Source organism: Periplaneta americana, chromosome 3 (genome assembly GCF_040183065.1).
Source record: "Periplaneta americana isolate PAMFEO1 chromosome 3, P.americana_PAMFEO1_priV1, whole genome shotgun sequence".
NCBI classification, from domain to species: domain Eukaryota; kingdom Metazoa; phylum Arthropoda; class Insecta; order Blattodea; family Blattidae; genus Periplaneta; species Periplaneta americana.
Genome location: NC_091119.1, coordinates 171,925,949 through 171,998,037, shown reverse-complemented (window position 1 = coordinate 171,998,037; position 72,089 = coordinate 171,925,949).

Sequence of the window (72,089 nt, the reverse complement as noted above, 5' to 3'; positions counted from 1 at the left end):
ATTTATCTTTCCTCTCACGCCCCTCCCTTATCAGACTCCAATAACTCTCCTTTCGACTCAACGCCTATTTCAATTAGTTATTCATTTCTCTTTCTTTCTACTCCAACTTTCCGGGTCATCCTTGGCTTTTCCTTAAGAAGGATCTCTTGTATATAATGTTCACAAAACTTTCGTTTTAACTTAAAAGTAACGATTAAATTCTAAGATTCTATCTTTGACATCGACAAGCGATAGCAATAATTGTGGTTAGAAAAAATTATCATGGTTCGACACCATGAAAAGATTTTTATGCACACAAAAATGATTGCATTACAAGGAAATGTAATTAATTGTCATAATTTCTTTATTGTGATAAGAGAAGTAGCTTATGTAGTTTCAACTAACATTTGTATAGCAAATTACAAAGACCCGGGAAATGCAAATATTTTAAGTTCCTCTTTTCTCTACTTCATCTGTTCAGTACATCCGTCCGTCAATTCAATCCATGCATCCATTTTCCAAAATCAATCCATCCGTCTGTCCTTGCAATTCAATCCACCTGACTGTCCATCCAATTCAACTCATCCGTCCGTTCTTCCAATTCAAACCATCGTCCGTCCTTCCAATTCAATCCATCCGGCTGTTCAAAATTAAATCAATCCGTTCGTGCTTCCAATTCAATCCATCCTTCAGTTCTTCCAATTTAATCGATCCCTCCTTCAAATTCAATCCATTTGTCCGTTCTTCCAATTCAATCCATTCGTCCGTCTTTCCAATTAAATCCATCCGTTCGTTCTTCCAATTCAGTTCTTTCTTTCTTCCAATTCGATCCATCCGTCCGTCCTTGAAATTCAATCCATCCGTCCTTCTAATTCAATCCATCCGTCCGTCCGTCCTTCCAATTCAATCGATCCGTCCGTCCGTCCTTCCAATTCGATCCATCCGTCCGTCCTTGAAATTCAATCCATCAGTCCTTCCAATTCAATCCATCCGTCCGTCCTTCCAATTCAATCCATCCGTCCGTCCTTTCAATTCAATCCATCCGTCCTTTCAATTCAATCCATCCGTCCGTCCTTACAATTCAATCCATTCGTTCGTTCTTCCAATTCAATCCATATGTTCGTTCTTCCAATTCAATCCGTTCTTTCTTCCAATTCGATCCATCCGTCCGTCCTTGAAATTCAATCCATCCGTCCTTCCAATTAAATCTACCCGTCAGTCCTTCCAATTCAATCCACCCGTCCGTCCTTCCAATTCAATCCATTCGTCCTTCCAATTAAATCTACCCGTCCGTCCTTCCAATTAAATCTACCCGTCCGTCGTTCCAATTCAATCTACCCGTCCGTCCTTCCAATTCAATCTACCCGTCCGTCCTTCCAATTCAATCCATCTGTCCTTCCAATTAAATCTACCCGTCCGTCCTTCCAATTCAATCCATTCGACTGACTATCCATTTCAATCCATCCGTCCTTTCTTCCAATTCAATCCATTCGTCCGTCCGTGCAATTTAATCTGTCCGTCCGTTCAATTCAGTTCAATTCAATCCAATCCATCCGTTCGTTCGTCTCTTCATTTCCTCCATCCGTTCATTCCTCGAAGTCCTCTATCCGTCCGTTCGTCCCTTCAATCCATGTGTACGCGAAAAGCTCTGCTAAGGAATATTTGTTTATTATGCAATCCTACATTTATTATTCTTTCCTGGCTGTAGCGTAACCAAAGTAAACTAACGACAGATAACAAATTATTTTCTCATAGAATTGATAACACTTTTAATAGCTTCACAGCCGATATACAGACTATTTCTCAACATAACACTGACACAATATTACTCCCGCTACGTGTGGTCAGAACGTGAAAGGGCTTTTACCTAAGACAACAAAGGTCATCGTATCACACAGGCGATGGATAAACACCATGCTGCCCTGGACGGGATTCAAAGTCACGACCCAGGTTTCCACGTAACGTCAAAGCTGTGGCTTTAGCTGTTGGGTAGAATTAATTACATTGATAATGCATAATTCTGGTTTGTACAGGAGAGGCCCATGAATTGCGACAAGCAGAGATGAATTAGGGATTCAAGTTGGAGACTGCAGACAAGTCGTGTCTGAGATCTGCTTCGTAAGTGTAAAAGACAAAGTGTAAGTTAATCAGTGTCACGAATGTGACACATTATGTTGTCCATTATACATATTACACGTCTCTCAGAAATTTAGGCCTTTGTGGTGTTATCGATTTACATATGCTTGAAGTTTATCACATGAACTTTATCACGAAGTGAAGAGAAGCTACTAGAAGCATTCGAAATGTTGACATGGAGAAGAATGGAGAGTGTGAGGTGAACAGACGGAATAATGAAGCTGTGTTGGAAAGAGTGGTTGAAGAAAGAATGATACTGAAACTGATCAGAAAGACAAAAAGAAATTGGTAGGGTCACTGGCTGAGGAGAAACTGTCTGCTCAAAGACGTACCGGAAAGAATGGTGAAGAGGAGTTCGGGGCAGAGGAAGGTATCAGATGATAGACGACATTAAGATATATAGATAATATGAGGAGACAAAGAGGAAGACAGAAAGTAGGGAAGATTGGAGAATGCAGGGTTTGCAGTGAAAGGTCATACTCAATTTTTCCCCACTCTCTTTATTTCATTTTTCATTTCATTTATTACACTGCATAGATCTTGCATTAGCAATGAAGCTTTAAGATATGGAACAAGTCAAAATTTTACAAGATTATAATTAAAATTACAATTTTTACAATATTTTACAATTGTACAATTTTGCAATTTTCTACAATTTCTTGCAATGTTCTACAATTTTTTACAATATTTTGGTGTGATGTAGTGAGATGAGATGAGGCCCGAGGATTCGCCAAAAGATTACCTGGCATTTGCCTTATGGTTGGGGAAAACATCGGAAAAAACCCAACCAGGTAATCAGATCAAAGGAGGTAAAATGAAGTGAGGCCGAGGACTCGCCATAGACCATTCGGCATCAGTTCTACGGCTGGGGAAAGCCTCGGAAGAAACCAATGTGAGCAAACGGGGGATCCAACCCAAGCCCGAGCGCAGCTCTGGATCAGCAGCCCAGCGAGTCTGCCGACTGAGCTACATCGATGGCTCTACTAAAAATATACAGTATATAGCCAATCGGATTATTAAATTTATAACACAAACGATTATTCATCAGTTCAGTTATAAAATATAATACATAGCAAGTTAATTCAATTTAAGGCATAAACAATTCAATCAGCTGAGATATACAGAAATTAATAATACATATCATGCAAATTATTTAAAATTACAAACATAAACAATTCATCAATAGAGCTATACAGTTTACTACTCAATTTAAAGCATATACAATTCACCAGCCATATCATACAAACATATACAATACAAAGTAAACAGATTAATTCAATTTACAAGCATACTTCCGTTAAACTATACAAATTTTTACAATTTATATCAAGTAGATTGATTCAAATAATTTCGAGGGAAAAATTGTTCCGGGGCCTGGTATCGAACCCGGGACCTTTGGTTAAACGTACCCTCGAAATTATTCAAATCAACTTTACAGGGAGTTATACCTGAGAGCTTGATTTGCACGTCACTGTTCGTTAACACAAAACCATAATTTAAGACACACAGAGTTAGTGTGCACTCAATGTTGGTTGCTTGACGGTTGTCAGCCCACTTTGAGGTCTGTGGATATAGAGAGAAAAATTGGATCGGTGTCTGGTAGAGTTCCCGGGTAGCTCAGTTGGGAGAGCGTTGGTACGTTTAACCAAAGGTCCCGGGTTCGATACCCGGCCCCGGAACAATTTTTCTCTCGAAATTATTCAAATCAACTTTACAGGGAGTTATACCCGAAAGCTTGATTTGCGTAGATTGATTCATCAGTTGAGCTATACAAACTACTATATAATTTACAGCATAGGCTATACATATTCAATTCACAGCATATACAAATCATCAGTAGAGCTATACAGACTACTATTTATTTTAAAACGTATACAATTAATTATCCAAACTATACAAACATATACAATACATAGGCTATAAATCCAATAATCTTTTCAGTGTTTATGTCTACTGATATAGGTGTAAATTAATCTGTTAAACAAGTTAGTTTCTAATTCTCTGGCATATTATATTTGTATTTTCTTCGTTACACATGTCTTTTCATTTTTCTCCTACCTTCTTCGATTTTCTTGCTTCCTCTTTGTTCTCTTTGCATACTCCTTGCTCTCCTTATGTTCCCGTTATTCTTCTTGTATTTCCCTTATTCCCCTTGTCTTCCACTACATTATTCTGTGACGTGCATTAATTTCAATGGCGTACCCAATAGCTTGATGTTCTAGCTAAATCATTCGATCTGTTAAGTCCCAACACACTTTCTAGTAGGCAGAAGTTTGCTACTGGAAAATCACCATGAAAGCCTAAAATCTCATATCACACTAGCGATACATGTTGAGCGGTATGCGGTTGTGAATTAAACCGCTTTTGAACTGAAGCATGAAACGGATGGTCTGTGTACTTCCTGCTGGAGAGAAAATCTCCTTCGCCTCGCTCTACACCTCTTGAGCATTACCTCCCTTAGTTCCATGTTTGACTTGTAAATCTACGCTGCGGTTTGCATACCCTCAACACTCTAATGCGTGTGTTATTTGTTTTACTACTAGCATAGTTTCACCCATTTCCAAGGAAAGATCTCGTGTAGTTGAATGTTAAATCGGCCTCAATCTCATTATCACACAGTACCCGTTCACAACTAAACACCTATCATTCTTCTGTACAATTTTAGATCTGCTTGTGGCGTCTGGGAAATGTCTGCATTTTGCCTTGCTACTAGCAGCCAAAATTACGTACATACTTAAGGTAATTGATGTGGGATAGGAACATAAAGAAGATCAAAACTTACTTATTTATCTTAATATCTGACCTGAGGCAAGAAAAATATAACGAACAATATTCGTTAGCATGGTAAGATAATCGTAAATGAATTAGTGTAGGCCTACAGAATTATATTTTAATTTTGGAATTTACTTGATAACTTAAAATTCAAGAGCCACCGGCGTAGCTCGGTCGGCTAACGCGTTTGTCTGTCGATCTGAAGTTGTCCTCGGGAGTGGGTTCGATTCCCGCTTGGGCTGATTACCTAGTTGGATTATTACCGAGGTTTTCTCCAACCGTAAGGCGAATGTCAGGTAATCTATGGCAATCCTCGGCCTCATCCTTCCAAATATCTTCTCAGGACCACAATCCCATCGACGCTATATAACCTAGTAGTTGATACTCTGTCCCTGAATAACCAACTGAAAACAATTAAAGGCTAAGATTTGTAAAAGGAAGACAAGAATCGATATTTATGTATGTGGTTATTATCGGATGAAGAAATTGAGCTGTTGACGACATATGGTTGATAGACTATATGAGAAGCATCTACTTATTCATTAATGAAGATGAAAGAAAACAAATAATTGTATGTTTAGTTATTACGCGGAGAGTAAATAGACAACGATTATTCAGCTGCGCCGGATTGAGAAGAGCCAATAAGTTGATTGTCAAATGATCGGTGAAGAAAATCGACTAAGAAATCAATCAACAAACCAACCAACCGAATCTTCGAAACATCTAAGTAATGATCTTTACAAAATATTCAACCAACGAACCCTTCGAAACAATCAAAACCAAACTAAACGAAACCAAATCAAACCAAACCTTTAAAGGAACCAATCAACAAAAGTCAACCATTCAAATAAATCAATCAACTAACCTACAGTTCCAATCATCGAAGGCAACGAACCAAGTATATATGATACTTTTACGAGATCGGATAAGTTTGAATAATTATATCAAAGCATTTGATAAAATAGGCCCAAAATGATAATGATATTTTACCAAAATTTAATATAAATTGCCAATATACTAAATAGAGACATTTTTTCGTTAGTATTAATAAATATATTAAAAAAATTAAGTGATTACATAATAGACCGAAGAATTGAGTAAAGTTATAAATTTTATTACGGATGTGAACATTATTTGAAAACAGTATTGTCCGATAGAGAAAATATAACAAGTTTATAAAGCGAATACTGCAGGAGAATATTCAATAAACTATCTAGTAAATACCACTTTATAATGTATACTGAAAGAGCAAGGATGAAGGCATTCCGAGATCGATGAAGAAAACTCTGAAGAAACTAGTCTTAAGGCATCCGAAGACACAAATCGTAACAAGTATCTTAGCTTAAAGCGCTTGATTTATGATCATTTGCTCGTTACATGTTCTTATATATAATATATCACACCAAGTATATACCGTGTTTGTCCACGTGTGACACGGCAGACCTACAGGCGGTTATTCCATTTTCACCAAACCCTCTTAAGTACGTTTTGTGTGACATTTTTGTGACGAAGTTAAATTCTCAATTCCGGCAACGTCGTTGGAAGTGGAGGGATTTTAAATGTTATCCTTGGAAAATACCACAAAAAGAAATAACTGTTAGGTCCGGTGAACGGGGTGGTCATGTGCAGAATGTATTGTATTTGTCTTCTGGTTCTCCTAACTGATTTCTGAGGGCTTCTCATGCAACTTTCACACACTCTTGCGACCGTCTCTTCAGTAACACTTGGTCTCTCTGCGCGTGCTTTTAATTGATGACAGATGCATCCCCTGTCTCGAAACTCTTTGTACCACCTTCGGATTGACGACTCGGGAGGACCAGGACGTCCAATGCTGTTGCAACACGCGACAAATCGCGACACCACTGTTACTTCGCGCATATTTGAGCGGACATCAGCTATGGTCTGTTGTAGGACAGCCATTTTCTCCAACAATTATGTATGTTTAACAAATAAAACTCAGCTGGCAGTGCGAAACTTGAAATATCTCTCTTCCAAATAATGATAATATCCGTCTTTCAATTTAATATTAGTAAAAATATAGTATTATACAGGTTGAACTGTAAGCAAAGTCATTAATTTCAGAGGGATATTTTTTGAGGTATTTCAAACAAAAAACGTTTAATACAATTTTGCTCGTTTTTGCATCCTTTTCTAGATAAAAATTGTTTCATGTGAAACATTTCATACCGTGTTTTGGGAAAGTCATTGACTTAATTCCCAATATGCTAAGCCTGTTTAAGAGATCACTGTATTATGATAATAAATTATTGAAAGAATTTTAGTTTTTTTCCCTTTAAATGTGTAGAAATGTCATCCGAACAAATGCAATACTTTAAAATTCCTTTGCAGAACGAAAAGTTACGTACATTATAGTTCGGATCAAATATCTGCATATTTAAAATACAAAAGTCAAATTATTTTAATCATTTATTGCCGTAATACCACAGTCTACTATATACAGTCACGAAGCTTGAGTTTTGAGGGTGCTAGAAACAATAGACTGTGACGGTACTATTTTGCATTGCCTGTAATTAGGCGATATTAGCGATCCTAGTGATGAGCAACTATCTAATGTTTGCATATTTACTACGTATTGAGCTTCGCGACTGTATATACTAGACTGTGGTAATACGCTACTCTCTTAAACTGCTGAGCTTATTGGGAATTCAATCAATGACTTTCCCAAATTACGCTATGAAATGTTTCACATAAAATAATTTTCATCTCGAAAAGATAGAAAAACGAGAATAATTATGTTTAACTCTGTTTGAAATATCTCAAAGAATAACCCCTTGAATGAATGACATTACTTACAGTTTATCTATATAATCGTCAGTAATTTGTGAACACAGCGTGGAAATCGATTTTGAGATCTTTCTAAATTATATGTTTTCAGAAACCTGGCACGGAAGCGATTTCTGGGAGATTGAAGGTGATTGTGGAGTGAAGATGGAATATTGATAATCGTGAGGGGAAGCAGGAGAATCCCGAGGAAAAGGGCCCAGCACCCGTTTTCTCCATAGTAAAAATTACAATTTTATCTAGACGGTGACTGAACCTGGCCACAGCAGTGGAAGGCAGAAAGACTAAACTATTCTGTCATGGACAGTATAACACAAAAACATACCTGTACTGTTTCTGTTAGCCGTAAACTACTTAACAGTTTTTATTTGAGATTTCCAGAATAGAATTCTGTCATTGAAGTCTTCACTAATATACAGAACGTTTTCAGTCTGATAACATCTCTGTCATCGGATCGTGGAAAAGCTTCACTTTTATTCTGCCTGGAGGAAAGAGGAGGATTACAAGCTTCTACAACGCAGTTCGTATATGCTTTTACATGTTTAATGACTGTTTACTGGGACTGAAATCATAACATTATGAAAAAATATTCGTGTAGGCCTACATGTATGCATAATAAAAGTGCGTGTTTGCCTTCCATACGCAGAAACTCTTCCATAAATAAAAGTGTCGAGTAATTTTTTTTGCGTGTCTACATTCACAGCCAGAAATTATTCCATGTATAATTCTGTTCAGTATTTTTTGCATTGCATTACATTGTGACTAGAGTCGACGGCAATTCGGAAGGCGGTAGTCTGCTAGCATTTGCGTCGAGAGAGACAGATAGAGAGAGCAAGGCAGTGTACAACATTGCCACATCGTACTTCACGCGCACGTGCAATACAAATAGCGCAGGAGAGAATTTAAATTATCAAAAGACAATAATGACCTTAGCCGTTGATTACTGTAAGCATGACACCAAACAAACCCTCTTTCCTTCACTAACAATATTCTTTGCACGGTTCTCAATCCCACACTAAATGCTTCTGCAGTCTTTTCTTGCGCGTTGGCAACGTTGCAGCCAGCATCAAGATGGCCGGCAGCGTTCTGCTCGTCAAAGTTTTTAAAATAATTATACACCTTAAACACTTTTTTCCGCGCCTGCCTGTGCAATAGGCTACCTGTTTTTTCACAGTCTCTTCTTCCATTTATTTATCTTACACACAAACAGTAAATGTTAGTTTTACTTATTCAATGAATTGAAACACTCATACGTAAACAAACGAAATCTGGAAGTGTTATAGAGTGATTCTGATTGGTTCTACTGTACACGTTTGTGACGTCACATACCAGAAATACTACGGCGCATGTAGCAGCTGACCACCTTCCGAAATGCCGACTAATCTAGGAACAAAAATTTATTATTATTCCAATAGCTGCAACAGAAATTATGGGATTCAGTTAGTGAACAAACCAGGTAGACCAAAATTGTGTCATCATGCGTAGAATAGTGATTACCATTCTAGCCAATGAATCCTAAATTCGTGGATTCAAAACCTACCGTTGATGATGGATTTTAAAGGGAGATCAAATCCTGATCACGGCTTCATCAAGGAGAGAAGTTAAGCGGCGCGGCCTCACCTGCATCATATAGTTACATAACAGAACTCTACCCTGATAGAGAACTCCAGGCGAAATTTCAAAGCTATTTCTCGCACGCGTTGAATTTCTATTGTTAATAATCTCAAGCTGAAATCTCGTTTATTGTTTATTGGTTTATAAACAGTATAAAAGGAACAGTGTTTACAATTTATTATTATTATTATTATTATTATTATTATTATTATTATTATTATTATTATTATTATTATTATTATTATTATCATTACTTACAAATGGCTTTTAAGGAAACCGAAGGTTCATTGCCGCCCTCACATAAGCCCGCAATCGGTCCCTATCCTGAGCAAGATTAATCCAATCTCTATCATCATATCCCACCTCCCTCAAATCCATATTAATATTATCCTCTCTTCTACGTCTCGGCCTCCCCAAAGTCTTTTTCCTTCCGGCCTCCCAACTAACACTCTATATGGACTTCTGGATTCGCCCATACGTGCTACATGCCCTGCCCATCTCAAACCTCTGGATTTCATGTTCCTAATTATGTCAGGTGAAGAATACATTGCGTGCAATTCTGAGTTGTGTAACTTTCTCCATTCTCCTGTAACTTCATCCCTCTTAGCCCCAAATATTTTCCTGAGAACCTTATTCTCAAACACCCTTAACCTCTCTTCCTCTCTGAAAGAGAGAGTCCAAGTTTCACAACCATACACAACAACCGGTAATGTAACTGTTTTATAAATTCTTACTTTCAGATTTTTTGAGAGCAGACTAGATGACAAAAGATTCTCAACCGAATAATAACAGGCATTTCCCATATTTATTCTGCGTTTAATTTCCTCCCGAGTATCATTTATATTTGATACTGTTGCTCTCAGGTATTTGAATTTGTCCACCTCTTTAAAGGATAAATTTTCAATTTTTATATTTCCATTTCGTACAATATTCTGGTCACGAGACATAATCATATACTTTATCTTTTCGGGATTTACTTCCAAACCTATCTCTTTACTTGCTTCCAGTAAAATTTCCCTATTTTCCCTAATTGTTTGTGGATTTTCTTCTAACACATTCACATCATTCGCATTGACAAGTAGCTGATGTAACCCGTTCAATTCAAACCCTCTCTGTTATCCTTCACTTTCCTAATGGCATACTCTAGAGCAAGGTTAAAAAGGAAAGGTGATAGTGCATCTCCTTGCTTTAGCCCAAAGTGAATTGGAAACGCATCTGGCAGAAACTGGCCTATACGAATTCTACTGTACGTTTCACTGAGGCACATTTTAATTAATCGAACTAGTTTCTGAGAAATACCAGATTCAATAAGAATATCATATAAAACTTCTCTCTTAACCGAGTCATATGCCTTTTTGAAATCTATGAATAACTGATATGCTGTACCTTTATACTCCCATTTTTTCTCTATTATCTGTCGAATACAAAATATCTGTTGTTCTTGTACGTGAAAAATTGCCTGAAATCAAATTGCTATAAATTTCATCCTAATGATGAGAGCTTTTTTAAATTTGTTGTCCTTAATAAGGGAACTTTCGGCTATCGAGTGAACATAGTATGGTAAGATTGTTATCTACTGAATTGTAAGCGAGACATTCATTTTTAATTTTAGAAGCTCTTTAATTTTATTCATTCCATTGGTACCTTTTTCAGGCACTATTTAAATTAAGGTTATTGCTTTTTCAGAGCATGTTAATACTTGCAGAGTGAACCATACTTAATGTAATTAATTTCAGGTGGTTATTCTTTTAGATATTTCAAACGAAAAAGTTACTACAATTTTACTCGTTTTTGCATTCTTCCTTAAAGCCATAAGTAAGTGCAAGAACAACCATCCTACCTTAATGATAGAGTAGAGGTCATGTATGTGTATGCATTTATTCACACTGGAATGGGTATATACCCGGTGGCAGTGGTAACTAATTACACTCAATATGAAAATAATAAACTTAATTAAAAATACAATTAATAATACTAATACTAACAATAATAATAATAATAATAATAATAATAATAATAATAATAATAATAATAATAATAACAACAACAACAGGGAATATACTAAATTAAATTAAACGATCACTTAAAATAACATTTGAAATAAGTATAATTTGTATCTTAAAACTAAGATCGAACTAAAACCCAAGAGTATGATACGTTCATATCTGCACAAGTACCTTTCAACATTACACTCATTTCACTGTCAACTCACTCACTGCACTGGAACTACGACACATTTCACTGATTCTATCCTGATTTCACTAAAACTTCAAAAACATGTCACTGTTCAAATATATTGCACTGCCACTATAAACTATAAAGCTTCACTGACAGGAACACGTTTCACTTACACAACACACTTCACTGATACAACACACTTCACTGACACAACATAATTCTTCACTGATACAACACTTCAATAACAACATATCATTTATACCCTTTAAATACTGTGTATAATTACCGTCTATTAGTAAGGTCCTTAAGCCTATTTTTAAATACATTTTTGGTTGTTGGTAAAGCCTTTAGTAAGTCTGCAGGTAAAGCATTCCAGTCCCTGATAGTACGATTGAGAAAAAAAAAAAACTTTCCAGTGTCCGTCCTCTGCCTTCTTTCCCTCAATTTATATGAGTGGTCGTTCCTTGAAGAGTAATTTGGCGGCTGCAACCTATTTTTTATTTCTCTCCAGGCAGACTCACCTCTGTCATAGTTAATATTGTAGAGAAATAAGAAATAAAACGCAAGAAAAGTATTGCATATACCTTTATGCAGAATGAGTTCATGAACAGTTTTATATCTTAGAACTGCACGCCACTGCTTCTCTCACCGCCACTGATACAAAGGCAAACAGACAGATAAAACGAAAATGAAACCGTTGTTAAGTGATACCGCGCGGACGGACTATTTCTGTAACCGGCTTGAATTGTGAAGTCCTACAAGCCGAGGAGTAATGATAATAATTATAAATAAAATTAATGACTCGCCGACAACGAGTGGCTGGCCGCGATATGGGGTCCCTGAGTGGAGATTTAATGTGCTTTACGAGGCAGGCAGAGGTCTGCTTACATTACTAGAAGTGATACCAGACCGCTCTCAAGACAGACGACTCCTTGCTGCCTGCCATTCCTACTCTAAACCCTCTTCTCTCTTTCTGTTTGTAAGTTAAGCACATACTATTCTTAAGTTAAACACAACGTCCATCTATGCTTATCTGTTTGGAACAATTAACTGGAAGTTATTTGCACACCCGTTGTTTAATCAATATTTAACGTTTTCGACTCAACTGAGTCATCTTCAGAAATTGTGCCAATGAATAAATAAATACATCTGTTTAAATGCAGAGACATCATTTTATTTTTAATTCAATTTTTATTGTACCTGAGATTTTTAATGTACTTCACTCCCACCCCTTATATTAATGAAGTTCCAACTGTCCTCCACACAGAACCAAGGCCGCATATGGTAAACAGCACTGAGTGAGTATAGTACGTTCCAGAAATGTTCGCGTTTTCCAGTGACGAAAGAGCTTTCAATATTGAATCATATTATCGCACAGGTACTGTCCGTTTGTCTACGTCGCATCCCGATTTCCCCCACCTGCTTCTGCTCGCCCCTCTGTAAAAGCTGGGCTGTCTTCGCTCTTTTCTGAAAACATTAATTTCTCTTAGGAATTGGACGACTACGTAATATTATACAACTGTTTAAAATAACTTAAATAAAAGGGCCTCATTAAGTAATTAAATGTCACGTGATTTCCCCCCTTTCTACGATCCTGCGTCACAATCACTTGGACGGACAGTAGATAGCATGTCTGAGTAATTTTATCTGTGCGGGTCGGGCAGAAGTGAAGATTGAATTTACAGTACGTAAGATACTCTTTTATAGAGTAGGTACAGAATTATTTCAACATGAGTTACTAGTACGAAGGACGAAACTAGTAATTGGAATTAGATGCAATAGTCTATAGTGCGATAATATGCACAAAAGAGCTGAAGCCTGTATCGAAATGAACGGCCACCATTTTCAGAAATGTGTTTAAATATTCATATTATGATTATTTTTCAATTTAACTTCTTTCTCTATATTGTACGCTAATGTGCTATAGACAGTATAATGTACACTGCATAATGAATACGTTCGCATGGATAACTCAGTTCGTGAGTAAAAACACTTATTCTTAATACAGTACTGTATTTTGATTAAACAAAAACCTAATGAATCTTACCAATTCTAAATCATATAAGTATTTCATGTCCTTTTTTGAATAGAATATTCGTGAAACTGTAAAATGTTAAATTATTCCGGGAAAACAAAATCGTATTATATCTAATCAACTATAATGATACTGTAAGTCTTCAATTTCGCATACTATAATATTGTACTATTGGTTTTAATTTTTATTTTAATTATGCACTTGATGTCTAATTTTGAGCCATTTCTTGTAATACCTGATTATTGCCAATTGTTACTAAATAATGTATTTAATTCGTAAATTTTAAGCCATCTCTTAGTATAGCTATTTATTGCTTCTAAAATAACATGTTTAATAGCTATTATATATATATATATATATATATATATATATATATATTTCTTCCTATAACCATTAGATATAAATATAGAGACATGCCTTGAGGCTTTATGAAACGATCCATTCTTTCATTAAGGTGCATTCTTGTACATAATTCATGTGAATTGCAACCTTGACTACAATTTTGTATTATAATTTTATTATTGTTTATTGCTTATAAAATATATTTTGATGCCAACTATAACCCTAATGTACCTCAGGGTGAAATAGGGTTTATTAAATTGGATAATAAAAAAAAATTATGGAACTCAAAATCGCGATATTTCCTAGTTTACTTAAATGGATGAACTACTTTTCTTCCCTCCTATACCTAGTAGAGTGATTTGTAGTATCATCGAACTACAGCCGTGGAAGGGGGTAGCAAACTGTGTTTCCGGTTCTCTAAAGGTATAACCAGGTTAATATTAAAAATGTTAGTAAAAATAAAATGATGTCCCTGTATAATGTACATGTGTGTGATCCAATGCAATGTGAAACACTAATAAAATAAAATAAAATAAAATAAATAAAATAAAATAAAACAGAATAAAACAGTTGCCGTCTATCCAACGAAAACATCGGAATCATCGCCATGACGTTCATTTTATTGAAGACAGTAACTGTTTCGTGCGCCCACGTGCGTGAGCTTAGCGAAGACTTGTAACAAGGTTTGTACTTCAGCCCATGTAACCATCACATTTTGTGTTCAATCTTCGTATAAGCAGCTATACTGGAATCCTATGAATTTCCACCCTACAACAGTGCTGACTAGACAGAGACTTGCATTTTTCTTCATTTCCTAAGAAATGCCTTCAGCGTTTTACTTTCCTACATACTAAAAGGAATATTTGATAAAATCATTGCAGCACTCAATTCTGAATTGGATTTTTTTCTGAATGCCATCATCTGATGGAAGATGAAAAAAAATTGCCTGTTTTTATTTTTGTTGTCTGGCAGCATTTCTTGGGTGAATTGTTGTATTTTTTGTTGTTACAGAAGCTTTTTTCTCTTACATTTAACCTGAATATAAAAATAATTCCCGGACTTTGAATTCATGATCTAAGTAATGGAGGTTAGATGTCAAAATCTCACAACAAAATATCGAAACCTGACAACTTATTATCTTTTTCCAACATTGGCAGAAGGTGATCTTGCCGTATCGGCCTTTAGCTCGTATGCAAGCTTTATGTCGGGAGAATATGTTGTCACTCACTTGTCTAAGCTCATCAACTGAAATTCTTCCTATTTCATGCTTAATATTAACCTGGAGTCTCTCTTAATGTGTGTGGATTCGTGTGAAAAACTTTGTCTTTCAAACCACCCCATAAACAGCAAAATTAAGAAACAGAAAAGGAAAGAAAAAAATGAAAAAAAAAAACAAAAGAAGAAATAAAGAAATCAAGAAATGTAGGGAGAAAGGAAAAATGAAAAGAGAAAAGAAGCAATAGAGGACTCAAGAAATTCAGCAAGAAAGGAAAAAGTAAAGAGGAAAAAAATAGAGAAATCAAGAAACGGAAGAAAGGAAAAATCAAAAAAAGAAAAGAAGAAATAAAGAAATCGGGAAATGTAGAAAGAAAGAAAACATTTAAGAAAAAGAAATGAAGAAATAGACCAATCAAGAAATAGAAGAAGGAAGCACGAAAAAAAAAGAAAAAAGAAAGAAGAAATTAAGAAAGGACAGAAGAAGTAGAGAAATCAAGACAGAGGAAGAAGGAAAAAATGAAAAGAGAAAATAAGAAATAGGCGAATTAAGAAATGGAGGAAGAAAGCAAACACCAAAAAAGGAAAGAAGAAATAGAGGAACCAAGAAACGCAGCAACAAAGGAGAAATTGAAAAAATGACAGAAGAAGTAGATAAATTAAGACAGAGGAGGAAGGAAAACATGAAAAGAGATTATTAAGAAATGGAGGAAGGAAAGACGTACTGAAAAAGAAAAGAAGAAATAGAGAAATCAAGAAATGAAGAAAGAAATAATATAAGAAAAAAGGGAGAAGGAAAGGAATACGGTACACCAAAAAATAAAAGAAGAAATAGAGAAATGGGGAAAGGAAAGGAAAGCAAAAGAATATATGAAGGAGAACATACGAAACAGAGAACTCAAGAAATGGAGAACAAATGGAGAAATGACGGAAAAATGAAGAATTCGAGAAATGAACAAATGGAAAAAGAAAGAAAAATGAAGAAAGAAAAGAATTCGAGAAATGAAGAAATGGAGAAAGAAAAGGGAAATGAAGAAAGAAAATAAGAGATAGTGATATAAAGAAAATATAGAACTCAGTGAAGTAGAGTAGGGAAGAACGCGTAACTCGACTACGGGCCAGTACCGTGTCATTTCCCCAGGACGCATATTACGTATATACGGCAGCTATATATTTTAATGACTCTGTAATACCACAATCTACTATATACAGTCACGAAGCTCAATACGTAGTAAATATGCACCCACAGATAGTTGCTAGCCACTAGGATCGCTAATATCGCCTCATTGCAGACAATGCGAAATAGTACCGGCACAGTCTATTGTTCCTAGTACCCTCACAACTCAAGCTTCGTGACTGTATATACTAGACCAGCGGTGACCAAAGCGGGTGTCTTGATTACATCGTGTAATCACAGACATTCAAACGGGTACGAGGAGTTTCCTGTAGATTGCTGTGAAGGCAAGCAGTGGCGGTATCATGTCACTCTACAAACTCTGTCTCTACAAGCAGTAAGAGGTGGTTTCGTACAGAATGAGAAGGAGAACTTTTTGTTGTTCTGTCAGACAAAATTTAATATGTTCACTTTGCTCAACGGTTCAATTAGGAGCATATATGGAAACAATTTCCACGCTGAATAATGTATTATTATTATTATTATTATTATTATTATTATTATTATTATTATGATCATTATTATTACTGACCATTAAGAATGAGTTTCCATAATTCTTCTGTACGTGCATGAATATTGATACTTTTAGATCTTCTCCCTAGAAAGAGAAAATTATTAGGTCTTATCTCAATTTTAATCTTCTTAATCTTCAGATGAGGGTAACTATTTATTAGTTATTCATTTTATAATAATACTGTTGAAAAACTGATTCAATATTTTGTGCCAACGAACTGTTAAACTCAAGGAATTGACATATCTTAAATCGTAGCCAGGAATAGAAAGATGAGATAAATAAATGTAAGGAAGTCAGCTACCTAATGGGGTTTGAAATGTCTCGTGCTCTAAAGCCGTTTAATAAAACAGAATTTCTAAAAAAAAAGTAATGATTAAAATAGCTTAAATAACTTGTCCATAAGAAGTTTTTAATCCTGAAAAATTACGAATTTCTCGACAAAGTATAGAGAGAAGAATTTAGAAAATTCCTGATTATATTCAAGAGGAAGGTTAAAAAAAGAAGCAAGAAAGTCGTATATTATTCACTGGCTCTTTATGATAGCAGTGACATTACTGATACAGCGAAGCTTGAGATTTTTATCCGCGGGATTGATCAAGATTTAGTAGAGGAACCACCACTGGTTGTAGTTTTCATGCCAAGTACCTTTCCTCCGTCTCCTTACTTCATAGGCTGTCTGTCGTAAGTAATCACTGCAGTTCCAGTTTTGGTCACCGCTCTACTAGACTGAGGTAATACGTAGACTTCGTAAGTTGTAACGTCAAGATTCCTGCAACAGTTAACATTTAGAAACTGCCTATGAAATAGATTTGTGTTACTCTTCCACTAAGAAATGTAAGTTATCCCCTAAAGACAGAATTCAAAATAGCAAGACTGAGTTAGAAAATGAGCTCACAATGGAACGAGATCTACTAACGAGAACAGATAAGAAGAAAACTGTGACGTGACCCGAAGATTTGAACAACACAGTTCTGTGAAGTCGAGTATCCCTCCAGGCCACGGGAAAGGCAACGTGTTATAATACCTCAAACAACCGAAGTCAAGGAATGCCATCTCATTTATTGGAGTTGGGATTGTTATCTTAGTTACACGATTACAGTAGCTTGTAACAATAATTGCAACAAGCACATCACAATGCACGTCGCTCTATTACGCTCATTCTATATGCAATGTTACTCGTGACCTTAGGCATGACCTTCTAGGTATTAAAAGTCTGGATAACCACGTGAAAGAGAGGCGGAATGTTGTGTTAGATCTGTTGGCGCTATAGTCGTCTAAGTCACTTAGTTTGCCCAAAAACATTTGGAGGTAAATTGCTTAATATTAAATTATGTTTTGAATAAATGGGTTTTACGAAAGTAACGCATTAGTTAAATTAAAATTGAATCAGGACTTTGTGTACCCTACAAAATATCTGGAAAGGAACATTTCAAGGAAAGAAAATATATTTTTTTTTTGTCTACAACAAATACCCTAATCTGTAAGTCATTTGTACAAAGTACACTGTGTCCACAGAAATATTCCGTTATTATAAAATGCTATAATTTTGTAACGAAATTCATATTGGTGTCATCAGAAAGAACGGCTCAAGGAATTTCAGGGAATGTGTAATTGTAGGGGAGAGTCGGGTAGTATCGGACATCGGGTAATATCGGACAGTGAGTTTCTTTCATCTACCACACGATGATAGTACCTGATTGACATGGTTACGTTTCTGTGATGTCGCATAGAGAAACGTAACCATGTCATTCAGGTACTACCATATGGTGGTAGATGAAAGAAACGCACTGTCCGATACTACCCGATGTCCGATACTACCCGACTCTCCCCTAATTGTTGGCGGAAAACAAAAGATGGCACCATAAGAAAAAAGACGCTCTTCCCGCTCTTTCGCTTGTCATTTTTAGTACGTTATTTTACGATGCTTTTTCAACATCTTAGGTTATTTAGCGTCTGAATGCGATGAAGGTGATAATGCTGGTGAAATGAGTCCGGGGTCCAGCACCGAAAGTTACCCAGCATTTGCTCATATTGGGTTGAGGGAAAACCCCGGAAAAAAACCTCAATCAGATAACTTGCCTCGGTCGGGAATCGAACCCGGGCCACCTGGTTTCGTGGCCAGACGCGCTAGCCGTTACTCCACAGGTGTGGACCTCGCTTGTCATTGTGGCATTGTTGGATATATGCAAATAGTGTTAAATGGTGTGATAGGTCTTTTCTTTGTTGCCTTTCCTATGATCACATACGCATCCATTCTCTACAAAATGTCTGTAGCCTACCACCACAGAATCGTCTTGTCAGTAGGTGACGCATGTTGTAACTCCAATCTGAAGGTACATTGAACTCTCACTACACTCGTGTGCTATGGTATTCCAATACACACCAACCACGTTCCTGTGGGTTCACCATAATTCTCTAAATGCTGTAGAATTCACACTGAGTTGAAATGTAAACATTCACGCCATGCAACATAATTTGTTTCTTTCCAACAATGCCATAATGACAAGCAAAAGAGAGGGAAAAGCGTCTTTTTTTCTTGTGGTGTCATCTATTGTTTTCCGCCAACAATTACAATTACATATTGGAGTCCTGCGTAACTCCTGTACTGTTATATGGGTGTCAGACATGGTCTCTCACTGCCAAACTTCGTAACAGTCTCCAAATATGCCAAAGAAAGATGCTGAGAAAGATACTAGGCTTATCACTGAGGGACAGAGTTCCAAACGAAGTGCTACAAAAGATGTCAGCAATTAAAGATCCAGCACTGCAAGCCACCAACACCAAATGGAAGTTGGGAGGCCATGTTGCACGACTTAGAGACGGAAGATGGACGCAGACAGTCACACTATGGGATCCCCGCATTGGCAAGAGATCACGCGGAAGACCAAGAAGAAGATGGGCCGACCTCTTCAGTGAACGTGTAGGAAGCCATTGGTCAAGCAGAGCAAGACATAGGATAGACTGGAAAAACGTAAGAAGACAAGTGAACAGCGACTAAAACCAGTGCGACAGAAACAAGCGAACAATATCAAACAGTGCAGAATGTGAACCAAGTGAACAATTCCAAGCATGCAAACATCTCTTACGCGGAGTAGCTCACCGCGTGAGACAAATAGAACTCTCCCTATATAGGAGGAGGCCTTTGCCCTTAACGGGACACTTTTAGGCTAATCATTTCATCATTTCTTTTCATTCCCTGAAATTCTTTGAGCCGTTGTGTGTAATGGCACCGATATGAATTTCGTAATACGCATAGTTACAAAATTATAACAGTTTATCATAACGAAATGTTTCTGTGGACACACTGTATTACATAATAAGGGGCAGAATACAAACAAACAAAAAATTGACTACTGAAATGGACATTTGGCGGAGAGCAATAACAAAATCAAGAAGGGGGGGGGGGAAATAAATCGGAGAATTAAAGAAAAAAGTAGAAATAACTGAAATAATTGATGAAAAAAGATTGAAATAATTTGGCCATGGTAAGAGGATGAAAAATGAAGCATATCTAATATGATGCTGGAGTAAACTGTGGAGGAAAGAAAAAGAAGAGAAAATCAAGAGAACAATGGATGGCGTCAGAAGGAGTATGACTAGACGAGATCTTACTGATGAAGATGCTAGGATAGATATTTTTGAAGATGCAAATTTCTGTGGGTGAAGGATAACTACTGTGTTGTAGAAAAATATTAATAGTATAAGCAAATACTCTTGTTGCAGTTATTGTGCGAATTATGACGCCATAGAGAACAATTCAAATGGCACCCTGTAGTTCTTAAACATAATAGAAAGAATATTTTTTTTGTACCACAATGCATTATTTCACAGACTACATTTTATACTGAAACACTATGCTTATGGTTATTATGATAATAAATTATATACATTTTGTTACTCCTCGTGTTGTGAATGGAGTTTTATTATGAAAATCAACATATAACAATATTTTCTTAACAGAGAATGAGAGGATGGAGATCGATTCCACTCATAGTTGACTGAGAAATTGATGGCCGATTTAGAGAACAGGGAGAACAGAAGGAGAACAAAGGGAATACAAGAACAAGAAACAGAAGAATAACAAGTGGTAGACAAATAGAATAAAGCTAATAGATGGAGAACAAGGGTAGATAAGGTGAACAAGGAGGAAACAAAAAGAACAAAAGAGAGGTGGGGAGACAAGGAGAACAAGGGAGAGACAAGGAGAACTTATGGAGACAAGGAGAATAAGGGGAGTCAAGAAAATCAGATGACATACGCGGAGGACAAGAGAACTACATTGACAAAAAAGGTGAGACAAAAAGACAAAATACATTTTGTTACTCCTCGTGTTGTGAACGGAGTTTTATTATGAAAATAAACATATAACAATATTTTCTTAACAGAGAATGAGAGGATGGAGATCGATTCCACTCATAGTTGACTGAGAAATTGATGGCCGATTAAGAGAACAGGGAGAACAGAAGGAGAACAAAGGGAATACAAGAACAAGAAACAGAAGAATAACAAGTGGTAGACAAATAGAATAAAGCTAATAGATGGAGAACAAGGGTAGATAAGGCGAACAAGGAGGAAACAAAAAGAACAAAAGAGAGATGGGGAGACAAGGAGAACAAGGAAGAGACAAGGAGAACTTATGGAGACAAGGAGAATAAGGGGAGTCAAGAAAATCAGATGACATACGTGGAGGACAAGAGAACTACATTGACAAAAAAGGTGAGACAAAAAAACAGAAAATACAAGGAGAACAAGTGGAAAACAAGGGGAACAAGGGGAACACAAAGGAAACAAGAGCAGAAAAGGAAAAAAAGGTGGGAGACAAGGATAACGAGAGAAACACAAAAAAACAAGGGGAAGACAAGGAAAAAAGGGATGAAAAGTAAAACACGGGAAGACACGGAAAACAAGGGGAAGGTACAGACAACAAGTAAAACAAAGGAACGACAAGGAAAAAAAGCAGTAAGACAAGCATAACAAGAGAAAGAGAAGGAGAACAATGGTAGACAAGGAGAAAAATGAAAGACAAAGGGAACAATGGAATGCGAGGACAGCCATTCATGCAGTTTCGTTGCTTGCGACAAGAGATCTGCAGTTCTTCCACTTGAGGCGAAGTCAGAAATATACAGCCTTCCTTTTATCTAGAACTGAACTCAAAGGTTTCGATTATGAGAAAATTAAGGTATAATGAAATGTTCCTAATACGAGAAGATAATATAAATGGTATTCCTATACGATCTCTATTTCGCAGTTGTTTTCAAGAAATAAATTGCTGTAGCGTAGTTGAAGTGTGTTGCGTTTGTTTTGTTTTGCATCTGTATTTCCCAACAGAGGGATCCCACACAAAAAACTTCAGTTCTATGTGGAGAGAAGTAAAGTAAGACGCAAGGGTAGGTTGGAACAATGGGATGCAAACAGCAACCTACTTGAGAAGTTCTTTCATCGTGTGTACAACTACTGTTGCCCTCTCTTGCTGCACATGTAAACTAGACCAAGTGCTCTCTGGAGGTACAACTCGCTGCAAGAGATTCGTGACTTCACTGACGATAGACGGGAAAGAATGAATGTGTTTGGAGCAATTTTACTTCAAGAACGAATAGGTTAGAGGTCAGGTCTCTCAGACTAGATTCTAACTAATCACTGGACGATTTAAACTTTAATTGTAGTCTGGATCTTCTTACTTTATTCCCTAAAAACGAAACCTAAACATTACTGCTACCAAAGGCATTAATACAATCATAAAATGATATACCGACCTTTATTAAGCATTTGAAATATAAATAATTTTATGTTATTGGCTACAGACTTACAAAAAATGTTAACATATAAAATAATAATTGTTTCAAATATAGGGTGCTTGTAAAGTTCTGTTACATTTTTCTGTAAACGTAGGCCTATACTTACTTACTTATTTACTTACTTACTTACTTACTTACTGGCTTTTAAGGAACCCGGAGGTTCATTGCCGCCCTCACATAAGCCCGCCATTGGTCCCTATCCTGAGCAAGATTAATCCAGTCTCTATCATCATATTCCACCTCCCTCAAATCCATTTTAATATTATCTTCACACCTACGTCTCGGCCTCCCCAAAGGTCTTTTTCCCTCCGGTCTCCCAACTAACACTCTACATGCATTTCGGGATTCGTCTATACGTGCTACATGTCCTGCCCATCTCAAACGTCTGGATTTAATGTTCCTAATTATGTCAGGTGAAGAATACAATGCGTGCAGATCTGCATTGTGTAACTTTCTCCATTCTCCTGTAACTTCATCCCTCTAGCCCCAAATATTTTCCTAAGAACCTTATTCTCAAACACCCTTAATCTCTGTTCCTCTCTCAAAGTGAGACTCCAAGTTTCACAACCATACAGAACAACCGGTAATATAACTCTTTTATAAATTCTAACTTTCAGATTTGTTGACAGAAGACTAGATGACAAAAGCTTCTCGACCGAATAATAACAGGCATTTCCCATATTTATTCTGCGTATAAATTTCCTCCCCAGTGTCATTTATATTTGTTACTGTTGCTCCAAGATATTTGAATTTTTCCACCTCTTCGAAAGATAAATCTCCAATTTTTATAGTTCCATTTCGTAGAATATTCTGGTCACGAGACATAATCATATACTTAGACTTTTCGGGATTTACTTCCAACCCTATCGCTTTACTTGCTTCAACTAGAATTTCCGCGTTTTCCCTAATCGTTTGTGGATTTTCTCCTAACATATTCACGTCATCCGCATAGACAAGAAGCTGATGTAACCCATTCAACTCCAAACCCTGTATACTATCCTGAACTTTCCTAATGGCATATTCTAGAGCCTATACCAAAATTAACTAATTTCAGATATGTTCGTGGTGACACTATGTGCTAACATATTATAGTGAATTTCAATTTGCCTCTCTTCCATTTCAAGACAAATTCCTCAATGCCATGTAGTTTTGACATGGTGGAAAACAAATTTACGAGCAATGACTATAACATAAATTGGAAATCATTTTATAGTCCACTGTAGTCTATTCAGTTGTTGTTTTTCACGAGAAATGAGGGGTATTTTGATCGGTGTTCATTATAGATGCCTGTTGCTAGTAGCCAGAATTAGGGTGTAGTCAATATATACTGCAGGGCTGTGTCTTCTGCAACTGGTACTGATAATTTTAATTTACTTCTTTTGTGGTTTATGGATGGACAATACAGAAGATCTTATCATGATTATTACACCACAGACAAGTAGGATTATCAGAAATGTGAAATCGGTGTAGGTACAATTGTGTGACAATGTGACCTGTTCTGGCTCTTGTTAAAAATGTTTGAACATGTCTGGGCAAGTTTTTGTACATTTCCAGGTCATTTGGTTACTTTTGTACAGACTGTAAAATTTTTCCTTTGTCAGAATAGAAGCCAATTGTTGATCCATAGGTTTGTAAAATGAGACTTTACTGAAGCAAAAGCACTGGATAGATATATCACTTGATTAGGTTTTGGTGGCAAATATGTTGCCTATTTTGCAATATTATCGACTTTCTCGTTTCCAGGTATACCACAATGACTAGGTATCCATTGAAATGTTATTTCCTTTTGGAGTTCTTTTAGTTTAATTAGTTGTTTTTGAATTGGAATAATTCTATGTGCATATAGGTTTGTACACATTTAATTTTATCAAATATAGCCCCCTTGGAGTGGGAAATAATTTCGGTTAACTCCTTAAATTGGCAATACTTCATTTCTCACACTAGTTTATTAAACCGTGTCGGACTGTAAAGAAAACAGGTATCACAATGTCCATATTTTATATGTTGTGCAATATTATAGTATTCTGAAATTTTAATTTTTCTACCAATTTTTTTCTATTGTTGTACTAAAATTATAGCATATAGTCTGTTCACCTGTTGTATCCTATAGGATACATTGCCAATTTAAGGGTTAATTCTTGAAATTTGAACGTTAGAATACCATATATACAGTTATGGGCAACTCAGAAACATTTGTTTATAATAAAATAAAATAAAGAAGTTAAAGTTCTAAAATGAAATAAATAAGAATATAACATTAATAAATGAAATTTTAGTTATTTGTTGAAATTGAAATATTGGAACACCACCTATACTACAATGATAATCTCCAAAAAAAGGCTCCACTAATAATCACTTTAAGAAAAACCATAACACAGAGAAATAAAAAATAGAAAAGTTGGGAAAGAAGTCACGATAATATAAATAATAATATACAAATTGTTATCAATAACGCAAAATAAAGTAATTTGGAAGCAGAAGAATTTGGAAATGAAGAAAATAAGCTACAGATTGAACTTTATATCCTGGAATTTTCATGACACAGACTACCAAGGGGGGGGGGGTAACAATATCATCCCAGTTGAATAATGTGAATTGCATCTTATAACAAATTTATTATTTATTCTATTCGTCGTCTTCCTAACAAGAATTAGGCCTAGTGGCCTGTTACGGTCTCAAACTAGAATGTTTAGTCCATCTCTTCTTCGGACGACCTAGAGATCTTTTGCCATGCGGATGGTAATGAAACAGTGCTTTTGGAATTCTGCATCGATCTATTCTTTCGAGATGACCCTTCCACTGAATTTGATATTTTGCTGATGAACTGCATAATGGGTTCTATTTGAAGTTCTTGCATTATGTCCTCATTTTTTTATGATCCCAGTGAGTATATCCAGCTGTTGCTCTCATGAACCTCATCTCACTTGCTGTTATTCTATTGACATCTTTATTCTTCACAGTCCACGCTTCACTACCATAGCTTAATACTGGCTGTGCTAAGGTTTTATACAAGCCTATTCTTGTGTGTCTTTGTACTTGTGAAGGTTTCATGATTTTATTAATGATCCCCATTGTTTTATTATATTTACATATTTTTCAGCAATATCTACTTCATCATAAGGTGATATTGTATAGCCAAGGTCAGTGAAAGTATTTACTCTTTCTATTATTTTATTATTCAAACAGATTTTACTTGGTACAGGAAATTTCCCACAAAATGACAAGATTTTCGTTTCTTCAATATTAATTTCCATGTTATATTTTTCACTGACCATATTTAAATTGTGTACTGAATGTTGTAAATCATCTTCAGTTGATGCTATAAGAACTAGATCATCAGCGAAAAGTAAAGCATCGAGCTACAAATTTCGATAAATTGGAATAAATCCATGGCGTGTCTGTCGCCAATCTTGAACGATTCTGTTTCAACATCATCATCGGCGCTACAGCCCAATTTGAGCCTCGGCCTCCCTTAGAACTCTCTTCCATGTATCTCTGTCCCTGGCAACCAACCACCATCCTTTAATTACCACTTTCTTTAAATCCTCCAACACTCCATCCATCCATCCATCGCAGTCTTGGTCGTCCTACACTCCTTTTTCCTTCAAATTTATTCCCCATAACTTTCTTGGGTATCTTATGATCTGCCATCTTTTGCACATGTCCTGCCCATCGCAATCTTGCTATTTTAATAACTGTAACCACATCAGGGGACTTATATAGTTGGTAAAGTTCAAAGTTGTATCTTATTCGCCATTCTCCATTATCACATATTGGGCCATATATCTTCCTTAAAATTTTAGTTTCAAAGATCTCAATCTTGACATATCAGTCTTTGAAAGGGTCCACGTTTCACTGCCATATGTTAATATAGGTTTTACCAAAACATTATAAATATTGCATTTTGTTTCCCTTGTAAGAAGTCTTGACTTAAAGTGCCTCAATAATCCAAAATATGCTTTATTGGCACTTTGAATTCTTCTATCAATTTCTTCGCTAATATCATTGGTGTCATTGATTAGTGAGCCCAGATATACAAAACTAGAGACCCTCTGAAATTTATGTTGATTAATTTTTAGACGGGTTGTTATACATATATAATGAACAGAAGTGGTGAAAGATCACAGCCTTGTCGTACTCCACTATAAATGGGTCGCCATTGTGAAAGTCTATTGTTGCTTCGAATTGCTATGATGGTTGTTTTATGTATGATGTAAATATTTTGTATAATCTGTTGAGGTACTTGATCATCTGCAAAAATCTGAAGTAATTTATTCCGATTAACTTTATCAAAAGCCTTTTTAAAGTCAATGAATTCCATATGCGTTTTTAGATTAAATTCTCTATGTTTCTCAACCAGTAAATTCAATGCAAAATATCCATCAAAACAGGATCTTCCTCGACGAAAACCATTTTGTTCTTCACTGATAATATTGTTGTAATGCTCATGCTATTCTTAATTCAAATTGTTAATAGACATATAACGGGCAAATGCATGGAATTAAAAAAATAAATATGGAAGAAAATGAAAATAATATTGAAAAATCATCAGTGAGGTAATCCTATTACCACTCTTGGTAGAAGGAGGGTTAAGTTTCCTTTGCCAGCGTGTGCCTTCTCAAGTCGGTGATATTGGAAACTTCCTCCTTAAATCTAATCACTTCACTTCATTACTTACAATACTTTCTCTTCTGACGAATACTAGAGTACTAATGGTAAACAGAATATTAAACTCCGTAACAAGAATTGTATACTTTGAGAGCAAGGTGCGTTCGTGCGTTGCATGATGCTATATTCTAGGTGCAGGTGTTTTCAGGACAGGCAGGCATGTTTTACGATGTTCTTAATTCTAAAACTCTTCGTTCAAATTATTCGAAATCATTGTTTCCAGAGCAAGGCAGCAACACGCAACGGCCTGTGATAAAGAACAACCTTTCTTTGAAGGCGGTGGAACAACAAAGCAGCGTGCTCAAGCGTGTGCAAATCGTGACATAAAAGTAATCTTTCTTCCACTTTCATCCCCTCTATTCCTCCCACTCATAGTTCCAGCACAGAATGGAATTTGGAAGAGTTTTTGTTTGAGGCCGGTTTGTATGGTCTACTCATGTTTTAGTTTTTGTTACTTATTTATCTACAGTCCTTTCTCTCGATTGCGTTTCTACGGTTGTAGGACTCGATGTGACAACTTAGAGAAATATACTTTCTTATCAGGTAAAATACGTTGAATAGTTTCCAGATAAAAACAGCTGTTCGTAAACAGTGTCTTTCATCCATATAAAAGGACATCGTCGCCTTTTTTTTAGTAGGTTATTTTACGACGCTGTATCAGCATCTCAGATTATTTAGCGTCTGAATGAGATGATGGTGACAATGCCGGTGAAATGAGTCCGGAATCCACCACCGAAAGTTACCCAGCATTGGGTTGAAGGAAAATCCCGAAATAATATAATATAATATAATATAATATAATATAATATAATATAATATAATATAATATAATATAATATAATATAATATAGGCGTAATAGATCAACTATTGACCAGATATTTTGTATTCGACAGATAATGGAAAAAAAAAAAAATGGGAGTATAAGGGTACAGTGCATCAGTTATTCATAGATTTCAAAAAGACATATGACATTTATATGATATTCTTATTGAATTTGGTATTCCCAAGAAACTAGTACGATTAATTAAAATGTATTTCAGTGAAACGTACAGCAGAGTTCGTGTAGGTCAGTTTCTGTCAGATGCATTTCCAGTTCACTGTGGGCTAAAGCAAGGAGATTCACTATCACCTTTACTTTTTAACTTTGCTCTAGAGTATGCCATTAGGAAAGTCCAGGATAACATAGAGGGTCTGGAATTGAGCGGGTTACATCAGCTTCTTGTCTATGCGGATGACGTGAATATGTTAGGAGAAAATCCACAAACGATTAGGGAAAACAGGGGAATTTTACTGGAAGCAAGTAAAGAGATAGGTTTGGAAGTAAATCCCGAAAAGACAAAGTATATGATTATGTTTCGTGACGAGAATATTGTACGAAATGGGAATATAAAAATTGGAAATTTATCTTTTGAAGAGGTGGAGAAGTTCAAATATCTTGGAGCAAAAGTAACAAATATGAATGACACTCGGGAGGAAATTAAACACAGAATAAATATGGGAAATGCGTGTTATTATTCGGTTGAGAAGCTTTTATCATCCAGTCTGCTGTCAAAAAATCTGAAAGTTAGAATTTATAAAACAGTTATATTACCGGTTGTTCTTTATGGTTGTGAAACTTGGACTCTCACTTTGAGAGAGGAACATCTGTTAAGGGTGTTTGAGAATAAGGCGCTTAGGAAAATATTTGGGGCTAAGAGGGATGAAGTTACAGGAGAATGGAGAAAGTTACACAACACAGAACTGCACGCATTGTATTCTTCACCTGACATAATTAGGAACATTAAATCCAGACGTTTGAGATGGTCAGGGCATGTAGCACTTATGTACGAATCCAGAAATGCATATAGAGTGTTAGTTGGGAGGCCGGATTGAAAAAGACCTTTGGGGAGGCCGAGACGTAGATGGGAAGATAATATTAAAATGGATTTGAAGGAGGTGGGATATGATGATAGAGAATGGATTAATGTTACTCAGGATAGGGACCGATGGCGGGCTTATGTGAGGGTGGCAATGAACCTCCGGGTTCCTTAAAAGGCAGTAAGTATAATATAATATAATATAATATAATATAATATAATATAATATAATATAATATAATATAATATAATATAATATAATATAATATAATATAATATAATATAATATAATATAATATAATTTGAAGTAAGAGCAAGGCCTGAGTGTAAAGTGGCGAACTTTAGCAATATAACAAGGTCTTTTACTGAATTCTCGTAGGATTTGGATTTGACTAAAGCTCTGTTAATCCGGGCCGTGTCCCATCACAACTTGTAATTGCTTCCCCTAATAATGCATTACCGCCGCGTAGCTAACACCGTGGCTCAATTCTATTCCTTATAACAGACTATGAGGGACTGCAGGTCAGAAATTTTAATCAAGGTGGACGTACTTCATGAATATGGATTAGCCATACCCGTAGCTTGACTCCGAAATCTTGTCTAATCAATTCTAGCCTTGCTGTGACATATTGGTCAAACATAGTTCGGGAGTGTATAATGTAGGTTACACGTTGTACAGCTGCAAGAAGTCTTGTAGGGAAAATTATGTAATGGGCGTTGAAATTAGGATATTTGACTAAGAAGTTGTTGCAAAATAGCTTACCAGTGTTTAAAGATTAACTGGGATGGATGAGTAAGCGATGGTTAAGAAGCAACAGCGTGGATGACACGATTAAGAGTTCGAAACTCAATCACACACATTCCTTGTCTCTCCCTTTCTTCCTCATTCGTATAGCCTATACTTCATTACTAGCAACAGGAAAAATACAAAATTTTAAATTATAATGAATCCTACTAGCGGTATAGAAAAATGATTTCCACAATTTACGATGAAGGCATAGAGAAAGCAACGAATGTCTTATTTCATAAAAATCTCTATATATATTTTTTTTATTTTGAGCGATTTGCCCTCCGTTAATATTTCTGTAACTGGCTGTGAACCGGAGTTTTCAGGTATTATAAGAAAACAGTAGAGATGTGTTCCAGGAAACACTTGAAAAATCGAAGCTACCATTCCACAAGTATTCCGGAATTCCCAAGAGAAAGTGAAATCTCCAGTTTTCTTTTAATCCAAGGCCGAGTGAAATCTCCAAATTTATATTAATACAAGGCCCAGTGAAATCTCCAAATTTATTTTAATACAAGACCGAGTGAAATCTCCAAATTTATTTTAATACGAGGCCGAGTGAAATCTGTAAATTTATTTTAATACAAGGCCGAGTGAAATCTCTAAATTTATTTTAATACAAGGCCGAGTGAAATCTCTAAATTTGTTTTAATACAAAGCGGAGTGAAATCTCTAAATTTATTTTAATACAAGACGGAGTGAAATCTCTAAATTTATTTTAATACAAGGCGGAGTGAAATCTCTAAATTTATTTTAATACAATACGGAGTGAAATCTCTAAATTTATTTTAATACAATGCCGAGTGAAATCTACAAATTTATTTTAACCCATATCTGCCTAGTGTTGCGTTTTCGCAACAGTCTGCATTAGCTATTTTTCTGAAAAAAAAAAAAAAATGCTAAGGAATGAATTACAAAATTAACTTTTATTTAATTGCTGTATATACTAGAAGAATCAAAGGAGCCTGCAGCATAATAATCAACTTCCATTTCAATTTCATGTGGCGGTGGAAAAATTATGAAAATATTCAACAAAAAAAGTCTTGGGCATAAATGGGTTAATACAAGGCCGAGTGAAATCTCCAAATTTATTTTAATACAAGGCCGAGTGAAATCTCCAAATTTATTTTAATACAAGGCCGAGTGAAATCTCCAAATTTATTTGAATACAAGGCCGAGTGAAATCTCCAAATTTATTTCAACACAAGGCCGAGTGAAATCTCCAAATTTATTTTAATACAAGGCCGAGTGAAATCTCCAAATTTATTTTAATACAAGGCCGAGTGAAATCTCCAAATTTATTTTAATGCAAGGCCAAGTGAAATCTCCAAATTTATTTTAATACAAGGCCGAGTGAAATCTCCAAATTTATTTTAATACAAGGCCGAGTGAAATCTCCAAATTTATTTTAATACAAGGCCGAGTGAAATCTCAAATTTATTTTAATACAAGGCCGAGTAAAATCTCCAAATTTATTTTAATACAAGACCGAGTAAAATCTCTAAATTTATTTTAATACAAGGCCGAGTAAAATCTCTAAATTTATTTTAATACAAGGCCGAGTGAAATCTCTAAATTTATTTTAATACAAGGCCGAGTGAAATCTCCAAATTTATTTTAATACAAGGCCGAGTGAAATCTCCAAATTTATTTTAATACAAGGCCGAGTGAAATCTCCAAATTTATTTTAATACAAGGCCGAATAAAATCTCCAAAATTTATTTTAATACAAAGCCGAGTGAAATATCCAAATTTATTTTAATACAAGACCGAGTAAAATCTCTAAATGTATTTTAATACTAGGCCGAGTAAAATCTCCAAATTTATTTTAATACAAGGCCGAGTGAAATCTCCAAATTTATTTTAATACAAGACCGAGTGAAATCTCCAATTTTCTTTTAAGGGGTTAGGTACAGCTGACAGCAGTAAAATTTTGGATATATTCAACATTTTTTTCCTCCATTACTGTATCTTATGGGGTGGCCGGGTAGCTCAGTTGGTAGAGCAGCTGGCTACGGACTGGAAGGTCCGGGTTCGATCCCAGGTGGTGACAGGATTTTTTCTCGTTGCCAAACTTTCAGAACGGCCCCGAGGTTCACTCAGCCTCCTATAAAATTGAGTACCGGGTCTTTCCCGGGGGTAAAAGGCGGTCAGAGCGTGGTGCCGACCACACCACCTCATTCTAGTGCCGAGGTCATGGAAAGCATGGAGCTCTACCTCCATGCCCCCCAAGTGCCTTCATGGCATGTTACGGGCATAACTTAACTTAACTTAATACTGTATCTTATACAATAATAAAACTTGGTATGTGTAAAACACTGTCCTTCTGCTATATGAAAAAAATTACAATTACGAAAAAATATTTATATATATTTTTTTCTTTCAAAATTAAGTTCACTGTGCAGTGATGAAACGTTTCCCACATAACTAAAAGAAACTATCCAACATTCTGTGACGAAATTTATTGTGTCTATTTATGCATGTCATATCTTCAATGTGATGCCAGATCACTTCTCTAACTTTGATAGATTGTCTGATAAAAATAAATTCATTTTAAAAAATATTCAAATATCAGTATTTTCTTCTAACACAAAATAAAAAAAAAAAATATTATTTATTAAGGAATGTAATTGAAAGAGCATGATATTGTAAACATGAGTATTAGCAATAAAATGAAAGAGAGAGAACATGAAAAAGTTAAGTTTATGAGGGTGCAATTAGACAAAATTAGTAACTTTTCTCCTATCTAACAGATTTTTATGAAATTTTACACTGTAGTTACAGGTAGCATATATGTTTTGTACACAAACTCTGATTACGTTGGTATAAGAGGGGAGTGCAATTAGACAAAATTAGTAACTTTTCTCCTATCTGACAGATTTTTATGAAATTTTATACGGTAATTATAGGTAGCATATATGTTTTGTATACAAACTCTGATTACGTTGGTGTAAGAGGAACTACCCCTTATAGGGGGTGTAATTAGACAAAATTAGTAACTCTTCTCCTATCTAACAGATTTTTTATGAAATTTTACACTGTAGTTACAGGTAGCATATACGTTTTGTACACAAACTCTGGTTACATTTGTATAAAAGGAACTATCCCTTATATGGTTGTACAATTAGACAAAATTAGTAACTTTTCTCCTATCTAACAGATTTTCATGAAACTTTATTCGGTACTTACAGGTAATACATTTGTTTTGTATAGTCTACAAGATCTAATTCTCTGGATTGTCTTTGTTTCGACCTCATACTTGCTGTAATGGAAAAGCTTTATTGGGCTGCCACGACGTTTTCCAGGGGTAAGTTTTTTTTTATTTTTATTACTATCACGTTGAGAACCTAATTTAATAGCCTAAGTAGATCACTAAGCCAATGTTCACTTCGTTAAAAAACTGATATTCTTTATCCTCTTGCTCTCCAACGATAAATTATTTTATGGCAAACGTAACATTTTAGATACTATTGTAGCTCTTTAGGACTCAGTGCGCATGATTTATTACTTCCTAAAATCTGCGCACCTTAAGATTTCATTTAAAATATATATAAATATTCGAGGAAGTGAAAAAAAATCACTTTGGGACGGAACAAAGGGTGTTTTTTCTCTACCTTAGTCAAGTCTGCACCAATAGTAATATTTATATTATATCCCGTGTCCATTCATGCTAATTTTACATGCCATAACAACATTAAATGTAACAAAAACAAAAGGTATTACATACATAAAAAACTACTTGACATGTAGGGAATCGACTACTTACAACAGAGTTACAGCACAAAGGAAACTGCAGTCTCGCGGCAATTGCTGAGTAAGAATGCTGGGTGATCGAAATGTAGCATGTTACGAGTTTCTTATCTCGCTCTGATGTCACCTCCGCTGGTTAAGATAATCAACTGAGTGTTACTTAGTTATATACTTACTTACTGGCTTTTAAGGAACTCGGAGGTTCATTGCCGCCCTCACATAAGCCCGCCATTGGTCCCTATCCTGAGCGAGATTAATCCAGTCTCTATCATCATATCCCACTCCCACAGATCCATTTTAATATTATCTTCCCATCTACGTCTCGGCCTCCCTAAAGATCTTTTTCCCTCCGGTCTCCCAACTAACACTCTATATGAATTTCTGGATTCGTCCATACGTGCTACATGCCCTGCCCATCTCAAAAGTCTGGATTTAATGTTCCTAATTATGTCAGGTGAAGAATACAATGCGTGCAGTTCTGTGTTGTGTACCTTTCTCCATTCTCCTGTAACTTCATCCCTCTTAGCCCCAAAATTTTTCCTAAGCCACTTATTCTCAAAGACCCTTAACCTATATTCCTCTCTCAAAGTGAGAGCCCACGTTTCACAACCATGAAGAACAACCGGTAATATAACTGTTTTATAAATTCTAACTTTCAAATAATTGATTAAATGACGATCTTACTTCTTACTCGTGTTAATTATGTAAGTATGTGCGGCATACAGCTGTTTCGGTGCTACTTGACACATCCTCAGAGCCTTCTGTGTCTCGGCGACATCTCAACTTCGCTGCCTGTTGTGTGGGTGCGGTCGTGTGATGAAGATTTGTGTCAAATAGTGTGTTCTGAAATTGATCTGTGTGTTGAGAATTTGATTAGAGTGTGTTTTAGTGTGTCTGTATATTTCATATTGTTCTAGTGTGTTGAGTTTTTGGTTTTTGGGTTGTATGTGTAGGATTTCCACAGACACACTAAAACACACCCTAATCAAATTCTCAACACACAGATCAATTTCAGAACACACACACTATTTGACACAACTCTTCATCACACGAACGCACCCACACAACAGGCAGCGAAGTTGAGATGGCGCGGAGACACATAATGCTCTGAGGATGGTGCCAAGTGCGCCGAAACAGGTGTAAGCCGCACATGCTTACATAATTAACACGAGTAAGATCGCCATTTAATTAATTATTTATATTCAAGTGTTAAAAGTAGTGTACGAAAGATTCAACATGGATTATCTAACTTTCAGATTTTTTGACAGCAGACTGGATGATAAAAGCTTCTCAACCGAATAATAACAGGCATTTACCATATTTATTCTGTGTTTAATTTCCTCCCGAGTATCATTTATATTTTTTCCTGTTGCTCCCAGGTATTTGGATTTTTCCACCTCCTCAAAGGATAAATTTCCAATTTTTATATTTTCATTTCATACAATACACTATTTTCGTCACGAGACATTTAGATTTAGATTTTATTTAATAATAACATATACATAAAAACGTTACATTAAAATACCCCCGAAAGAGCAAAGCTCGTGTTCGGGGACAGTTCCGTTACATAGATAGGGTAAACTAGGGTCTGATGGACAGTCGGGCATGTTGGACACTCCGTACTTTAACGTGTTACCACGCCACTTGTGGGCACCACATTCTGCTAGAAGTCAATGACGGAAGTAGCCCCACTCGTGCCTACTTCCGTCATTGACTTCTAGCTGAATATGGTGCCCACAAGTGGCGTGGTAACACGTTAAAGTACGGAGTGTCCAACAAGCCCGACTGTCCAACAGACCCTAGTTTACCCTATCCATACTTTGTAGACAAAATACTTAAGAAAAAAGCTCACATAAAGATGATAAATAAAATTAGTAAATAATAATACCAGTAATAACTGAGTGAAAAAAGAGACGATGTTGAGATTGATGGATTAATATTAAATTATTATTAGTAGTATAATTAGTGCAGGTCATGTTGATATAGACCAAGATAAAATAGAAAAATACACTTAGGATAGAAATAAACTTGTTTTACAATACATGGTACATAATATATATATATATATATATATATATATATATATATATATACATATATACATACAGGGAAGTCTGTCCATATAAATTTTTTAATTTTGGATCTGAAAATTTCATTGCTTAAAGTAGTCAATTCTGGATGAAATTTTATTATCGAATTATATAGACGTGGACCATAATTTGTACCGTGTAGTAAAGCAACAGATGTGAAATATTTAGGTTCAACTAATTTAAGAATTTCATTTCATTTCATTTCATTTCATTTCATTTCATTTCATATACTTCGCCTTCTCGGGATTTACTTCCAGGCTACTTAGTTATATAGGAAAAATAATTTAAGGGTTTTATTTCATTTTTATATGTAATTTTTCTACCTTTGTCCGCCTAAATATGGATTTTGGACCAATGTGAGGCCTGGGAAAAGGACACACTGGTTGTCGGGTAACTGTGTATTTTGAGTAAAACTACACTATATTACAGAACTATTTGCAGCGCTGTGAATTTTTGTGTAAATATGATGTGGGTGTAATTAACAGTGTATGTCTCTTGTTTACACTACTTGTAATGAGTACAACCAGCGTGGGACGAGCGCTGGAGATCAATATGAATCCACGAGTGGAGCTTTTTACAATGTCTAATGAGCACTCCGCCCGTCATTCATGATAGATCAATGGGGCGCGTTGAGTGCGAACCAGACACATTCTGTTTCAACGCTCAGCTTTCCTCGTGGAGAAGCATGCAGAGATGAATTCAGCATCCACCGTGTGTGTGAAACAGCTCTTACTTCAATAACTTTATGTCTATATAGATGACAACTTCCTGAAAACTAATTTTCATAAATTGTAATCTTAAATTATTATTATTATTATTATTATTATTATTATTATTGAAACGGTGAGCTTATCTTTACTTTGTATAGTTGGTAAAAGTATTAAGTAAACAATACTATAACAATAAAGTATAACCCAGCCGTAGAAAGGTATGATAGGATCTACTGTCTCTTTGGTGAGGTGGTACAAAGGAAACACTCCATGTAAATCATTAACACTCTCTGTCAACATTTATTAATAACACTTTAGAAAGATGGAAATGAACCAAGGTGTCCGGTAAAGTACAATCACTGATACTTCACCAACACTCGGAACTGACTTGCCACTAAAGGTCACTGAACTGGTATTCGCCATTACACAAGCAATAACGCCATCTGTCCACACAGAAAATAATTATTAGCAGCTTGCTAGACGAGTCCCAACTTGTCTGATATGGCAGAAAAGCACTGATACACAACCGAACACAACCAAAGTACAACCCTTGACGAATGCCAGCTTATTCAGTCATAATCTCATACCCCATATGAAACCAAAATCTTTCTACTACTAACTACAAACTTAACCTTAGAAGCATTTAAAAAAAACCCTGTTTAGCTTCCTGGCATGCCAGTCTCGAAACCAACTCAATAATGGTCTCTCTTCAACACTCATACCTTTAGAATCACACAGCATTCATCACAGCAGTTCGGCTACGTTACCGCCTGTAGTAAGTCACGAACCCCGTTCGATCCCAGACTACATCAGTCCACGTCCTTCCCGAACTGGGTTATCCGTGATCCCCCTCACAGATAGTCGTAACACCAGCTCACAGCTCTCCCCAGCTGTCGTCCAACCTTCCTCAACGAGTCGCTCCCCCAAGACTGCCCTCAAAACGAAATTCCCACCCCCCAAAACTCAAACCGTATGATAATGCTCTCCCAAAACCGACGCCAAAAGCAAAATGGCCAATGAGAAACCAATCTCAAGTTACGTGATCAAGAAGTTCGCTCCTTATACGTCAGGAATAATAGAGTAAAAATGGAAGAAAAGAAACAAGCTATCTAAAGGAGAAAGAAAGACTAAAAATGGAGGAGAAGTAAAGCCATCTATGAAAAGGTGAGGTAAACTAATACTAAAAAGAAAATAATGACAATAGAAAAGAAAGAAAGGAAAAAGAAAGAAATGGACCAAGTGTGCCGAAACAAAACGGCACATTATTATTACTACTATTACTAATATTATTATTATACGAAATTGTTCGCTTCGACTGCGATGTCCGTGGCGCTGACTATATTACCCCATCCTTCCAAACTCTAAACTGGCTACGGCTTAACGAACGTAGAAATTTTCATTGTCTTGTTCTCCTTTTCCAAGTCCTTCACACCTCTACACCTACCTACTTTGCCTCCCGTTTCAGTTACCTGTCATCATATCATAATCTCTTCACACGCACGCAAAATAGCCGCATACTAGCCATACCAACACATAAGACATCATCGTATTCATCATCATACACAATCTCGCTCTCGCGCTTGTGGAATACCCTACCCAGTGACATCAGAGACTGTCGGAATTTAGTAGCGTTCAAAACCAAGCTTATTAAGCATTTTCTTACTGCGTAGAGTACGTTTAATTTTTACTTAATTAATGAAAAAAATGTTTCTCTTTTCTAAATTTTACAATAAACTGTGTAGCGTTTATTAATCAGTTAATCTTTTAGTACTTTGATTTTTATTGTATTGGTAAATTTAATATTAATTGTAATTATAATTGTAATTGTATTCTTAATATTGTAGTTGTAATCCCCTGGTGGAGGGGAAGAGAAGGCCTGATGGCCTTGTCTCTACCTGGTTGAATAAATAAGTAAATAATACATAAATAAATAAGTAAATGAATAAATAAATAAATAAAAATTGGAAATTTATCCTTCGAAAAGGTGGAACAATTTAAATATCTTGGAGAAACAGTAACAGATATAAATAATGATACTCGGGAGGAAATTAAACGCAGAATAAATATGGGAAATGTCTGTTATTATTCGGTTGAGAAGCTTTTGTCATCCAGTCTGCTGTAAAAAAAAAATCTGAATTTAGAATTTATAAAGCAGTTATATTACCGGTTGTTCTGTATGGTTGTGAAACTTCGACTCTCACTTTGAGAGAGAAATAGAGATTAAGGATGTTTGGGAATAAGATGCTTAGAAAAATATTTGGGACTAAGAGGGGTGAAGTTACAGGAGAATGGAGAAAGTTACACAACACAGAACTGCACGCATTGTATTCTTCACCTGACATAATTAGGAACATTAAATCCAGACCTTAGAGATGGGCAGGACATGTAGCACGTGTGGACGAATCCACAAATGCATATAGAGTGTTAGTTGGGAGGAAGGAAGGAAAAATACCTTTGGGGAGGCCGAGACGTAGATGTGAGGATAATATTATAATGGATTGGGGAGAGTTGGGATTTGATGATTCAGAAGTTTCAGGTGTCTATCGATCGAGCGCGACAAGTTAGATTAAAGAAAGACAAGTAAATGATTCTGGTTAAATTGGAACCTAAACTTAAAAAAAAAAAAATTATTCGTAAAAATTTGTGAAGTTTCAAAATTCGTTGAAATTGAAACGTAGATAGAACGCAAAAGTGGAGACGAGGATAACAGGTAAATAGGGCATCAATGACAAATCAAAGAAATCCAAGACAATTCATTGGAATTTCCTTAAATACCCTGTCGATTTTTCTGTTAGTAAATGAGTGTAGATTTACTGCAGTGATTAGTGTAGATTTCTAGAAAGAAAGAAATCGCAGTTAGTGTGACAAAGTGACGTTACACTGCGATTATATCAGTAGATGTAATTAAATGTCAACTAGTGGCTTGTGCAGCAAATGCTGCAAACTAATTTCATTAGAAGTTCAAATAAAATTTTTTCAGATTTATTTTCAATGAAAAATACCAGACATTCTGGAAGTTATTTGCTTCCATAATAATGAAACATACTCCCTCTGAATGGATTTTATGCCAAATACTTTTTCTTGAACCTATGTATCCTGTCCTATGTATCTTGAGTTTCAACGCGAAAACGCAAGTAACAATGTCAGGGCGATGAGTGGGTTTTTCATGTGGGAGTAAAGCAATAGCTATTTCAGGTAATTGTGGATTGTAAAAGTCAGGTTGCTATGCTTTTGAACAATAGACATAGCATCTTGGTATAGCTGCTGCATGGAGAGCTTGAAATGTAGAGGTAAAATCATTTTATCCTGCTAAGAGATCTTGCTGAAATGATCGAGAGACTACAAAATTTTGTAGGCCTCTTATTTTATCAGTAAGTAATACCGTTTTTCTTTAGGAACTGTAATTTTTGTTCTCTCTCGAGCCAATACCGAAGAGAATGACGCATATATCTACACCACACCGCCATTAAGTATATGAAAAAGAACCAATCCCACTTGATTAATAACTGTAAAAATATTTGATTTTCAATAATATTATCTTATGTAAGTTTTGTAGTTTATATATATATATATATATATATATATATATATATGTAATAGCCGCCACTCAGTAAATTATAGAAAATATGAAGATCTAATTTAAGATATTCTCTACATCTACTCATTATAATCCGAAAAGTTTCAGTTTCATATCATCAGTATAGCATTAATATGTATAATTAAAGAAAAATAATCACATCATGGCATTAACTGTAATAAAATTTCATTTATAATGGTAATAATGTCATCAAACCACCTAAAGTTTTGTAAATTTCAATATTCAATACACAGCTGTACTCAGAAAATTACACACCGCAGAATCAGACCTGTAAATTACTTTTAGTAAGTCTTGAAATTTTTAATAACCAATTGAATTTGAACTTTAAATATGTCAGTAATCCTGCAGGTCATGGCCTTCGTGTAATAGCTATTGTTTGTTGTAGTGTGTGTTTTGTTTTATTCTGAAATCACGGCCGTGCTAAAATGCAATTAGTTCTCAAAACTGACGACAGAAGGATTTTGGAAAATAGGAAAATGAAGTAGGAAAATTGACATTTCACTGAAAACTACTATTTTTCTGAAAAACTTTGGGTTCAAAGCTTTAAATGAAGGGTCACTTATTAAAATCCGTTCAGCCGTTTTCCCGTAATTTCCATTACCAGTTCAAATTATATATATATATATATATATATATATATATATATATATATAGTTTATCCCTCGAGGTAGTAATGCATATATAATAATGAGCAAATTAAATTATATAAAATATAATATCTTCTATAATGGTTTTCATTCGACTAAATTTATACATCTTATCTTCTTCGTGGCTACAATATTTTGTCTGAGCGTATGTAATATTTAAATTGTCACCACTAACAGTGACTAAGCCTTAACATTACAACTAGGCAACGCTGCTTAAACTCGAATTGCTCGTGTTCTTCTAAGCGGCTAAAAAGCAGCGACCTCTATGAACTAAGTCTCATGATAATCCAGTCTTAAGGTATGATAGAACTTATACTGTTCACACAGACGGTATAGCCGACTAAATTGGCATGATAGTACTTAGCAGGAATCAGAGTCGTACATATAGATCGTATCCTTGGTGACTGAATTGTCTGATGTGAACGCAACGTGTGTACTTCCTACAGCAAAGGCATTGTCATCTTGTGGTGACAGATGCTCACAGGACAACATGGTGTTCAAGGCTCAGTTAATAGCGCATACTGTCCACCGTTGTGTACTGCGGGAGCTCTGAGAGCAAGGCAATAGTAACAAGATTTAATTGACAGATAATTAACTAAATATAAGCAATATTATTGCGGAGAATGCCTATAGGCAAATAGCACAGTGGTGTATTCTGGAATAATGACATGGGCTATCACTGACAGGAAAAACCAGATAGGCCTAATAAACTAAGATGGAAATATATATTTGTTCATTTAATTAAAGGAATCATCTATGAAACAACCAATCCAACATTTACAATCAGATCTCATTCTTCACTGGGGGAGGTGTGACTACATAAATTCTTGTAACAAAGAGAGTAGAGCAGGTTTAGCGTGGTTAAGATTGGGGGCATGGAAGGGTAATAAAATTGTCAACGAAGAAGGAGAGTGCCTTTGTCCCCTTTGCAGAGAAAAGGACTCCAACAGACATATTTTATTACAGTGTGTCGAATTGGAACAAGTACGGAGAAAATATCTACCACCCTTGATGCTAAGTTAGAATAGGAGTTCGCTTGCTTGTCTTGACCTCATGGGGAATAGAGAATACGAACAAAAGACTGGATTGTTTCTCTTGAAGGCGAGACAGATTAGAAAGTGCAGCTGTGGAAGTTTGTGATACGAACTGACGAAGGGATAATGATATCTAATCAATTATACACTTTTATGTCTGTTTTAGGTTAGGATATATTACATATGTAATGTGTTTTGTTGTGCCATTTTCATTTTAATATGTATGTTCTTTTAGAGAGTGGTTGGATATAATCATAGGTGAGGGGAGTGAAACCTACAAAGTAGGACTTGTTGTAGGTACAAAGCACGTACGGTCAGAAGACCCGTGCACTATATTTTAGAGAAAATTACGATAATATAACATGTCTATGTATAATATTACTCAATAGATATATCTATCTATCTACTAGCATAATTATAATTGTTTAATATTTAACTATCAATACACCATGTCCCGCTTAGAAGGAACGAGAAATAAATGCTCACCATTAAAATCAAATGAATACATCGTTGTGATTTACATTTGAAAAGATGCAGAAACTGTCCAAGTTTATGCACCAACGCAATGGTTTAAAAACAGTTGCATGTTCACGCACATGCGCACTAACATTTATCTTGAAAACAAGCCTGAAGCCATTCAGTAGAACATTCTATCATTGGACCATTCTTCTTCATCGAGGCAACATTCACAGGGAATGTGTATCTGGACATGTTGCAGAACTTTTGTTGTTGATCAACTCCTCCCAGAATCGGTTTTTCAACAACATGGGGCTCCACCCCATTACTATGGAGCAGTACGTGGCTTCTTGAATGCAAACTTCCCAATAGGTTGATCGGAAGAGGAGAACCCTTGCCTGGCCACCTAGGTCACCCAACTTGACGGCCACTGAACTTCCTCTGGGGCTTTGTGACAAGTCTTGTGTAACAACGTGATACAGTTGACATTTTGGAAAAACTGAGACAACGCATTATAAATGCACCACAAATGAAATGGAACACTTGGCAGAAGGTTGAGTACCTTTTGGATGTCTTCAGGGTAGCTGGAGGAGCACACATCGAGTTGCACTGATCGTTCTCCGAAACTCGGAGAGTTTTTACATCAAGTTATACAGAAAGTTATGTTAGAAAATCATTATTTATACTTTAAATTAGCACTTATTTCTCGATCCCTCTAAGCCCTCTCCACTCACCACTTGCGCAAAGGATTTGTTTCGTCTCATACTCTACAGCAGGGCTTGCCAAACTACGGTCCACGGGCCGGATAAGGCCCGGGAGTTACTTTTGCTCGGCCCATTTACTAACTTGAAAAAAAGTCAATGAAAGAAAATTAATTTATTCACGAATTTCGTTCGATTGATGAAATCAAATCAGAGGCCCAGATTCTTAAACAAATTCCTCATATACTGTGGTATTTATTATTGAATTTCCAAGTTTATAGAACCCTATTTTACCCGAAGGTATATTAGGGCTGTAATTAAATCATACATATTGTAGCCTTGTGCAAATAGTTACATAAAATGTATACATAATTATAATCATAAAATATATATGTTACATTAAATGTGTATGACAATAAAAATCATATTTATATTATACAAAGACAAAGATATAAGATAAAATAGATATTAATATATAGAAATAGATACACAATATATGAAATGCAGACATATTAACATATTACATACCGTACTTTCCCAGGATATAAAAAAAAGTGAGCATTTCGTAGAAATGTACATAGGCCTATTACTTTTAAGGACGTATATGCCATAAAATGTCATGAAATATACATGACATACTAGTGCATGTTCAAACATAAGACATATTATATACAATACACAGAAAAGACAAATAAAAGGAAAATTACATAAAAACATATATGATATGAAACAGTGATATTATAGCTATAGCTATTATTATTATTATTATTATTATTATTATTATTATTATTATTACTATTATTATTAATAGTAGTAGTATTTCCTTTTATTGCAGCCTGTTTTGCTCTGTTGTATGTTACATTAATGATAAAAAAAAATAGACCCTGAATATATAGAAACAAAATTAACACATTCATATGTCCTTTCTAATTGCATTAACTACAACTTCTCTTACTATGGCAGAAACACATAAACTAGCTATTTATACTGTGGTAACAATGATGTTGCTACAGTACAGGCTACTGGTTGCAGGCGTTCAACAGCCAGGCGAACGTGGGTTGTCCAGCCCAAGAGCGAAGTGTGGCAACAGAGCAACCAGAGATTGCATCGCTAACAGAGACTTCTTTCGGTACACGCTGACACATAATAGAGCAGTCAAAATGTGAAGGGGTAAGTATTATCCAGTTAAGAGTAGTATTAGCAGTTTGAGTAATCCACAAGCATTTACAAGTAGTTCTTACAGCGTAACTTAACTTTAATTACGGCAGGGAAAGAAAAAAAGAAAGAAAATTAGCAGTAAATGTTTTCTGTTTAATCAAAAATGGAGTTGGAACTATTTTATAATTCAAACTGGAAATAAAGTAATTATGCCTGATTTGTAACGAATCAGTTGCTGTCTTTAAAGAATATAATATTCCCAGGCATCATGAAATCAAACATTTTTCAAAATTTTCACAATTTACGGGGAAGTTACGGGATGATAAATTTGAACCAATGAAGCGTGCACTATCATCTTAACAGAATATTTTCAAGAAACAGAGATCAGACAATGAAGCAGCAACAGTGGCGAGTATCGCATGAACTGCCGATGGTGAATTTATTGAATCGTGCATGAAAATGGCGGCAAAGGAGATTTTTGTCCTGAGAAAGTAGATTTATTTAAGAACACTAGCCGTACCCGTACGCTCCGCTGCACCCGTTAGAAATAAATATGAAGTAATTACATAATTAAAATAGGACATTTTATCCAGGGAACATTCGTGTTTGATAGAAGGATAAATCGTTTAAATATGTTACTTAATTTAAATTGCATCCAAATAATTAAAATGCGATCATTTTGGTCCAGAGACACTCATTTGATGTAATGACAATTCCTTTAACATGTTTCTTAATTTTTATTACATGCAACCATAGTTTAATGAAGATTGACATCATTTAGATTTAATGTGTATATTTTATTTTACTTGTTATAGGTTTCCATTGAATTATGGCAATAACTTAATTTTAACCATTGTTTTCTACGTATTCAGTAAATGGCGCTTGGCCCACTATGGTTCTGAACCCTTCAAATAACTTATATTATATTATATTATATTATATTATATTATATTATATTATATTATATTATATTATATTATATCAGAAGTTACTGTAATAACATTATAGCATTATGTCCATCAAGTGAAACTACACTTTCCAATGGTGAAATAATAATTAATTATACAAATCGGTTCATTTAGCTTCCGATATTACTTCATACAAACACAGAAACATTATCTGTAGGCTATCTTTCATAGCTTTCGATTGTTGCTGTCCAAGGCCCCTTATAGACGAAGTCATTTGTTTTTTAATTCATTACACGGCCTTAGATGGCAGTTATTTTAATTTTAAAACTCATTTATCTCATTAAATATCAGTCCTATCAAAATTTTTCAAGGAATAAAACTTATCGCAAATTATTTTTAAAGAAACGTTTGTTATGTAACATTTTTCACAAAAATCAATAATAAGCGAGATATTTCGATTTATTTAATTCAGGCCCCCTTATAACCCCCCTTTTAAATAATGTATTTTGAATGCCTTATAGCCTAAAATCTAAGTTACAACGAACTTAATTTATATTCTAATTTTCATCGAAATCCGTTCAGCCATTATCGCGTGAAAAGATAACAAACATACAGACAGACAAACAGACATACAAACAAAAATTTCAAAAAAGGGAATTTCGGTTTTAGGGCGGTTAATTATATATGTTAGGAACAATTATTTTTGGAAAATCGAAAATTACCAGAAAAATTTCGGCTACAGATTTATTATTAGTACAGATTAGTCTTTCAGTATATCCAGTTGCTCGCAGAGTGGAAGATATTGCCAAAAACATAACTTGCCAGTTTGAAAGTGTAGGTTTTAGGTCAACAAAACACAAAGTTTGAATATTAATGTCATTTGTGAGCTTTGTTTCTTAGACTTAATTTAAACTTACGTAACCTGGCCCTCGATTCTTTCCCGAATGGTTAATGTGGCCCTCGCTATGAAAAGTTTGGCAAGCCCTGCCCTACAGATTCCAGAAATGGAGTATAAGTGACCATTTTATATGTGAAACGTAAACAGATGCGCTGCGATTTATGTTGTTACTCTATGGCAGCGGCGGCGAAAATGTAGTTGTGCGCCGAGCCACTGTGTAACCTGCAACGTGTATAGCACCTATGGAGGGAGGCGGACACCGGAATGGGAAGTGAAGCAACTGTCTGACTTATTAACGGATTTTCATTTTCCTTACGTCAAGCGCTTAAATATAAATTTATAGAGTATAAGGTTACAAACTAATGTTTAGTACGTGTAACGAAGAAAGGAATGAAGAATAAATGAACAATATCACAACCTAAAATTAACGGTCTTCAGAATGTCTCTGCGACAAAGTTTCAAAATCAGGAATTATGTCACTTACTGCAAGTCGTAGTTGCTCACGATGGTATTTGTCTGTCAGTCGTGATCTAAATTTGGTTTTTACTATTTTAATTGTTGAAAATAATAATTTTTCACAAACGTAAGTTGTAGCGAACATGGCTTCAACAGAGCAAGCGAAATAACGAAGCTTCGGATATCTATTTTTTGGCAAAGATTGACAGTTCAACATTTGTCAAGTCCTTACATCTAGCTTTCATTTGACATCACATTGTAAATCTGGGAGTTTAAATTGAAGAGCTAACCGCATTATTTGTACATCTGCTGAAAAAGGGTCGACGTACAGAGATGATGATGATGATGATGATATTATTATTATTATTATTATTATTATTATTATTATTATTATTATTATTATTAACACCTAAATTTTAATGTTTCATGAGTAACATGAAATATAATGCCGTTTTATGCTCGACCATGCCGAAATGTAGTAATTATACACCTGGTAGCAGACCTTTAATGCATGTCATTAAAGTACACCTATTCATTAAAGGTCAGGTCTTTGAGCCAATGACGACTCAGGTTACAACTGTTCAGCCAATGACAGGTCAGCTTTCTACCGTTATAAAACCGCAAGTATCGATTATCCTCGGATATGCAATCGAAAGAGAATTAGCGAAAAGTCACGAAGGCTGGAAATCCATTACTGTCGCAGAAGATTATGTTCTGTTACTATAATAATTAGCGTTAATTGTAAATAATATTCAAATAAATTCAATTTGTCATCTCGTTTTTCAATGTCTAATTTAATTTCAATGTTATCTCTGTAGGTTCTTATGGCCTAGCAAGGTCAATGTGAACATCTGTTCCTCGGAAAAAATCAATACTTTCGCGTCTGCGCACATCTCACAACATACGGGACATTGGCCAAGGTCAGATACAAAGAAAATTAATAATATCAAGTTAGAAGTATGGTCGAGCATAAAAAGTCGTATGAAACTCGCCTAAGAAGTTCGTATGAAAATTATGAAACTCGTTTGCGCTCGTTTCATAAATATCCATACGCGCTTCTTAATTGCCTTCATTATAGGCTCGTTGCATAATGTACTATTATGTTATACAACCGTTTTCCTCGTAATACTCGTGAACAAATCATAGATTTAATATTCTCATCATATTTACATAAAAAAATGCGTCCTCCCATCCTATTTGAAATTTTCGTTTTTGTAAAGGTACATGGTTTCGAGAGAGACCTATGCCACTCGCAGGTCAGAGACAAATACAAATGGAACGGAGTTTGACTCCAGTGAGTGAGAGGGTGGGGGTTGGGGAAGGTTAGAAGCATAGCTCTCACTGCGAGCCACAATGTCCTCGCGAGTCGCATTCTCGCCACGGCTGCTCTATGGGAAAGAAAAAGACAGTCTATCTAAAAGTATGCTCAAAATTGTAAAAGCACCGATTACACTGTTTAATATATACCGTGTACGAACTGGACTCCTGAACTACAGTGCAACACCGCCCGTGCCCTCGCTCTCACACTCTTACAAATAAGAATAATAAACTGATATGTTTTCATATCATTTATCTTAAGGAGAGATGTAGGCCGGAAGCGCACCGTTTTTTGTATTCATCATGGTTTCCACAGTTTGGAAGCTATAAATTTGAAATTTGGTAGGATAATTGACAATGAATGTATGTGCTTCAGTACCGATTCACAATATCCTAGCATATATGGAAGCGGAGTTATAAGCCAATGTATCCTAACCTGATGTATCTGAAGATAAGGAACATTTTCTCAATATCTATTGGACATATTGATTTGAAATTTTGTGTACATTTTCTCAATACTATATCTAACCAATCCCTGCAGACAGAAGTTTAAAATATCAAATAACTTTTTCAAAATATTTTTTTATATGTATGGTAATTTGTTTTATTAAATGTTACTACTTTATCTAATGTAAAAACTTATGTTTTCTTTTTCCTTTCAAATTGTCACACAATAGGTTTTCATGATTATTCTTTATGAATTGATTAGTAGGGTGATCTATTCGAACCCTTATTTAGGGCGGCTTTTTTTATTAAAAAATTCTATAATAATCAGTTATTACATTACATTTAACATAGGTATATTAGTATACCATAGGTAATGTTATTTTCATATTCCACCATACATTGCAGTCTATTCGTATGTGCGTTCTTTTCTGCAAGTAATCGGAAATCTATTTCCAACGAATTTGCTGCAATGCTCATCTGTTAATCGGGATCTATGTTTGGATTTAGCAATCTTCATTCTCGAAAAGATTGTTCGCACACATATGTCGAGGCAAAGATAGGTAACATATTGGCAGCGAATAACCTAATCTTTTAATATTTTTTGAATACGTCTATGCTTGTCAAGTCATATTCTCTGCATTTAGGTCAAAATTCTACTTGGCCTTTTAATCAATTAACCTTTAACTTGGCAAAGCTTCATTTCTCACAATATTTTATTAAAACTTGTCGGACCGTAAAGAAAACAACTATCACAGTGACCATATTTTTATGTTATACAATATTATAGTATTGTGAAATTTTAATTTTCCTACCAATTTTTTTCTATTGTTCTATTAAAATAGCATATAGCCTATTAACCTGTTGTATCCTATAGGATACATTATCAATTTAAGGATCAACTCGTCCCAGAACTGCACTCTCACGGATTGCACATTTACTATGAAAGGATTAACAAAAAGATTAATACCACTCTCCATGCGTCTAAAATCACTAAATCTATGTTCTATGAATTCACATTTGAGCTGTTCCAGTACAGAAATATAATTACCTATATTTTGTTCAGGCACAACGTTTAATGATTTCAAAGATGGAAAATAATAAAGTTCGCTTGGGACCCAATTATCAAGCTTTCGTATAAACGAAGGATGGGTGGAGCGCAGAAAAATTCTCTCCGGCATCGGGACTGGAACCGGGGTTTTCAGCTCTACTTGCTGACGCTTTATCCACTAAGCCACAACGGATTCCAGTTCCAATGCCATATTGAATCCTCTCAGTTTAAGTTCCACCTCTTAATTTCCATTCCCTCCCACCGAACATCCTCATATTCATCTTCTTTCACTGTGGCTGTTCCTCGACTTTGAAATTCCCTACCGAGTAATGTCAGGGACTGTCAGACATCAAACCAATTTAAGAATAGACTAACGAAATATTTTTCAAACAATTCTTGTTAACAATAATAGCTCTTTCAGGTTTCTCAATGTTTAATGGTTATATATATCACAGAATAAATACTTAAATTATCTCATCATCATCATCATCATCATCATCATCATCATCATCATCATCATCATCATCACTATTTCTTACCAATGTTTATTATTGTCACACTAACATTACTTATCCAACTTTCATTATTTACTTTCATGTTGCTTTATGGTCTAGATATTAATGTAATAACTATGTAACAAATTGTATTCTATTAGAATTAGAGTCTGGCTGGGCGGAAGAGAAGGCCTACTGGCCTTAGCTCTGCCAGATTAAATAAATAAATTATTATTATCATTAATAGTCAACCCTCATGATCTGTGTCACAGATGTGTGAAAATGGCACAATGTCCAACACAATATGTGCAGAGGTGCACTCAATACGAGTGACTAGGCGGCCGGGATGCGACGGCATGAGCGCCGTCTTAAATCAGTAAATGAAATGCAAATAATTTTGTTAGCTTCCACTAGCTTTCTGAAGTTGTGTCATCGCTACGTCGAGCACTTAAAATTTTTCTCGGCGTCACATATTAAGCCGACATTTGTCCCAGCACCTATTAGAGCAGAGCGCGCGTGACGTCACCCCCAGGATTCTGGGCATGGCACTTCGTTGGTTGGAATCACCCACATCAACACCGTGCAAAGGGAATTGAGGTTGGGGCGGGAGAGAATTTCCTGTGGGAAAGTTGGGGGGAGAGTCCAGCACTCGGATCTGGTCACGGAGTGGACAGGAAATGGCGGCCATTATCTGGGCGCTTATACCCTGCATCAATTTGACACGTTGTTCTGTAGATTGCCCTCATTTCAAGGTAGGGCCCAGCTTCTCGTCGGGGTTGGTTCTGCGAACACAACGTGTAGGCGCATTAGGTGTCGACTGTCGATATTCCACCGCTACGTCATTATCACCTATCACTCACTTTGAAATAGGAGGGACGTTTGCATGTTTGGGTTGCACTGGCTTTGGCTTTAAGCATTAAAATAAAGACTATATATCTGGCTGGTTTCTGAAAGAAATAAATTAATTCCTATGTAATTACTGACATTTGAATTATTAGTACTTAGTACTAAGAGTAGGGTAGACTGTTGTACCTTTAAACACTTTTCACATTTTATTTATTTTTTTTTTAATTTTGGGAAATTAAATTTTTTAAATGAAAAAATGCTTGAAATAATTATTGAAGATTCTTTTACAACTTCCTGTACGTATTTTCCTGTTTTACAGATCTATTAAGGATGGAAAAAATAAAATGAAGGGATATGTAATGTGTTCAAAGGTACAACAGGATCGTGTACCTTGGAACATACACTCTTGTAAGTTGGAACACATGGAATATAGGACAACCATATTTAAAATGTATTTGCAATCATAAACCAGAGCAGGCTTCTCTGATTTAGATTTTATTTCCTGGAGAAACAATAACTGCTTCAACAGCTTTCTTCAAGGCGTCCGAATCAATTGGGGGCCTCTTTAATTCCAGACTTACTTCGTGACATGACCTTAAAATAAAAGAAAAACAAAAACCGATAGTATCGTGTAATTTGGAACATGTTCCATGGTACAAGATGTTTTGTGTTCAAATGTACAAGAGGGCGCACGTTTAAACAAATATGCTCCGAAAACTAGAGAGTCAAATAAATCATGGAAATTAAAATATGTTATTACTCACCAGATAATAGAGAACTCACCGTACTTGAAAGATATTAACAAATGCAATCTGGTTTTGTGTTAGAAAACATACATCAATGAACGAAATGTTTACTTTTGGTACTAAAAAAACTTCTTTTGTCTACGGAACTCACACTTTGCAATAAATCAAACTGAAACTATGACCAGAGCTATTTAGCGGCTTTCTCTACAATCTACTTCAGTTTCAGTCCTTTAGGTAGCAGCAAAAATTAAAAAACAAAAAATGTTCAAAGGTACACTATGCTAAAGGTACAACAGTCTCCCCTACACTATTGATTGTAGTTCAATTAATAAGAGTAGACATTGTAATACGTATTAATCGTACTAACAGTGAAAAGTTTACTATTGCTACCCATAACAATGACAACGTTCACTATCAATCTGGTATTACCAATATAAAAGAAATAGTAACACTGCTGGAGTAATAAGAGTAATTGTACCATTAACGAATTAGCAGTAGCTGTAGCTCTGACGTAACAGCAGTAGTTGTAGCACTAGCGCTGTAGAAGAATTTGTAAAGTTAGAGCAATTCAAGAAGCTGTAGGACTAGCGCAATTGAAGAATTTGTGGCATTAGCGAAATAGAAGAAGCTGTAGCTATAGCACAATAGAAGAAGCTGTAGTACTTGCGCAATTGAGGAAGCTGTAGCATTAGCACAATAGAGGTAGCTGTAGTACTAGCACAGTAGATGAAGCTGTAGCACTAGCACAATAGAAGTAGCTGTAGCACTAGCGCAATAGAAGTAGCTGTAGCACTAGCACAATAGAAGTAGCTGTAGCACTAGCACAATAGAAGTAGCTGTAGCACTAGCACAATAGAAGTAGCTGTAGCACTAGCACAATAGAAGTAGCTGTAGCACTAGCACAGTAGAAGAAGCTGTAGCACTAGCACAATAGAAGTAGCTGTAGCACTAGCACAGTAGAAGAAGCTGTAGCACTAGCACAATAGAAGTAGCTGTAGCACTAGCGCAATACAAAGCTGTAGGACAAGCACAATAGAAGTAGCTGTAGAACTAGCGCAATAGAAGTAGCTGTAGCACTAGCACAATAGAAGTAGCTGTAGCACTAGCACAATAGAAGTAGCTGTAGCACTAGCACAATAGAAGTAGCTGTAGCACTAGCACAATAGAAGTAGCTGTAGCACTAGCAGAGTAGAAGAAGCTGTAGCACTAGCACAATAGAAGTAGCTGTAGCACTAGCGCAATACAAAGCTGTAGCACAAGCACAATAGAAGTAGCTGTAGAACTATCGCAATAGAAGTAGCTGTAGCACTAGCACAATAGAAGTAGCTGTAGCACTAGCACAATAGAAGTAACTGTAGCACTAGCACAATAGAAGTAGCTGTAGCACTAGCACAATAGAAGTAGCTGTAGCACTAGCACAATAGAAGTAGCTGTAGCACTAGCACAGTAGAAGAAGCTGTAGCACTAGCACAATAGAAGTAGCTGTAGCACTAGCACAGTAGAAGAAGCTGTAGCACTAGCACAATAGAAGTAGCTGTAGCACTAGCGCAATACAAAGCTGTAGCACAAGCACAATAGAAGTAGCTGTAGAACTAGCGCAATAGAAGTAGCTGTAGCACTAGCACAATGGAAGTAGCTGTAGCACTAGCACAATAGAAGTAGCTGTAGCACTAGCACAATAGAAGTAGCTGTGGAACTAGCGCAATAGAAGTAGCTGTAGCACTAGCGCAATAGAAGTAGCTGTAACACTAGCACAATAGAAGTAGCTGTAGCACTAGCACAATAGAAGTAGCTGTAGCACTAGCACAATAGAAGTAGCTGTAGCACTAGCACAGTAGAAGAAGCTGTAGCACTAGCACAATAGAAGTAGCTGTAGCACTAGCACAGTAGAAGAAGCTGTAGCACTAGCACAATAGAAGTAGCTGTAGCACTAGCGCAATACAAAGCTGTAGCACAAGCACAATAGAAGTAGCTGTAGAACTAGCGCAATAGAAGTAGCTGTAGCACTAGCACAATGGAAGTAGCTGTAGCACTAGCACAATAGAAGTAGCTGTAGCACTAGCACAATAGAAGTAGCTGTGGAACTAGCGCAATAGAAGTAGCTGTAGCACTAGCGCAATAGAAGTAGCTGTAACACTAGCACAATAGAAGTAGCTGTAGCACTAGCGCAATAGAAGTATCTGTAGAACTAGCGCAATAGAAGTAGCTGTAGAACTAGCGCAATAGATGTAGCTGTAGCACTAGCGCAATAGAAGTAGCTGTAGCACAAGCACAATAGAAGTAGCTGTAGAACTAGCAAAATAGAAGTAGCTGTAGCACTAGCGCAATAGAAGTCACTGTAGAACTAGCAAAATAGAAGTAACTGTAGCACTAACACAATAAAAGTAGCTGTAGCACTAGCAAAATAGAAGTAGCTGTAGCACTAGCAAAATAGAAGTAGCTGTAGCACAAGCACAATAGAAGTAGCTGTAGAACTAGCGCAATAGAAGTAGCTGTAGCACTAGCGCAATAGAAGTCACTGTAGAACTAGCAAAATAGAAGTAGCTGTAGCACTAGCGAAATAGAAGTAGCTGCAGCACTAGCAAAATAGAAGTAGCTGTAGCACTAACACCATAAAAGTAGCTGTAGCACTAGCACAATAGAAGTAGCTGCAGCACTAGCACAATAGAAGTAGCTGTAGCACTAACACAATAAAAGTAGCTGTAGCACTAACACAATAGAAGTAGCTGTAGCACTAGCACAATAGAAGTAGCTGTAGCACTTGCGCAATAGAAGTAGCTGCAGCACTAGCACAATAAAAGTAGCTGTAGCACAAGCACAATTGAAGTAGTTGTAGCACTAGCACAATACAAGTAGCTGTAGCACAAGCACAATACAAGTAGCTATAGCCCTAGCACAATAAAAGTAGTGTGATAGAAGTAGCTGTAGCAGTAGCGAAATAGAAGTAGCTATAGCACTAACACAATAGAATTAGCTGTAGCACTAGCACAATAGTAATAAACAATAATAGGGCAACAGGCGTAGCTCAGGCGTTTGTGTGTTTGCCTAATGATCCGGAGTTGCGTTGGGGCATGGGTTCGATTTTCGCTTGGGCTGACTACATGCTTGATTTTTTCCGAGGTTTTTCCCAATCTTAAGGTGAATATCAGGTAATCTATGGGGAATCCTTAGCTTCATCTCGCCAAATACCAACTCGCTATCACCAATTCTATGTACGCTAAATAAGCCAGCAGTTGTCGTAGCTAAACCCAAATAAGAAATTGTTATTTTAGCACTAGGGTAAAAATACTAATAGTGTAACATAATGATCATTTTAGTGACAGTAGCATAACGGTACTAGTATCACTAGCAATAATAGTAGGACTAGTAGCATTGCAAATGAAAACGGAACTAAGGAGGAGTAGTGAATTGCTTTGTGTGTGGTGTGGAATTGTAAGGGACAGAAACATAGACATTACGACGAAGGGAAGAAAGAGAAACGACTGGAAGCATTTTAAACGATTGGATATTTAGAAAAGTGGAGAATGTGAAATGAACAGACAGAATAATAAATTAAGCTGTGCTAAAAAATGTGGCTGAAGAATGAATAATGCTGAAAATGATCAGGACGAAAAATATAAATTGATTTGGTCATTGGTTGAAAAGAAATTGTCTACTGAAGGATACACTGGAAGGAATTGTGAATGGAAAAAAGTTCTGGGGCAAAAGAAGATGTCAGATGATAGACAATATTATGATATAAGGATGATAAGAGGAGACGAAGAGGAAGGTTGCAAAGAGGGAAGATTGGAGAATACTGGGTTTTCAACGAAGGATCTGCCCTTGGGCGAAAAACTATGAATGAATGAATGAATGAATAAATGAATAAATGAATAAATGAATGACTATAGACTAGGATTTCAGATATTCAAAATAATCTCATATTTATTTTGATTGGTCCACGCCTGTGGAGTAACGGCTAGCACGTCTAGCCGCGAAACCAGGTGGCCCGGGTTCGATTCCCGGTAGGGACAAGTTACCTGGTTGAGTTTTTTCCGTGGTTTTCCCTCAACCCAATATGAACAAATGCTGGGTAACTTACGGTGTTGGACCCCGGACTCATTTCACCGGCTTTATCAGCTTCATCTCATTCAGACGCTAAATAACCAAAGCTGTTGATAAAGCGTCGTAAAATAATCTACTACTACTATTTTCATTGGTATTTGCTTTGAATGTTAGCTCTTATATTTTGATCTCGCTTACGTCACTCGCTCGATGCGTTGTGGGTCTCCTGCATTGCCACAACTAGAGACATTAGACACAGTAACAGGGATCAAAGGCGGCTAGGTCACGTGGTTTGTAATGTAATCGAACCCTTGCTATTGTCTTCCACCGTCCGATCCTATCTTCTATGTCGTGCATTGTTGCAAATGTCTTTAACATCGAACACGAAGTCAAAATGGCAGCATACATAATCAGGTAGATAATGGGGTGTGTTATTGAGTTTCGTATTACGGAACTAAATTCCCAACGTCTAACCGTAAATAATATGGACCACAGATCAACGACCTCTGATGGCATCGACGAACAATGTTACGCATTTGCATGGATTATGAAATGCTTTCCACTCGCTAAACACATAGAGTAATGTGGAAATCACTGCTGTAAAATCACGTAATGCAGATTTGTTGCCTTCGATGTATTAATCCAAAAGTATTATAAATAGGTCTATATTAATGCTCTGGTGCTAAAAAAAAATACAGAGTTTTTCAAGAAAACAGTGAATTTAATATTACAATAGACTAAAATTCGAGATTTACTTCAGAAGTATTAACGAAAATTCGTAGGATAAGAACTTTCAGGTGCTGTATGATAAAAGTTCCAGAAATTACACGAAAAATGTTTCAGAAACTGTAGAGCGAAAAGTGTCAGATACTGTTGCAGGATGAGAAGTTTCAGACGGTTTCAAGAACTGGAGAGAAAAGTTTCAGGAGCTGTAGGAGAAATTTGAAGAGCTGTTGATTGAGAAGTTTCAGGAGCTGTAAGATGAAAAGGTAGCTGTAGAAGAAAAAGTTTCGAGAACTGAAGAAGAAAAAGTTTCAGGAGCTGTAGGAGAAAAAAATTCAGAACTGTTGGATGAAAATTTTCAGGAGCAATAAGATGAAAATGTATCTGTAGAAGAAAATGTTTCGAGAACAGAAGGAGAAAAAATTCAGGTGCCGTAAGAGAAGTAATTTTAAGAGTTGTAGGAGTAGAAATTTTAAGAGTCGAGGGATAAATTTCATTATTGGGTGATACCAGATTTGATCATAGTTTGGGAAATAGGAGGAGGATATGAAGGGTTCAGAACCATAGTGGACCAAGCGCCACTTACTAAAACCGTAGAAAACAAGGGTTAAAATAAGTTATTACCAAAATTCAATGGAAACATATAGCAAGTAACAAAGTATACACATTAAAACTAAATGATATGTCAATCTTCATTAAACTATGATATTAACTTAACTTTAACCCTCGCTTTCTCCGTTTTTTATAAGTGGCGCTTGGCCCACTATGGCTCTGAACCCTTTATATAATTCATAAGTTGAAGAAAAAGAGTTTCAGAAACAGAAGGACGATAAAATTCAGAATTCTGAAAGGGGAAATTCTATATTTTGATAATATAAGTTTCAGAAGTTAAGAATATGTCAAGTTGTCCCAGTTGAAAGGGAAGTTTCAGAAGTTAGGGATGATAACTTTTGGAACCTGGAAAGTACAAGCTTCAAAATTTTGTATGGAGAATAGTTTTCTGAATTTGTCATGAAATAAGTTTAGATGTTCAAAGAAGAATATATTTTAGAAGTTGGAGGGCGGTAATTTGTAACAACTGAAAGAAAATAAGTTTCAGATTTTGGGAAAATTTTTATGAAGTTGAAAGATAATTCGAAATAGAGAAGTTGAAGAATTATCAGAAGCTGGAGGAAAATTTGAAAGACTGGGATTCATTGGCTGATAATTTGAAGAAATGCATATGTTTGAGGAGTATGATGAAAATTAGGGAAAGCTATAAAATATTAGAAAATATTCAATTGAGTTTTAAATCACGAAGTCCAAAATCTAGTCTCAAAAACTGGACAATCCGGACATAAAAACTTTCCACTCATCCGTGTGTGAGTTTTGTATCGTTAGTAAAAGTGGGAACTCTATTTTTTCTCTCATGACAATTCTGGTCAAGCCGCGAACATCAGAATTCTATCGAGACCTCTGTCAAATGGAGACAATTGGTTTTGTGAACTTCTACACGACCCACAGTTCCACTAAACCATTAACACAACTGCTGAGGTCAACAGGTGACACATGCACAGAAAATTTACACTCGGGAGTTCGTCGCCCTTTTCTCTCTCTTCCTCTCTCTCACTATCTTAATCTCTCCATCCCTTTCAATCCACTTTCGGATACTGCAGATAAAAACGCTGTGTGCGTACGTGCTCTGACAATCTTAAGAAATTCCCTCGGGACCACAACGAACTTCTCTAACTCGGGACTCCTTGGAGATGGCATATTCTCAAATTCAATTGTCGATGTGGCATTTGATTACACCAAAACATGTGGTTTATAAAGTAATCTATTGTTTCAACAATCTCGACTGAGTACTGGTATTGAGTTCGACCACGGACAGATACCATAAGATTTATGGTGGCCAAAGAGTGATTGTAAGGAAGAATTGTTTTTGACTAATTCAGTTGCTCTGCCATTACATTTTAGACTTTCTGATTTTCCATCATAATTTCAACAGGATCGTCTTTGAATGGAATATCCAGCTTAAAAAATAACTTAGAAAAATTTAAAATAAAACTGACACACGTAATCAAGCGAAACATTACAAAACATGTTGGCATTTTTGCTGTTGATAGAGACATAAACTATAGTAGTCTGGTAAAATTTGGCGACTGGTGGACTGGAAAGTAACAGTGAATAGACTAAGCTCTGTACTGTATGGCACACCGTACCTAGAGACCAACACAGTATAAAGAAAATTTTTCCAAATATGTGAAAAATGTAAATAAATATTTGAATGCTTAATGTCTTCGTCCCTAATCCATTTGGCGAAAATAAAATCTCACCCAAAAGCAAGTCATGCTTTCAAAACGTTTTAGACCTACTGCTGTAACTACTAAAGAAGGAAGAGGCAGCCCTCCTAGACTCAAAACAAAGTACGATGAGGTACAAGAATCAGAGATGCCTGGTACCTTGAATCTAAAGCATAGTACGCACTAAATATTACTAAATAAGCGTTCATGACTTAACGCATTATTTTTCTTCATAAAACTATATTACATAATAATAATAATAATAATAATAATAATAATAATAATAATAATAATAATAATAATAATAATAATAATAATAATATATCCACAACATATGAGAGCTATGTTATAATATGATCGCGATATTAAATATGCCGACATTATACCGTCAGAAATAGTGAATTTAGTTTCTTAAAGTAGCTTCCTTGCAAAATATATCAAATTGTGCTGCCAACCCAGCGGTTACAAAATGACTAACTAATATGAGGCGTTCCGTAAGAGAAGGGTGAACCCGCCAAATGTACCTTTAGAGATAATCGAGTTCAAAGTATTTTACCTGTAAACGAGATAAGGGCGAAGCCGCCAAGGACAAGTCTGTAAATAATTATGATTACTTTGTACACTGAAAAACGAATACCTTTATTGAAAATTGCAATTAAATGTCCAATTTAATATTCCAACTTAATAGTGATCATAGATGACATTATGACTTCATCAATATTATGGGAATAACTTGAAAACAGTATATTAGAAAAAACAAAGGGAGTAGAGTGAACTCAATAGTAGCAGACATTAATAATAATAATAATAATAATAATAATAATAATAATCATAATAATAATAAATAAAAACACAATCTCACTGTGAAGTGACATTTGTAAAGTGTCTGAAATTATTAATAAACAAAAATAAGTAGATGCCTGTCATGTTATTACCCCTGCTATCAAAAGTGGTCTCACTTGTTCTGGGACCAGAGATGCTAATAATCCATTACATCATCTTCATGAAGATGTTCCTCTGAGTCGGTCACTGCTAGTTGCACGTTTTGTTTGCTGATCACGTCATCCAGAAACGTTCTGTGACACATAGAATGATAAGGAGAGCTTTCAGATATCAGAAGTGAGCTTTATTGGCGTGACATAGTACCTCTTTGGTAAAACCAGCTGAGAGAGATCGGTCTGTTCTTATTGTGACATCTGTTCACATCAACACTGGTTACGAGGTTAGAAATATAGGCATTCACCGAACTCCCAGAAATTACGAAATACAGGTTGTATTTTCTCCATACCTAATGCGTTGAAGCACCCACAAGTACATGGCGGGCCTATACCGCGAGCTTGCACATGTCGAGATGTTTTCGTACTAATGTACGATTCACTTTTGTTACTTTTAATCTTTGCTTGTATGTTTATCCATTTTTCGACATGTCTCTGACGTTTCCTACAATAACCAGATATGCATGGTTGATTATCGATGTCATTATTACTCATACTAATTTATTACATTGTCCATAACTACACGTAATTTCTCACTACGGTTGTAGTCGCTTGTGTGGTTACAACAACACTAACACAATGAATGGCGCGCGCCTTGAGACGGAGTGGCGTATTTGCCCTTCTCGTACGGAGTAATATGAATATTATGAACCTGTCGCAGTCTACGCAGTTCCTCCAACCTTACAAACAATGATAATTTCGATGTACTAAGGGAGAGCCTGCCATCGTCTGCCAGGTTTATGTTGCAGATATGTGTCTTAAATATTCGGAGGAGTAAAAAACACAAAATTCGATCCTTGGCGGGCTCGCCCTTCTCTTACCGAACGTCTCATATGATCTCATGCATTCGAAGAACCAATCGTCTTCATTTGACACAACAATCTCGATAGAACTCTGATGTCCGCGGCTTGACCAGAATTGACATGATAGACAAATTAAAGTTTCCACTTTTACTAACGATACAAAATTCACACAAGAATGTCTGGTGATAGAATGCCCCTCTGATTATAGCTACATAAACCTGTAGGAAATATACGAATTGGGAGACCAACGGAACGATAGAAGGACCAGTCAGACTTTTAACTCTTCTCGAGGTGGAACAGGCCATATTGGCCTAATGTTTGAACGTTAATGGTGATGATGACTTATTTAATTTTATTGCATATTGCAGTTCATGCCACCACTTGGATTTTTAAGGTTGGAAGAGTCGACGCAATATTCCACGCTCGACTTCCTTGCATATAAGTTCATTAATGGGGAAGGATTCGCAAGTAGCAATTTGGTATTTGAAACAGTTCAGTTGTCATGGAGTAACCCAGATACTTCGCTGTAATAACTTAATCAATCACAAGGAAGTAACTAAATGCTCTTGTTGAAGTTGCGTGAACTAATAACATGAAATGAGGGCACAGAACTTGATAAATGATAGTATCGTGTACAGAATGCATATCATAGCATTTGAGTGGTACCTGCTGAAGTGGTATGTACAGTGTGGGTGAAAAGTTTCATTACAAATATTTATATTAGTACATGAAAAATGTATCAGTGATACTAGTATGACATTTGGTGGACCTATTTCGAGATGTGGTCATGGCATTTGGCAGACCTGACGGAAACTGAAACGCATAGAAATTCGCAGCCATTCCAAAAGTGCAAGAAGGAGAGGTGGATTCGAGAGTTTTTAATGTTGAGAGAGACTTGTGGCTTTCCTCTCGGTCCATGAGATCCAACATACCGGAAAAACATGAGTAACATCTTGCAATCATACTCAGTAGGCAGACAGATGAATTTATTGAGCAATATTACACATACAGATGCACTATATTCACAGTTTCCTCTTAATCTGCTTGGCTATGTATTGTATACTTTTAATAGAGCCATCGATGTAGCTCAGTTGGCAGACTCTTTGGGCTGCTGATCCGGAGCTGCGTTTGGGCTTGGGTTGGATCCCCCTTTCGTCTTTGGTTTCTTCCGACGTTTTCCACAGCCATGGGACTAAGCCGGACGGTCTATGGCGAGTCCTCGGCATCAACCCCTTTGATTTGATTACCTGGTTGGGTTTTCCGAGGTTTTCCCCAACAAAAAGGCAAATGCAGGGTAATATTTTGGCGAATCCTCCGACCTCACCTCATCTCACTACATCTCGCCAAAATATTGTAAAAAATTGCACAAAATTGTAAAAATTGTAGAAAATTACTAAATTGTAAAACTCTAAAAATTTGTAAAAATTGTAATTGTAATATTGTAAAATTTTGACTTGTTCCACATCTTAAAGCTTCAATGCTCATGTAAGATCTATGGAATAAAATGAATGAATGAATGAATGAATGAATTAATTAATTAAATCCCAAGCATGGGTTTTCTGACTGTACGTGCTGTGTAAAACAAGTCCTACTTTGTAGGTTTCACTTCCCTCACCTATAGTTAGATACAACCAATCTCCAAAAGAACACACAGATTAAAATAAAAATGGCACAAACATAACACATTACTATATAATATATATCCTAACCTAAACAGGCATAAAAGTGTATAATTGAGTATCAGTTCGCATCACAAACTTCAACAGCTGAAGTTCTAATCTGTGTCGCCTTCAAGAGGAATAATCCCGTCTTTTGTTGCCATTCTCTATTCCCCATGAAGTTAAGACATGCAAGCGAACTCCTTATAATGTGTCTGTCTGTTAATTCATTGACACTCACAGTACGAACATAATATTTAAATTCAAAGTCTTTCTTCATGTCGTCATGTATTGTTAATCGCGGTATTTGTAACTCGACGGCAAGTTTTCATGTTCATTTCATACGCGATCGATCCACTGACTCGGCGACGGCGGCACAAGTTTCTCTCCGAGTAGAGGGTCTCCCACTTCGCTTCGCGCCTCAACACATCTCGCGCTGAATGATTTTCTCTCCGACTTCAACAGGTCATCTCTGCTTGGTGACGCCTTACCAAAACCAGCTCTGAATCCTGCGTGATATTACTCATGGTAGAAACGGCGGCCGAATTCGCAGTAACTATACGAAGCATCTAACAGAAAATACAGCTCGGCCTATGGAGTGAGGGAGGCGTCATATTATATGGAGGGAACTATACAGACTAAACCGTAAGTAATGTCATTAATTTCAGCGGTTATTCTTTGAGATATTTCAACAAGAAAGTTTAATATTATTTTGCTCGTTTCTGATTCCTTTTAGAGATAAAAATTATTTTATGTGAAATATTTCATAATGTGTTTGAAAAAAGCTATTAATTTAATCCGCAATATGCTTAGTCAATTTAAGAGAGCAGTGTATTATGATAATAAATATTGAAAGAATTTTAGTTTTGTCTTCTAAATGTACAAACATTTAATCCGAACTGTAACTACATATTCAACCTAAAAGTCAGAAATTAAACATACTAGAACAATACGAATTATTTAGACACACAAAAACACATCCAAATGAAATTCTCAACACACAACTCAATTTCAGAAAACACACACACACACACACACACACACACACACACAATCTTTGACTCCACATTACACTACACAAATACACCCCCACAGGAAACGCAAACAAAAGGCGCCAAACCCAGCACAAACCAGTTCTGAAGATGGCCCATAACAGACTGAAACTAGTCAACGAGGCACTATAATATTTAATACGCGAAAGCTATAGTAATATATATTCCGAATGTAAATTTTCTTTCTGAAAAGGAATTTTGAAATTTTGCATTTGTTCGGATCAAATTTCTGCACATTTAAATGACAGTACTAAATTTTTTCTATCATTATTTACTATAATAATAAACTGTCTCTCTTAAACTGACTGAGCATATTCGGAATTAAATGAATGGCTTTCCCAAAACACGTTATGATAGGTTTAATATAAAACAAATTTTATCTCGAAAAGAAAAAAAACTAGCAAAATTATATTAAACTTTTCTTTTTGTTGGAAATATCTTAAGGAATAACCCCCTTCTTAGCCACCGGTGTGAGTCAGTCGGTTAAGGCGCTTGCCTGCAGATCTCAAGTTGCGCTCAGGCGCGGGTTCGATCATCGTTTGGGCTGATTACCTGGTTGGATTTTTTCCGAGGTTTTCCCCAACCGTAAGGTGAATGCCAGGTAATGTATGGCGAATCTTCGACCTCATCTCGCCAAATACCATCTCTCTATCACCAATCTCATCGACGCTAAATATCCTAGTAGTTGATACAGCTTCGTTAAATAACTAGAAAACAAACTCAAATTAATAAATTACTTACGGTTCACCTATATACTACGCGACCAAGCGTTCAGTCGTACCGGTGAAATGCTGAACTAAACGTCTTACGTCATTCTTGACAATTGCAGAGCGCATGTAACATCAGACCTACCAACCTAAAAGAGATGAAATACTACGAAGAAGAATAATAACATTGATAACAATAATAATGGGTGCTATTCATAGAGATTTCGCTAGCCCGCGCTACGAGCGTGCTAAACTAGCCCCGACTATCGACTGTTTACTTGTACAGGATTCATATCATATCATACCGCTAACACAGGTTTATTAATACGAAAAACGTTAGTTCGCTGATCATCCACCGTAAGCCCGCGCTAAGAATGTCTATGAATACGGCTCAATGAGACGAAAACTTAATATTAAGCACCTCTAAATCCCGAAGATTATCGTGTCAATGGGAGAGAGCGAAAGTCTTGCGCTAGTAGCGAGTGACTGGCGCATTATGCATGAAAGTTGGTAGGTCTGTAATTTAAATACAAACTGATTACAGCAAACGTACAGCAGTGACCTGCACCCGATACGGCTTATATTTTGGCCACAGAGTAATAACATTCTTTAACCTGTCTTTAATATTAAGCAAGTACGATAATGAATGTCTGATAGAGAGATGGAGAGAGTATGTGTGTATCGCTACTGATGACAGAAGTGCTGTAATTTATCGTTTTCTATTGACATCTGCAATGCTGGACGGGAATCGTACGGTAAGAGCAACGAATACATTGATAAAAATAAATCACAAACCTTTTTTTTAACACAGATATTTCAGGATATTTTACTGTGAACAGTTAATTCTTCAATGCCGACACAAGCCTAAAAACTTACGCACAGCTTACACTTCAGAGACCAACAGCAAACTAACCCCTTTACATCCAAGGTGTGCCTACACGATAGATAATCCCCACCTTTACACATGAGTATCCATCCACTCCATGTAGACGTGTTTGCATTTTAGTCGTGCATATATTTGCAGTGCTGAAGGGGAATGTTGTGGTGACAAAGGGACCGCGAGTTCTCACATCGAGTCTCGTTAGTCTCTGATGTCAGGTGGTAATATTTGCTTCCCCAGATACTCTGCACTCTCGTCTCGTATTGTTGAATTAGTGCAGAGTACATTGATCTCAGTACAGTTGTAAAACTTATATGATTTTCATGTTGCAATAAGTAGACCTCGGACTTTTAGGCTCGTTTAGCGTAGGCTGAAACATACATTCTTTAATGCATATGATATGATATATGATAAGATATGATATGATATGATATATGATATGATATGATATGATATGATATGATATGATATGATATGATATGATATATGATATATGATATGATATGATATATGATATGATATATGATATGATATATGACATGATATATGATATATGATATGATATGATATGATATATGATATGATATATGATATGATATGACATATGATATGATATGATATGATATATTATATGTTATATGTGATATGATATGATATGATATGATATGATATATGATATGATATGCTATGATATGATATGATATATGATATGATATATGACATGATATATGATATATGATATGATATGATATATGATATGATATGATATGATATATGATATGATATGATATGATATGATATGTTATATGTTATATGTGATGTGATATGATATGATATATGATATGATATGCTATGATATGATATGATATATGATATGATATATGACATGATATATGATATATGATATGATATGATATATGATATATGATATGATATGATATATGATATGATATGACATATGATATGATATGATATATGATATGATATATTATATGTTATATGTGATATGATATGATATGATATATGATATGATATGCTATGATATGATATGGTATATGATATGATATATGACATGATATATGACATGATATATGATATATGATATGATATATGATATATGATATGATATGATATGATATATGATATGATATGATATATGATATTGTATATGATATGATATATGATATGATATGACATATGATATGATATATGATATGATATGACATATGATATGATATGATATATTATATGTTATATGTGATATGATATGATATGATATATGATATGATATGCTATGATATGATATGATATATGATATGATATGATATATGATATGATATGATATATGATATGATATGATATATTTGATGTCAACATTTACAACCATGTAATGTGAACCTCACAATTTTTGTATCCGGTGCCACAATTACATTCGTTACAGGTATACCTTTTGTAGACGCTCTTATATTTGATTCGACCCCATTTAAATTGATCAATATTCTCCCATTAAATCCTAACAACTTAATTTAGATCTTTCAAAATTTACACTTTTACGACTCTGTTCTTGATTTCCAGTACACTTATATCGTACCCACACTGTTTCAATAATACTTGTTACCAAAACGTACTACCCCATTGTCCAATATGTTCGTTATTCGTTATTATGTCTGTTTGTGTACATTTCATCTTCAGATCCCATTAATTTTCTACATGTTACACTTCACTATTCTAGCTAGCTTCCCCCGCCATACTCCTCACGTATTTTCATCATCTCTATCGTCTTAGTTAATTCCTATTACACTTCTCTAGTTCATTCACAATTGACACTTTATCACTCTGTTCTTGATTTTCAGACCACTTAGACTATATCGAGGACACTTACTTACTTACTTACAAATGGCTTTTAAGGAACCCGAAGGTTCATTGCCGCCCTCACATAAGCCCGCCATCGGTCCCTATCCTGTGCAAGATTAATCCAGTCTCTATCATCATATCCCACCTCCCTCAAATCCATTTTAATATTATCCTCCCATCTACGTCTCGGCCTCCCCAAAGGTCTTTTTCCCTCCGGTCTCCCAACTAACACTCTATATGCATTTCTTGATTCGCCCATAAGAGAAAGACTATCAGTAGCCAAGCGAATAGAGCAACAAGTTAATATTACTAAATTCAATATTTTGAAATTAAAGGACGAGGAAACTAAGCAAAATTATCAGGTCGAAATTTGGAATAGATTTGCCACTTTAGAAAGTTCCGACGAAGTTGAGAAAGAATTAGATGTTAACAGCGTGTGGGAAAAAATCAGAGATAGTATGAAAATTGCAGCTGAGCAGAGCATAGGTTATTATGAAACTAAGAAAAAGAAACCGTGGTTTGATGAAGATTGTTGCATTGCAGTAGAAAGAAGGAAACAGGCAAAATTGAAATTCTTACAGGATCCAGTTGAGGAGAAGAGAGATAATTATTTCAATATCGAGGACACACTGTTTCTAATAATACTTGTTACTAAAACATATTACACCATTGTCAATATGCTCGATTTTAGTCTGTTTCATGCGTACCTTTCATATTCCGATCTTACTAATTTTCTACATATTATACTTCGCCATCCTAGCTAGCCTCCTCCACCATACAGTACTCTTAACCTATTTTCATTAACTCAATCATCTTATCTACTTACAATTGAACTTCCTCTTCCACTCCTCTAATTCATCTATCACTTTATTTACTAAGTCCTTAGCCGTCTCTGGACCAGAAACATCCACTTCACCATTTTCTGTTATACACTCGCTTTTCTTTTCTTCACATCACTTCTCACCATTTCAGCTTTTGCACTCACAGAAACACTTTCACTTCTCCTCTCGGCACTGACCTTCCTTCCCACTACTCTGGTTAAATCACTTCCCGAACCACTTGAATTTTTGCTCGTGTCACTAAACTTCATTGCCATTGAGGTACTTAAGCCGCTCTTACCTGGTTTCTTCACATATATTTGCTTCTTATGTATTCTTGATCTCAGCATTTCCTGGTTCTGTTAATGCATATAGTTTTAGGCAATATCACCGCTCGAGAGTTTCTCGTTTTGCATATATTTAGGAGTATTTACATAAAATTGTTGCAACCTATCCTATTCGAGCCTAAAAATCCGAGGTCTAGTAATAAGAGACAAATATACTATTGCTACTCCTGCTACCGATAAATGATAATCAGTTTCGGAAGGGACGTTCTTATAAAATACTCTTTGTTTATATTAAAATCAGACACTTGCGAAGAAAACTCCAATATATAGATAGTCACATTTAATTTTTGGGCTACAACAAAGTATTCTACAAGACTTTAAACAAGAAAATATGGAAAATAATTTCGGAATGTGGATACTCGCAGTTTGATTCAAGTAATGTAATATACGTAAGATTAAGCATTAATTTATATACCCAATGAAGTTTTAAGTTCCAGATAATGAATTATTATTATTTATATACAAAATACAATTGACTTTGGCATCATGACTACTTATGTATTTGTGATGATTTGCAAAAACATATATGGTATATAAATACCAACATGTGTGGAGCCATTTAACGAACCTGGAAATTTTCTGAATGAGGCCTCGATGAAGTAATAGCTGTCTCAATTGTATCGCTGCAAGATTATTACTATTTTTATTTTTATTGTTATTTTTTATTATTATTGTTATTTATTAGTTATTGCTATTTACTGCCGTCCGAAGAAGAGATGGACTGAAAATTCTAGTTTGAGACCGTAACAGGCCACTCGGCCTAATACTTGTTAGGAAGACGACGACGGCACTATTTATTAACTGTTATTATTATTTATTACTATTATTATTTATTATTATTTTATTATCATTATTATTTATTATCTATTATTAGTTATTACTATCATTAATTATTCTTCTTATTATTTTATTATCATTTTATTATTATTTCTTATTATTATTATTGTTATTTATTACTATTATTATTATTATTATTATTATTATTATTATTATTATCATCATTATTATATCAAAGTACTAGCGATTTCAAAATTTTCAGACAAAATATACGAATATTAAAGATATTTTATTAATTTGTCCTACAGAATAATATCTGTAATATTGACAATTAATATTTGAGGAGAAAAATGCGCTCCGGCGCCGGGGATCGAACCCGGGTCCTTGGTTCTACGTACCAAGCGCTCTGACACTGAGCTACGCCGAATTCAATCCACAGCACAGGACCGAACCTTCCTCCTTCAATGTTTCCCTTTTTTGGCCTGACTCCAAGTTAGGCATATGTACTGACATATATGTCCAATGTCAACTGCCATTATATTAGGAGCGCACTCAGTTGAGTGATTTATTTGGCCGGGATTCCGCAGTTAAGTTCACAGTAATCTGTACAGAAATATGCACTGCAGCTATGAGAATATTAAAGATATTTTATTAATTTGTCCTACAGAATAATATATGTAATAGTGACAATTAATATTCGGCGTAGCTCAGTGGTCAGAGCGCTTGGTACGTAGAACCAAGGACCCGGGTTCGATCCCCGGCGCCGGAGCGAATTTTTCTCCTCAAATATTAAAATACACGAAGCATTTGTGTAGTTTCCGTAAGTTTCTTGCAACATGAAAATCACGTTTTCTCGCTCCCACATGTCAGATCTTCCTTAACTCACATAACGAAGACATTAATGTATAGTGAAGTTCATAGCACAATAACATTGTCTTCTACTTCAGTTGTTTTTGTCAAATTTTGTACCTAATATTTTTGTATAAACTTTTATTTAGTTCACGTATATTCATAATTTTATATACAGATATTTAAATGGAGTCATATTCTTTGAATTTGAATGTTCTACTTCGACATCAATATACGTGTACCATTATGTTATATATGTTAAGTTACTTTGTCTTTAAAACAATGTTTGTTCTAAACAAGACTCTTCTTTACTCACAGGAATTGCCTCGCTCTACCCTAGATATTGCTTTTGTATGCGTCAGAGGTGTCAGTTCTTCAAAACTCCTCGAGACTATTCCAGATCTCCTTCTCGACAGAGTAAAGTTTCAGAAAGAACCGTCGTCATTGAAAGAAATGGACCGTTATATGGGGTAGCAACTGCTTCGATTGTGAATCCCTCCCTTGTTCCCTACTTTGCCGATTGGTCCGTTGTTACGGAGCAAATGATGTGGAAGGAGCTCTCAGCCGTCCTCTGCTATTGTCTTGTCATTGTGAACCCACTTTCTCGTCACCTCCACCCAACACACCCTAAAGCCGCTGAATCACACTTATTGTGATCCTGTAACACAGACAGCACTGTATCCAGTCTACAATAATACTTTTCTAAACTGTTTCCAATCGCTTCATTTCACGCAAATTAAATAATTTTAGATTTAATATAGTACATTATGCAACGAGCCTATAATGGTAGTAATTAAGACGCAAGTATGATTGTTTATGAAACGAGCGCAAGCGAGTTTCATAATTTTCATACGAGCGTCTTAATTACCATTATAGGTAAGTTTTATACGACTTTTTATGCTCGACCATATTTCTAACTTGAAATTATTTAAAATTAGGTCTTCTTATGGTTATGTGCGAACTGACCTGAATTGTGAGATGTGCGCAGACGCGAAAGTATTGATTTTTTTCCGAGGCCGAATGTCATTGACCTTGGCAGAGAATAAGATGAAGATTACTCTGATATAACCTGGAAATTGATTTAGAATTGAAAAACGAGATGAGAAATTGAATTTATTTGAATATTATTTACAATTAACGCTAATTATTATAGTAACAGAATATAACCTTCTGCGATAGTATTGGATTTCCAGCCTCCGTGACTTTTCGCTAATTGTCTTTCGATTGTATATCCGAGAATAATCGATATAACGGTGCAAAGCTGACTTGTCATTGGCTGAACACCTGAACTTTAATGAGTAGGTGTACTTTAATGACATACATTAAAGAACTGCTACCAGGTGTATAATTACTACATTTCGGCATGGTCGAGCATAAAATATAATTACTTCGCCTTGTCGTGTTTTACGATGAAAGAGTAATGGAACGGAGAAAAATTCTCTCCGGCGCCGGGATTTGAACCCGGGTTGTCGTGTTTTGCTGCTATTGCTACTTCTACTACCACAACTGCTACTGCTCCCGCTAATAATTCTATCGCAACTATTTAAAAAATCACAACCACTGTCACTACTATCACCATCAACACTGTTACAAGTATCACCACAAAATCTACCATTGTGACAGCCACAATTATTATTATCACAATAACAATTACCACTATTATCACCACCACAAATATCATTGTCAGCACTGTAATACTACTATAGCTTGCGCAAGGAACGAGTACCGAAAAGCTATGATGGCGTTGCTGTTTGTTTTCACGTGTGTATTAGGCACGCCAAGGGGGCGAGAGGTGCGAGCAGATGGAAGTACTGTCTCTTCCAAGAAGATGAACAGCTGTGGAAATAAAGAACGTAGCAAGAGAAAAATTCGAAGTTATTTAAACGCGCAACATATGTTTACGAATTAAATAATAATATCGTGCGATACAAGACACGTATTCACATGCAATGGAACAAACTAAAGTCGTAATGTAACTATCACAACGCAAGACTGATTATATCGATGTCATTTCTCTTCCGACTGTACTCTTGAATATCATTCAAGTTATCTCGTGACCTTTCCTGTCATCCGCTCTTCCTTATTGCATTGTTTTATTCGCATTCCTTCCGTTCGTATTCCGTGCTTGCGAGACCTATACTACCGTCACAACCACAATTGCCAATTTCACTAACACAATTGTCTGTGTCACTATCATGAATGCTACTGTCACCAAAACTACTACTACCAAAATCACCACAACTACTTCACCAGCAACACTACTACTATTGCCACAACTACTACTACAACCACAACCACAACCACCACTACTACTACTACACTACAACCACAACTGCTACTACTACTACAACTACAACCACCACAACTACTACTACTACTACAACTACAACCACAACTGCTACTACTACAACTACAACCACAACTGCTACTACTACAACTACAACCACCACAACTACTACTAGTACTACTACAACCACAACTGCTACTACTACAACTATAACCACCACAACTACTACTACTACTACTACCACAACCACTACTATACTACTACTACTACTACAACCACTACCACAACCACCACTACTACCACAAGCACAACCACCACTACTACTACAACCACAACGACCACTACTACTACAACCACAACCACAACCACAACTACTACTATTACTACTACTACTACTACTACTACTACTACTACTACTACTACTACTACAGCTACAACCACTACTACAGCTACAACCACAGCCACTACTATACTACTACTACAACCACAACCACTACTACTACAACCACAACCACTACTACCACAACCACAACCACTACTACAACCACAACCACAACCACTACTACTACAACCATAACCACAACCACTACTACTACTACTACTACTACTACTACTACTACTACTACTACTACTACTACTACTACTACAACCACTACTACAGCTACAACCACAGCCACTACTATACTACTACTACAACCACAACCACTACTACTACAACCACAACCACTACTACCACAACTACAACCACAACCACAACCACAACCACAACCACAACCACAACCACTACTACTACAACCACAACCACAACCACTACTACAACCATAACCACAACCACTACTAC